The following is a 72,089-nucleotide window of genomic DNA, read 5'->3' on the forward strand; positions in this document are numbered from 1 at the left end:
CAGGGAAAGCCAAATATGAGTGGAACACAATAGGGACAGAATCAAGAAAAACATGAACAAAAAAATAGTTTTATTAATTTAATACACACACAGAGGTTGCAAATCGCATATATAAACATATGAACTTATGTTCCTATGTGTTTTCTTAGGGTTTATAGTTCAAAAGTATAGAAGAGAAAACTATAGAAAACGTGTTAAATTAGATTAGATTATATTAGATTAAAATATATTGTCGTTGTGCAAGGTACATGTACAGAGCTAATGAAATGCAGTGAAGTCCAAAAAAATGTTTGTGCAGTTGTGACCAATATCCAAAAGTGACTGTCTGTTGAATGTTATACTCACATAACTGAATCATTTGAGCACGCAGAAGAATACTGCGTAAATAATCACAAATACAGCAAATCTGGGGAGACTCTGAGCATCAGGCTGTGTACACACCACCATCTTGGTCTTTAATGACCCCTAAGAGATACATTACAGAGGGAAAAAAAATCCTCATTCACATTAGCATAGTTAACTTGTTGGCTATGTGGATAAAGTTTTGGGTATCACATCATTTTTTATGTCAATATGATCTGTGGAGTCCAATCTGTGGAGAATATTTTGTACATTACTAACTCTTCTAATCTCCCCATATAATGTATTTTTCCTACAAAAAGTACTGAGAAAAGCCAATATATGATCTTTAGTGTAGAATTTTGATCCAAACACTAATGCATATCATTGTATTTAGCCATCAGGGCAAATGACCACTTTCCTTCGTCTTATTTTTGTTGGATCAGAGAACAGCATTAAAAAGATGTGGATTAAGAATCACAAACAAAGACCTAAATGAAAAACTGCTGTCTTTGAGAAGGTCATTATATGATTTACCAGATCAGGGTTTTTGGATTCCTGCCAGATCAGAAATTCAGAATTTAAATTGTTAAATGCAGAAATGCTAAACACCAGCACGAAGCAGATTCAATCACATGCCTATTTTTTTTTTTTAATGCGAGCACAAAGGCATGTGAGTGATCTCTCCCATTGATCCACAATGTCCACATATTTTTAGAGAATTGATTTTATGGTGTAGTGTATTCCGAGAAGAGCTAAAACAGAAGTGTGTGTGCGTATGCATGTGAATGTTTGCTCAAGTGAAAGAAAGAAGGTGGTATGGACATTCAAAAAACTTGGACCATTTAGGCGCCAATAAAAACTCTCTGTTGGAGTCATGTGGGATTTTCAAAAAAAGGACTTTTGCCTTTTTTGATTATTCTGATTAGTCATTATGTGAAATCTTTTTTTATATAATTTGTAATAACACTGCCATTCATTGAGATCAGAGAAGTGCACTCTAAATTTTGTGCTGCAGAACCACAGACACATGCTGTGAGATTAACCATGAGCAGAATTCCTGCAATTCCTATGTTATAAAGGAATAAGACATGACCGAGTGCGCTGTTTTAGAAAAATAATTAATGATGGTGTACTGAGATGAAACCATGTTGTATAGTTTTCTAAAAACCCACATACCATAGTGCTTTATTTCTCTTATACTATAGTATTGTTACCATTTGAATTCTAGCAGATATAAACACTTTACGAGCCTATTTGTAAGCCATATGACTAAATATATAAATGCAGACCTTTATGTTACAGAGAAAGTGCAATGACTGACAAATTGAAGACAAATGTTGGGAAACGTAAAGTATTTGCACTGACTTTTACTCCTTCCAATAACATTGGATGGATGGATGGATGGATGGATGGATGGATGGATGGATGCATGCATTATTCGTCCAATGATAATAATCACCACAAAATATTCTCAATATGAACAAAAATTCACAATATTAACACAACCATTTTTAGTATTAGTTCAAAATGTTTGTTACTTGTCTTAGATTTTATAGATTTTCTGTCAAGCCGTTCTGTAAGAAAATGCACAAAATGGTCCCACTAACCACAGACACATAACAATAGCCAATATGGAGTAATAATGACATTTATCTTGAAGAGTTGAAAAATGCAGAACTGTTTGTACAACGAGCAATAAACATACTGTACAGTTTATATAGTGAGATGTTAATTACAGATTTAGTTAGTCAGATTTAAAGACTGTAGGATTAAAAAAAAAAAAAAAAAGCACACCGTTTTAAATCTGAAACACACCACAATTCTAAAGATTTACAAATTTGTACCTTGGAATCACAACATGGAGAAAGGAATCATGGTTAAACATGGCACATAAAGAATCAGAGACCTGCAAGCATGTACATATTTACATTCACATTGTACATATTTATTTGTATAAACAGTATGTGCTCTCAGTCCTTCTACAAGCTTACTATGTAATTGATGGTATTTGATGCAATGCCACATGATTTGTTGTCTGGTTGCAAACCCTGAATATTGTATATCTACATTGTCTGTATGTTTCGTTCACAGGTTAGAAAAAAAATCTCTAACTTTAACAGCAAGTATAAATAAACACAAGTCTCATGTTTGCTATACGCATGGTGAAATGATGACCTTACTTTATAATGAATCGATTTACAGAGAACTACAGACATATAAATAAACTGTATAAAGTTGAAGGCTTTATACCAGCTATAGGTAAACTAAATATAATGGCCAGTCTTTATGCACCAGGTCTCACACAATACATTCTCTTTTTTTAAACCGACTACTGGTAAACACGTAGTGAAAATATAAAGTATAGAGTAAATTATAGAATTGTGGATTTGAACACTAGTTAAATTGAAGTGTTTTGATACAAAGCCACTGTTGAATAAAACACTTCAGAATTCACTTGCTTTTTAATCAATCATGCAAGGTTTCTTTTTCAAAATGATGTCTGTGTTCTTCTCTAGTCATTATTCCTGCAGTGACATATAGAACTCATGTTGTTTTCCAGATCTTTTTAGGTTTGTAATTCAGTAAATTCTGTTGTGGTCCTTGTGGCAGTGCATTTAGGAGGACAATCTCTTGTTATGTGCAGGTTTGAAGACCACACAATGACCTTGATTCAGAGATGCCAATGCACAAAGCATAAACCAGCACAAAACAAGACTGCTACTGGCTGGTTTTCTGATACACAACCGTTACCACATGAGGTTAGTGTTTAAAGTATGACGTAAATCATAAGGACACCAAACAGAGATTTAGTTACAGATGGTTTTTATATATATAAAAAACACGGGAAAAATGGCTTTTGCCGTGTGGGACATATATAATCTGCCTTCCCTCATGAATTTTTCAAGTGGTGGACCAAGTTTGTTATCTATATTCTATTGTGAATAAAAGTTTATGAGATTTGTAAATTATTGCATTCCTTTTTTATTTACAATTTGTACAGTTTCCCAACTTTTTTGGAATTGGGTTTGTATTTTCAGATACCCTTATTTGATATGTATGACCACAATTACAAAAAAAAAAATGGAACACTGAATAAAATGAAAATTAAAAACAGAATGTAATGATTTGCAAATTTCATAAACCCATATTTTTTTCACAAAAGAACTTGAGGAAAATGTACCAAGTAATTTTTAATTTGATGGCTGCAACATGTTTTAAAAAAGTTGGGATGGGGCAACAAAAGTCTGGAAAAAATCATTGTTATTAAAATTAAACTGTTAGAGAAACATTTTCCAATGATTAAGGTTAATTGATAACAGTTAAGTAAAATGATTGGGTATATATTGTGTATCCTAGAGAGACAGAGTCTCTCAGAAGTAAAAATGGGCAGAGCTTCAATAACCTGTAAAAGACTGTGTGCAATTTGTGGAACAATTCAAGAAAAAGTTTCTTGAAAATAAAATTGCAAAAATGTTGAATATCTCATTATTTACAGTACATAATATTTATTAGCTCATCATTTACAGTACATCAACAACGTTTTCAAAGAATCTGGAGAAATCTCTGTGTGCAAAGGACAAGGGTGAAAATCCATATTTTCAGGACTAGAAATCATGCATGGGCTAATTAACACCTCCATAATTTATTGTCTGTGAACACAGTTTTGCCATGTTATCCACAAATGCTGGTTAGATTGCTATAACGCAAAGAAGAAGACATGCATGAACATGATCCAGAAGCTCATATAAAATGTACTGAGGCAAAGTAGAAAACTGTTGTGTGGTCAGAAGAATTGAAATTTGTACTTCTTTTTGGAAACCATGGACACCACATCCTACAGAGTAAAGAGGAGAGGGACCATCTGGCTTGTTATCAGCAATCATTTTAAAAAGCTGCATCTTTGATAGTATGGGAGTGCATTAGTGCCTGTGGAATGGGCAACTTGCACATTTGGAAAGGCTCCATCGATGCTAAACAGTATATAAGGTTGTATCAAAAGGTTTTGAGACTACCTCTGTTTACAAGAAAGTGCTTTATTTATATATGTTTACACACAATCACCTTCAGAATAGTTCCATTGCAAAGCAAAACAGATCCACCACCATCCCAGCTACTTCAGGAATGTGTCCTGGAAGTCTTCTTTTTGAAGCTTGTCAAGCACCTTCTGCGTTTGGATCTTGGTAGTGGTGTCAAAATGGCAACCTTTAAGCTGGATCTTCATCTTTGCGAAGAGGGTGAAGTCTGCAGGAGCCAAATCTGGAAAGTAGGGTGGGTGCTAAAGTGAGATCATGTTGTTTGTTCTCCAACAATCATCATGTACAAGTTGCCGAATGGTTTTGACATTTCGGGGGTTGAGCTTGTTGAAGGTCTTCCTGATCTCAAGCATATGTAATGTCAAATGTCTTTGTTTCAAGAAGAATTTAACATTTGCTCTTTGTTCTAACTTGCTGTCCATTATGAAATTGCAGATGTGGTAATTCACATGGTCAGAATAGCACCAGTTAGCACTTTTAGTCTTTTTAATACCACCTCGTATACAGGTTTTAAAGTCAAAAATGCGGCCATCTAAACAATTATTATTATTTTTTCAGAAAAGGACTTGTATATTTGAGAAAGACAATGCTAACTGCATACTGCATATATTACAATAGCATAGTAGAAGAGTCCAGTGTGGAACTGGCCTTCCTGCAGTCTAGACCTCACCAATTAAAAACATTTGGCGCATCATGAAACAAAAAACACAACAGAGGACACCTAGAAATGCTGAGCTCTAGTTCTTGGCAAATGTACACAATTCTGAATACAGGCAGTGAAAATACTTTAGAAACTTTACATACTGTGTATATGTATGTAACCATTGACCAATTTCTATTTGTAACAAACATGGAGGCTCACATAACTGTGATAATACTTGACAAACCATGAAAGTGGAAAATGTTCAAATAGATATGAAATGTTTTAGGTAAGTACACAATGTTTTAATATCAGTTGTTTTTATTACTGCAGTCTGATAAAGTAACTGTATCTGGAAAAGAATCTGTTAAAACCCAGCTAAAATACATGAGGTCTTATCCCTGTTTGTTGCAAGTATTTCTCCCAAAAGAGTTTTAGATGCTTAGATGGTCTTAGATGGTGTCCTAAGTCTGCAACCTAGTGAACCAGAGTTGATGTACTCATTGACAGAGACTTTAAAGCAATTTTATATGTTGCTCTGGATAAGAAAATTTTTTCTAAATGACAAAGCTGTAAATGTAGATGGTCTTTGATTTCTCCAGTAAGGAGAGCATGAACGGATAGAAAAGCATGACAGTCAGTGTTGTGCAAGCACACACATATATCTAAAGAAAAGAGAAGACTTTCTTCTGTCTGCTAATCTCTTTCCAGCAAGTTAAATGGTGTTAAGATTTGTCTTGCACCAGTGACAGAGATATGGTTTATACAGAAAATTAATCAACACATTCTGACTAGTCAAATTTCATTGCAGTATTTTTTTAAATACCATTATGTATTTAAGTAGCATGTTGGCATCAACTGTTCTTTAGCAAGCATAGGTGATAATGTGTTTAAGGATTTTGATGTGTTATTATATCATTATTGTTGTTCATCAATCCAAACAGCTTGAATCCACATAGATCCCCAATGCTTTTTCTAGCTGGAACAATATATCTTACACAATACTGTGCACTGTATATTTCTTGAAGGTTACCACATTCAATTCAAATGTGCAAATGACTGAGGATGATACTAAATTATACTAAATGATAGGGATCTTACTGTGAAAATTAGATCTGAAGACAGAAATGAATGCTGATCTGGAGTCAGATAAGCAGTTATAGAGATTCATTTATCAGACAACAACTGAACAATCTCTGAACTATATTTGTAAGGAAGCCACAAATAGCTTTCTTAAAACGGTACATATTAAACTGGTGCAGATTAATGTTTCAAGAAATTGATTTTTCTCAACCATAAAATAAAACTATGATCAATTTAAATTAGTCAGCATTTAAATGCATAAATAAGGGATTGTCATGTTGAATTCATTCTGTGTTTTTGGTGAAGCTGAAGCCCAATTAAAGTGTTTAGTCTCTGTTATAATCCTTGTCCAAATAATTGATACCGATATAGTTGATAACACTTTGCTGATATGCATCTGCTCAGATATTAATTCCTCTGGTTGGTGAAGTGCTGAAAATTAATTTTTCTCAAGTCTGTCAGTGAGCAATGGCTACGATGACAATGATTTCAAAGAATAAATTGTCACCTTCGCAGTGATACAATAAGACGGTCTTTAACTCTAAGACCAATTAATTTCTCTGAAATGTTAGATCGTATGATACTTGACAATATATGTGTTTAAACTATACAAAAAATATCTTTATTTAATTATTTTGACAAGTTAATAGGAAAAATTACACACATCACTATTAAAATATAAATGGTAATTCAAGGATCATAATCACAGACAGTAATAATTTATTCATTTCTTTTCTCTAATACACTAGTTTGAAAATGATCAGCAACTCCAAAATTAAACGTCAAAGGTTTAGCTTTTAAGATGGGGAGAATAGCATCAGTGACCCTCTTTCTGTAAACTCACATTCAGAAAATATATAGAGCTTAGCCCATTGTCAATACAGAACATTTAAGATCCTTTAAATGAAGGAAGTGTCTTGTCAAATATTCAGATATTTATTAAAATTATTTGCACAATCATGTTTATTGGTTTGTTTAGTTCATGTGAAATATTTAGCCCCATTACCTGACTTTTATTTCCTGATCAACACTGGCCTCTATCTGTTTTGTATTTAAAAAATTTTATTTGTTTTTTAATTCTGAGACATAGTAATTGTCAGGCTGATGGACAGGACGCGGAAGCGGAAATAACTCAATCATGGTTTATTCAGTCAGTTCAACAAAAAAACACTCACAGTTGCCGTGACGAGAAAACAAACAAAGAATATCCGCTCGAGACGAGTAATCCAAAACGAAACTTAGAGTCCGAAAATGAAAGTAAACTGCAACGGCAAAGAGTAATCCGCACATGGACACAGAGTCTGGAAACAGAACCAGCGGGCAGGCTGGCGGTCGCGGGAACAGAAGATGACCAGCATGACAATTCAGAACCGACAGCCTGTGACTCTTGAACATGAGTTTATATAGTCTAAACCTAGATGAGCCACAGCTGTCGGTCGTCAAGGCAGGCACGGGATAACAAGGCAGCGTGACTGCTACCGAGGGGGGCGTGGCAGGGTGAATCCCTGACAGCGGCTGCGGGAGGCGTGGCAGAGGGATCCCTGACAGCAGCTGAGGGAGGCGTGGCAGGGGGATCCCTGACAGTACCCCACCCCCTCCAGGGGCGGCACCTGACGCCCCAAAACCCACCAACACCAGGCGGGCTGGGGCACTCTGAGGAAGGCCTCTCCAACCGACCAGGGAAAGATCGGAAGGGGCCCAAGGCGAAGCGGCGTCTTCGGCCGGGATCAGGAATGGGTCAGCGGCCCTCGAAAAGACCGGAAGCAGAGCATAATTCCTGGCGGAGATCAGCGGGGGCGTGACCGGCGGAGACCGGAGGCCGAGCGACGTCCACGACAGAGACCGGAGGCCGAGCGACATCCACGGCGGAGACTAGGAACACAGGGGCACTTTTGGCAGGACGTTGGGGGATAACGACAACCTCGGAGGGCCTCTGGAGAGCTTTGCCGTCCTCAGAGGGACCTGGAGGCCCGACGTCGCCATGCAGGGAACCTGGAGGCCCGACGTCGCCATGCAGGGAACCTGGAGGCCCGACGTCGCCATGCAGGGAACCTGGAGGCCCGACGTCGCCATGCGAGGAACCTGGAGGCCCGACGTCATCTTCGGAGGAACCTGGAGGCCCGACGTCTCCCTGCGGGGAACCTGAAAGCCCGACGTTGCCCTGCTGGGAACCTGGAAGGCCGACGTCTCCCTGCGGGGAACCTGGAAGCCCGCCGTCGCCTCGAGGGGGACCTGGGGGCGAGCCGTCGACCCGAGGAGGACCTGGGGCGAGCCGTCGACCGGAGGACCTGGAGGCGAGCCGTCACCCCGAGGGGGACCTGGGGGCAAGCCGTCACCCTCTTCGCGGCCGGGCGGCGGTACGACGACCCCCTCGCGGCCGGGCAGTGGTACGACGACCCCCTTGCGGCCGTGCGGCGGTACGACGACCCCCTCACGGCCGGGCGGCGGTATGACGACCCCTTCGCGGCCTTTGAACGGAGCTGAGCTCTCTCGGGGACTCTGGAACGGGGCTGAGCTCTCTCGGGGACTCTGGAAGGTGGCTGAACTCTCTCGGGAACTCTGGAACGGGGCTGAGCTCTCTCGGGGACTCTGTGGCTGAGCGGCACCCTCGGCGGAACTCGGTGGCTGAGCGGCACCCTTGGCGGAACTCGGTGGCTGAGCGGCACCCTCGGGGGAACTCGGTGGCGGCTCGGCGCTCTCGTGACGGGTCTGTGGCGGCTCGGCGCTCTCGTGATGGGTCTGTGGTGGCTCGGCGCTCTCGTGACGGGTCTGTGGCGGCTCGGCGCTTAGAAACAGAACCAGCGGGCAGGCTGGCGGTCGCGGGAACAGGAGATGACCAGCATGACAATTCAGAACCAACAGCCTGTGACTCCAGAACATGAGTTTATATAGTCTAAACCTAGATGAGCCACAGCTGTCGGTCATCAAGGCAGGCACGGGATAACGAGGCAGCGTGACTGCTACCGAGGGGGGCGTGGCAGGGTGAATCCCTGACAGCGGCTGCGGGAGGCGTGGCAGGAGGATCCCTGAAAGCAGTCGAGGGAGGCGTGGCGTCCCTGACAGTAATGTGTATAATAGCTTATTTTCAGAAAATTATCAAAGGTATGAAAAATGGTGTGCATTTTTTAAATATATAATTTAGGTGTGCCAGATATTCAGCTTTTTTAAATAATTTTATGCAATGTTTATTTTATTAAAGAATGTCATTTTGTTATATGTTGCTGTAAGGTAGAAAAGCAACAGTATGAATGGAAATAAGTGTGGATACACATTCATAGTGAGTTCTTCAAAATGTATCTATTTCACCTTAAAATTTTGTCTGTAAAGGAAAACCCAACCCTAATTGACTTGTATGTCAATATTCAGAATCAATATGTAATCTACAATGGTGCAAATGATTATTTGATGACTGCCCATCGACAGTGGTGCCAGTGGAAATGTATTACTGTCTAAAGGCTGATGCAGCAGCGCTTCAGTCCTTTACCCTGTCCACTTCTCGCACTTCCAAGACTTCCAATGCTTTGCCCGTAATGATAATACGAATTTCCTCTATCAACACTGTCATACTTGTCATCTCATAGATTGCTAACTAGCTAAGCAGATTCTCTGGTGTATTGTGTTGCACTGAGCTGCACTGCATTCTGGAACTTGTCCAGTCTAATGTTTGCTGTCTCCTCTATTTCTTAATTGAATTCCTGATTAAAAGGGCATTAGACATTGCAAGCACAATTACAGGGGTGTTTAATAAGAAAAAAAGAGAAAGACACAGGTTTCTTTTTTTCTGAAAAAAGTAAAGCTTCTTTTCCCACTCATCATTTCTTCGCTTTTTGTGACGTACAATTGCTTACTTCTCATGATTTAAATATATTCCCAACCAACAAAACAGCATTACAATCACTTAAGCACATCCCAGATATTTTAATCTAAGTTTATTCTGTGTGTTTCAAGGTGCTGGTTTCTTATAAGGAAAGCTATTAAATATAAACTCAGCCTGTGCTACTATCCAAAAAAAAAAAAAAAAAAAAACAAGAAAAGAAAAGAAAAGAAAAACACATTTCAGATCAGCTTAAAGGGTACATTTACCAGCATGGAAGAGCAACCAATCAATGACTACGCCTGGCTGCCTACATGTCTGAGATGTGTTCTTTGTGCTTTTTCTATCCACAAACACAGTGGGTATGTGTGTCGAGTGACACGGAATACACTCCTGTAGTATAAAAGATCTGAGTGGTTAGAATGGTTTTACCCAGGAGTGTTTGCAGTCACAAGACACTTTAAAAACTTATTTTTGTTACAGTAGTTATTTAACAAAAGAGACTTCCATGCAGCACTGTTACTATGATTAAAAATACTGGTTGTGAAACGGTGGTTAGAGATCAATGTAGTAATTCAGCTGTAACCTGAAGCTGTTCTCCAGGAGAATCCATCACCCACACCTGATCTGTACACTCCTAAGCGTATAGATTATAGATAGCCTGTGTGTTTAGAACAGATCTCTCACCCTTGGCTGCCATGATTAAGACATGAGCTCATCAGAGATGGAGCAGGTGATAACGCACTCTTAACGCACTGAGAGTCTCATTAGGATGCCAGTCATACTCCATCCTGTGCACCAAAGGAACATTTGCTATTTATCAGACAAATGATCTTGGTAAGGAATCCGAAAAAGAACAACTTAGCATCAGATATAAAGGCAAATGTTAATGCCACATAATGATATTCCTGCGCCTTAAATCCCCAGCGGAATCACTGTGTTCAGGCAATCGCCAGTTGTAAAATGGCGGGTTGTAATGTTTTAGCACCTTTGGGACTCATTAGGAAGCATAAAAGCCATGTAACACCGTCATTCCCGCTCCTTGTGATCTGATACAGGTTTTTTTTTGCTTTTCTCTCCGGTCTGTAAGTCTGATCATGGCAAATTGCTGTTAACATGAAAGCAGCAAGAAAATATGACATGCATTTATAATAATGAGGTGTTTTGTTTGTATAATACTTTAGGTGAATGTAGAGGAGATTTTTCTTTTAATAATAATAAAAAAACTCATAGCTACCCAGAAAAATAAGCATCAATGCAGGAACTGTGAGAATGTAATTTTCCTGACTGTGCTACGACAGCATAAACTGCTCACATTCCTGACATTTCTTAACCCCCTGAATAAGAAAGTATCTGTACATTCCTTTGAGTTGGAGAATTATTCATTTTCCACCATGTGCAAAGTTCAATACCTGAATTTGAGTGCAGGGCTGCGGCGAAGAGACAATAACAGGGCTCCACGATCCTTTTTTACAGAATCTGCTTGCCGAGTCTATTATCTGAGTCCCAAAACAAATCTGCCAACACGATCATACCTCCGCCTCGTCCTCCCTGTAAGAGCCGAGGCGCTACGGCTAAATCACATCTGCACGTACACCCTCCTACGACGCAAATGAAAACCCTCGGCCTACACATCTAGCAAAGAAATTGAACTCTGCATACGGGAGAACGACTGTGACCCAGATGAAAAGGAAAGAGTGTGAATGATTGACTAACATCAGCATATCGGGAATGGTTAACTCACTAGCGAAAACAGCACAGCAGCTTTGTAAGTCATTTAGCTTCTGATGAATTTTCAGTGCAGGGTGTTGTACCTGAACCCCTCTTGCAATGTCACTGCAGGGAGATGAGACGATGAGCTGAAAAGGCGCCCCCAAGGTGATGCCATGACAGGTGAGACATCCATCACCAAGCATTCGCTTATTTTACACATGCCGTCAGACCGATAGCTACCTGCCAGCACCATAAAGCTCTGCTAATGCGCTGAATGGAATGCAACAACATGCGTGCACTTATTTAAGGAGCTCCGTTTTTTAAGACACCGATTCTGAGTCAAGATGTTTAAGTAAATCAACATTATTGAGCAGTACAGATCCATCTTTAGTATGATGAAGCACTTCAGGAGTGACAGCAGCGCCACAGTACTCAGCCGTGCACATGGCTTTTGCTTTCCACCTTTCCAATGTAGGTCATGGAAATTCAGTGATGCTGAAAATACTTGCCAAAAGTTATTACCCAGTGCTCTACAACTGGAATTGATTAACACTTAGCTATTGAAAAAATTGTGTTGCTTTCATACATATCAACATCTATATTTTTACTGAGCACAGTTGTACAGGAAGCACATATCCACTAATGCTGCTTTGGTCATTTAAAGGCAATGCTGTTTTAAACGTAGAATTGTAGAATCTTTTACGTGCTGCATGTGAACATGTTTCCTCAAAACATCACAGAAGCAAAAGTGGCTTGAGATTCTTCACTGCAAGCTACAATAGCACTCAGTCTAGCAGCAGCAATGTGTGAATCCCAGAGATGCTGCCCTGGCTTCCCCTCTATATGAGGAGTGTACATTGCGGTGGGATGTCCAGAGACCTAGCTTCATGCACAGTTAATGTCTCTGCTGTCTGGATGATTAACGCGGGCCGTTTCACGCTCCCGAACGGCCCCCCCAAAATTCCCTCCCCTTTCCTCCTGCCCAAAACACTCTTGGGTCGCAATAAAAATAGCTCAGCGCTAACCTTTGTGCTTGCTTTTGTTCTGCTCTGATGTGGGCACAGAGACACATTATTTCTTCTCTTATGTTAGATCATGATTGATTTTTTTTTTTTTACTGAGCAAAGAAAGGAACCGAGTGATTTAGGAGATCGATGTTATTTATTTATTTTTTTTTGCAGTATGCAATTTCAGGGAATTTAACCAAAAAAAAGTGACTTTGCGACGCCACCAATTGGAGCTTGTTTTAATGATTATTTTGGCTTTCAAATTCCCAATCAATTCCCTGACTGTTTTGAACAAAAGGCAACAATGTAGATTTATCCCTAAATGACAAGTACAAAATTCGAAATAAATAAATAAACAAATAGCAGCTTGGTGTTGTTTTCCCTTTCAGCAAGTCCTCGATCTTGATTTTGCATAGCAACAGCAACGTTCCTAGTGCCGACAAGACGTTTTAATAAAGCTCGGCGAGGGAGCGTGCGTGTGATAAAACCGGTGTGAGGGCTATTAATTTCAATGATAAAGTGTGGAAACTGCAAGGCCTAGCAGTGCTCCTGTCACAGTGGGGGAGTGTTGTGCTTGAACAGGAGACAGCTCTGTCCTTCACACTGTCTGATCTGCTTGGGAACGGCATTCACGTTCGCTAATTTGAACGGCACCGGTGAAACACTTGGCTTGCTTTCAGGTGGATAGATTTGGTCTGCCACGACGACCTTCTCTGCAAGAACACGTAAAAACTTCACTCAATATGCCACAAATTATTGTGATAGAGGAAGACAAGACGCTATGATCATTTTAATATTGTACTTTCTTAAGGAAGTACGTGATGACATTAGTTAATACAAGTGGAAAGGTGGCTCTATTTTTAGTTCTATTTTTTCACCATTACTTTGTATTTAAGCCCATAGCTTCAGAGCAGTTTTGTTATGCTATACGATTGAATCCAAAAGGAATGTGTGGTGAGGCGATAAACAAACCCTACCGATATCAACTAAAATTAGTTTCCAGTCCGAGTTGCATTTGTTCTGGTTAAATCAAAAGTAAATGAGCCTATATACGAAGTTAAAATGATAAGTTTTAAATTGGTTTAATTGAATTTTAGCGGTGGAAGATTACCACTGATTACCACACACACGTAGCACCATTTCAGTTGTTATTAACACGGATTAAAACGTTTTTATTTTAATTTAATTAAGACTGTCTGTAAATTGTAATAAATCTGATGACATCGATTTCATTCTCTAGTGTTATTACTGCAAGGATGTTCTAGCTATAAACATAATGGAGCTGCAGAAAGCCATTTATGTTACCTCAATGTGAAAACAATAGAAAAACCCAACCACCTTGCCAGATCGATGGACATTGAAGCATGAGACAAAGTTCACTTCTAACTAGAATATTTTATGGATTTTGTAGTGAACTTTAGTTTTAATCTTTTTTTTTTTTTAAAGACTTTTCACAATGACCAGGCAGCCAGAGACCTTCCTGGGTAACCATTTGTAAAACCATAAAATAGCAACGAATTAAAAAGTCCTAGAGTTTAGCCAACTGCAACCTAAAGTGAAGCATGTAGCCAGCAAACTCATTCAAAAGAATTTCAAGAAACATCAATACATGTTGTTAAGTTGTTGTTTTTTTTCTTCAGGTTATCGGTTTTCCCACACTAAAAGAAAGATCATGTCAAGCAATCTTCAAAATTGTTTGACAAGCATTTACTTCTCTTTTTTTTTTTTTCAATCTGTGAATAATCATGGAAATTTCTAGTGTTGACAGTTTGAAGAGAACATGACAGCACGTTAGGGTGGAAATATTCAGTGAACTTGTACGTAAAAATGTATAAATGAACTCATTTGCCTTGTCAACGCCTTGTCGTTACAGACATGGCAAATGTCCATTATGACTTGCTCATGACAGTTGATGATTACCAAATTACTGATGATATGGAATTGCTTTTGCTTCGGTACATTTGCATATTTTATTTAATATGAGTGCAACAAGCTTCCACTAATTATGCCATTAAAATGCTACATTGCTCCACTGATTAACCACTGAGCCCTGATGTCAGTTCATGTTAATATTTAACCCCCAGCCTCCTCCACCCTTCTGTCAATCCCCCACCACACTGCACATCTCTTAATCTAAACATATTTCACTTTACATCAGTTACCTCTCTCTCTCCCACTCAGGATAAGAAAGCCACTGACAAAAGAGCATCACGTCTACTTCTTTCTGTCTTAACCATCTCTGTCAGCAAGACGTCCCCATGGTCACCTGACTTTCTGCTGACGTCCCATGGGGCTCAGGCAAACTTGCCCAGCACAGCACTTTGAAAGGCCTGTGTCGGCCTGAGGACACAAAGTGCATCTCTTTCCTTTTAAAGCTATTCAAATCCTCCAACCACCTCCCATCCACGCCGTCTCACACCCACTCCTGACACAGCTGACCGCACTTTTTTTTTTTTTTTATCCTTTCCAAAAAGCTTTTTTTCTCTCTCTCTCTGTCTAATTAATAAACTTATCTTTGGTGCACTTGAGGTAATTAGCGATGTGTTTTGCCGGAGGACCAGATGGTGAATTAGAATGGAAGTGCGTTGCTCAATCAGCTGCTATTTGTCTGGTGTCATTAATTATCAAGCGAAGTATACGTTCTGCTCCCAAAAGCTGATACTTTGGGAAAAGAATAATATTGTGCCTTCTGTTACTCATTACTCCTTAAAGCCTAAAATGGCAGAGCAAAGTAGGGATGAAGGAAGCTCTATTGTTGTGGTTCAAGCACTAACAGCTGCCAGGAGCTTGGCTAGAAATGACATATGCTCTTGAATTGCTGATTTCAAGCATAATTATTTCTTTTCACACCTTGGAAATTTAGAGAATCCTCCGCAGTTTAAACGAAGTGCTATTTTAAATGAAAAAAGTTGAAAATGTAATAAAATTGTTGTTATTACAATTATCTTAATTGGCAGTTTTTTGACATGAAATGCAAATGATGCTTCGAAAAGCACACAGTAAAATACAGAAATATTAGAAATCAATAAATGAATATGAAAAGGTATTATACAGATGAATTGTTTAATATGCACACAGTCCATTTTCTTATGCTCCAACCCAAACCAAGCTGCTGCAGATAAACGAAACATTGATTTGGTAGTATTTATGACCCTGTAGCTATTCACTGTGTGTTAAGCTGTAATTGATATTATGTGGACCCTACTAATAAAGAACAATAACCTGCAGTTTCTTATAAAGGCAGTCAACTTGATAAATAAGAACACTGAAGAGGTCCATGTCTTATATTTTTGTTTTTAACTTATTTGGATATAAAAAAAACATGCAATTGACAATTACAGTATGTACATGTGTAACTTTTCAGGTACAGAGCATAGCCAGTATTCAATCAATTTGACAATCAAATTTCCTTCTTTTATTTCTCCTGGACAACAACAACAAACCCCAGACTGAAACGCAAAGATAAATCTGCCATTGCATATTAAAAACTATATAAAACTCTTTTGTAAAAGGAAACTATTTGCACTGCACCATTAATCATTGATTTTTCATTTAAAAAAGTGAAACCTATGTTTTCCTTTTTCTGATTTGACAGTAAATTTTAACTGAGAAAATATATGTAGGCCTTCAATAACTTTTCATTAGTAGCTTTTAAGATGGCAAGTAAACTTCTTGACATCCATTTACTTTCAGTTACTGTTATTCAGGATCAACATGGATCCAGAACTTATGAACCAGGAAAACACCCTGGAAGGATATTTTAGTCAATTACAGGGCAAACCATGCAGGAAACCCACACAGACATTATGAGAACATGCAGGGAACCTCCACATAGACAGTAACTGGAGCTCAGGCAGGACCAAGTAGGAAGTACATCCTGCTTCGTGTCCTAATGGTTAAGACTTCATGTTATTGAACAGAAGTACAGTGGATCAAAACAACATCAAGCTGCCATGGCTGGGGCTTAAACAGGGCCCTTAACTCTCTGCTCCAGGGGTGCTGTATCTGATCCTGTGCTCCGACCTCAACTTCCTAACAAGCTGGAATATGTGAAGATAAGAATTTCACTTTACTGGACGGACAGTGACCTGAGCTCAGGATCGAACTCAGGAGCCTGGAGCTGTAAGGCAACATGGCATTGGAAAAGCTATGGAAACTGACCATTTGACCCTGAATAAAACAACTGCTAATATCTCATATTTATTAGCAAATAAAGATACGTTTTTAAAGGCAACACATTTAAGAATGTTTTGCACACTATTAGGTAATTAATCTCCTAAAGGTTAATTACTTCCCACAGGCAGAACACTACAGATCTGTTAGACAAAACGTTCCCAGTTTTGTCAATAGTTCCTAGTAGATAAACACAAAAATATCAAATACTTTTTGAGGTTCTTCTTTAAGCATTTGGTAATGTACATGGAACTGAAAAAATACCTTCTACAGAGATGTTTTAGCAGCAATGAGCAACTTGAAATAGCTGATTAGGGACCTGGAGTTATGCAGTGCAGCTCACAAGTATTGCTCGAACGCTGAGCAGCATTTAATGGAGCCTTCATGATTTCAGGTTGTAATAGTTAATATACTTTTATACGTACAACGATTTGTGATGGTGTTTAACTACATCCATCTCCAGTCTATCAGTTCTTTAGTGTTTTATGGATTTCTGTTAAATGTAAACTTTTTTTTCCCCCCAAAAGCTGTTAAGATTGATATGCAGCCTGAGCAGCTACCAAATATTGGCTAACTCACATAAGAGACACAAGGTGAACCCTCAGACACTGTAGGTCCCCTTTATCATCCAGTCAGATTGCAGGGATGTGGGGTTCTTTTATTATGTGCAAAAGGGCATACTGAGGGAGACCTCCTGCCTGTGCATGGCTGCCCAGACAAAATGAAAGAAACAGCTTTTCTCTGGGGCTCAACTGTAGCGTTAATAAAAAAAAAAAATACAATTGGATTCTTTTGCTTTTAAAATTTAATGCCTACTCCTGCCATATTTTTAAGAGGAAAAAAGGGTCGTTCACTGACACTGAGATTTGCTTACAGGTTGAATAATAGAACGGTAGACAGATTACATTTCAACCTGACATGCTGCTTAAACTGTGCAGATCTTTATAAAGAAATTGGTGTATTTTTTACTTTTTGTTTTCATTTATATATGAGGGCCTGACAGAACAATTTATGTATGTTAGAAAACAGATGCTGCTGGATTATCAGTATTTATGTCCCATATTCTTGCGGAGTTTGAACATAAACATGAACATAAGCCAAATATAAATGCCACTGCAAGCGAATCAGTGTGTAGATAACATGAAAAAATAAATTCAATAATTTACATATTGCTGCTTCTGCTTTATACAATGAATAGCTTTAATGCAAAAAATAAACATGCTTGTATTTAAATGATTTATTTATTTATTTATTTATTTATATTCTAGCTTGATTGCTCAATCAATTTTAAGTTTTTTGTTTGTTTGTTAATTTTTCCATCAAACAAGCTGACAAAAGAAACAAGAAAATGGAAGAAATGAATGGAACAAGTTAGGGGTATCCAGTGCATTTCTTTGAAACACATTTCCCTTTATTGGCATGGTGAGACGGATGAGAATTGCACATTAAAAAAAGAATGTTCACAAGAAAATTGTACAATAGGTAAAATCACAAAAGGCATTGGTAAGGACTCAGCAGAAGGCAACATGGGTAGGGGAAAAAAAGAAAGGTAACAACCAAACACCCTTTCCCTCTACCCCCTACCACACCTCAATCCCAGCCCCACATCCACCCCCAACTCCAACCCCTACCCCAAGAACATAATCAATATAATCACACATACACTTGCATTCACACACACACACACACACACACACACACACACACACACACACACACACACACACACACACACACACACACACACACACACACACACACAAATGCACAAACATATCCTGTCCTTCCAAAATCGAAATGATCAGCAATAAACAGATTTGTACAGCAGTGGGAAATCCCTCAGTAGTTCACATTGGTAAAAAGCCACACAGTCAAAGAAAAAAAAAAAACCCACTGGGGATCGCAATATATTGCTACTTTAGCGATTTACAAAGCATTATTTTTGTTTAATTTTTATTTTTTCATCCAAATATCACAATGATTAAAGCCACATATCAAATGAGACATGACTCCATTACCCAAGCTCTGTATAGAAAGAACTTACTAGACAGGACAAGAAAGGGTTTTCATTTCTCTCTTTATCTCCGTAATTTATAATTTTTTTAACCATTTTCTTTCATCCCTTGTGATTATTACCTCTTTTTGTACTCTCATCTATGCAGTCATATTTTGCAAAAGGTGTCACATGTGATCTGTTGATACTGCAATAATACAAAGACGTCAGGGCTCTTTTGAAAAGAAATGAGATATTAATTGAACTAGAGACCGCAAGGTAACCTTTAGTGTCAGAGGGAAGGTAGTGTGATATGCAGACAGACTCCCACAGTTTAAATTCAGTTCTTTGATATTATTTTAGGTTTTTAAAAAGACTAGTAGAAAAAGGCTTTTTCTCATTTACAATGTTCAAAGCAAAGCCATAATCTCCATCACACACTCAGCCAGAAGCAAGCATGTGGTATTTGGAAGTGTTGCCTGCCTGTCAGTAGTAATATATATATATATATATATATATATATATATATATATATATATATATATATATATATATATATATATACAATTTCCTTCACATTTCTTTGAGTTTTCCCTGTACAGATGGTATGATTCTCAGGTGTAGTGTGATGAATACGATGAGTTCCTTATTTAAAGGACAGAGTCTGGGTACTGGGTCAGGTCAAACTATACAACAGCTTCAGCTAAAAGGTAACTGTGAAAAATTATTTATTGCTTTTTTTTCTTAAATATTTTTAATACGCATTTCGACCTTTATTATTACTATTCATCTGTTTATAATTATTACTGCGAATAACGTGAAGATTAATGTTATAGATTTGTTTTTTTGTTTTTTTACATCAAGTAAAGTTTTTTTTAATTCTGGAAAGAAAACTGTAAACTTTATTTTGGCATTCACATAACCAAGTGTATGAGGAGCAATGAGACAGATTTACTGTGGTGTGATGACATACCTGCAAAATTAGTTTTTATTGCTTTATGTGCTTTAGAAAAAGAAAATGACAAAATAAGAAGGAAAAATTTCTGCAAAGTGTAGAGAAAAATCTTTTTGGTGATCATAACTGTCTCTAAAAAGGCTGAGAAACTGATGTCTGTGTAGAACTTGTGCATCGTTCAATATATGAATGTTAAATAAGTCAAATAACAATATAAATAGCAAAAATTTGTAAGGCGCATCATAGTAGATGTCAACCATAAATATTTTGATCAAAATACTGAAATAAATACATTTCTTCCTTATGAACATGATACATGAATTTTCCTTTGAAGAAGTACCATCATATATTAGTAATAGTGAATTATAAAAAAAAAAGAGTAATAATAAAAATTATTAGTGTGCAGAAAAGTAACAATTAAAAAGACAGTGTTTCCTTGAGACAGAAAAAAAAAAACAACTCACGCTTGTACAGTTATGGACATAAAAAATATTCAAACGTATCATACATGGGTTGTGTAAGGAAAACACTGAGGAAGCTTAAAGATAAAACTATACATGATCAATGACATTTTAAAACAAAAGTCTTTAAAAAAAATCTGTTCACATGCTCCCCCTGAAGAGCACCCTATCTCCATAGACAATTATTTTTATATTTTTCTTTTTCTTTTTTTTTTTTTTTACAATCATATCACTCCACATAACCACCATGTTGGTTATGTGTCACTGTAATGACTACAGATTGACATTCTCGATTAGGAAAAAACTCCGTCTTATAAAGGCTGCGTTTTACAGTGCATAGCTGTAACAAATAAAGAACTTTGCCTTGATATGTACACAAAATAAAAATATTCGATTTAATATCTGTAAATATCTGTTTATAGCATTTTCTCCCCCCCTGAACAAAATGTAGACAATATTACCTTGAAGAACATATTAATCCCATATGCACTTAACAATAGTGTAACGCTACGTCCAAATACCAGGTAGAATAAAAAAAAAATAAAAAAAAGAACAAAAAAAAGGAAAAGTCAGAACAGGTAAAAATCAATCGAATAAAAAACAACTGAAAAGGCTGCATGTTTTCACCCCTCAAAGCGCTGAGATTGGAGCAGTGCATGAAGAAAACAATCCCATGGAGAGCACTGTCTCATACAGCAGCACAGCACAGGCACATATCTGTGCACTCCTCTAAAGGTTTATTGGCTAATCCCCAAAGGTAAAGTCTTTGCAGCAGCTATGTCCATGTAAACTTTGCTTTTAGATATACATATATGTTCCTTCTATATATACACACACACACACACATATATATATATATATATATATATATATATATATATATATATATATATATATATATATATATATATATATATATATATATATATATACACATATACACATAATATTTCTTCTCTCTATATTGAGTGTAAAACTTGTAGTAGTCTCATATTCAGAGGAGCAATACAGCAGTGAGGTATCACAAATCCCTCGCCTTGCTTGCAGCCAGCAGATGTGGTGGAGCTCGTTACCTCCTCAGGCTACACTGGGCCTCGCGCAACAAGCTGTCGAAATCCATCGAGTCATATTTGCTTTTAGTTGAAGTCAGATCAAAGTCTTCAGAATGAGAGTCTGAAAGAAGCGGGAGAGATATTGACAGGATCAGATGTCGACGGCAAGAAACGTGAACCGGCCTCGCCACCTTTCGTCGAATTTTACAAACGAGTTATTCAAATCTTGTTAAGCCCGACAATTTAATACCAATTTTAGATTTGTTTGGGATGGAAATGCCACCTATTCAACGCACATGACTTGTATTTGACTTTTTTGTTTCCCCTCAGGGATGCGATGTAATCTTACAAACCTTTTCCTTATCTGTAGCTTGCATGTTTAACCAGCATTTAAAAGTAATTAAACTGACAAAAAAAATCTAATCAAGCTGAAAATAGAAATAATATCAAAGCCAATTAGGGGAAGAAATAGAAAGCGGATATTATTATTTGTAGCTGTTACAATATTTATTGCAGGCAGCTTCACAATTACACTAAACAGACAGCAGCATGGTTGGGGTGAGAGAGAATTGGGAATGACCATGGCAAGCATGGAAACAGTTGTGAATTGTCAAATGCCCCTGTTTTCGATTAAAAATTAATGGACAATTTGTTAAAAAAAGGGCGAAAGGAGGTCTCTTTTATGCGTTATATTATTCACGTTAGCCCAGATTTTCCTGCATGTCTGCATGCATGACTTCTATTGTAAGTAAAAGAGCCTTAGTGACCAAATCAAGGTCTCACATCTGTGTGCTCAAATATAAATACAGCGACCAAAACCCACCTCTTTTCTACAAGATGCATTACAGCCACCATCTAAATTCCTTTGGCCTTACTCTTAGCCTTTGAAAAACACTTCAATGTTCCCATTATTTGAAGGTAAGTGCACTTGTTCGCTTCCATTGACCTGTATAGCCATCAGTGACACAGAGACAAATGCCTCCCAAACGCATCCTCCACCATCGATGCGTCTCTGAACTCACATTTTGTGCAAAACAAATGAGAAGTGGAGAATCGACTAACTATAAAAGCTGCCACTAGACCACCACCCAAACCACATGAAAACTAGGGCCCTAACAATGTTAAGGTTTCTAAAAGCATGACACAAGTAAGAAACAGGAAGGAATGTGGGGCAGGAGGTAGACAAGAGAAGCTTCCATTATATAAAAGGTAGAATAAAAGACTAGATAGGAATAGAAAATGGAAAAAATGAACCCAATATAACGAGATAGGAATGAATCTATTCAATCTCTCTCTCACATGCGCGCACACACACACACACACACACACACACACACACACACACACACACACACACACACACACACACACACACACACACACACACTCTCTCTCGTCTCTTCTCTCTTTCTCCCTCCCCCCCTGCATGTAACTTAATGTCAACCTGATCTTGCCTCAGTTGAACATCCCAACAGCTGGCACAAGACAGACATCCACTGGGAAAGTGAGCTGATTGGACTTGACCTTGCCTTCCTCAATTTTCCCTCCATTTTTACACCCCTTCTTTTCTGAACTGCACGAGGAGCCAGCACATGAAATATACATGCTCCATGTACGGCATCAAAATACCACAGGGAGCTTTAAAGCCACTGAACCGCTACTATGCTGATTTTCTACTATGCTGAATACCTTATTGCACCCCATCACTATACTGGTGGTAACTTTGCACCATTGAAAATCTTCAAAACACTGCAATTGTGAAAGGATACGGTTCAGTCCCTGGTTCAAAATGAGAGTGCCTGCTGAGTTCCATATATTCATTTCAGTGGATATAGCAGCAAAAAAAAACAAAAAAAACAACAACTCTAATGTGAAGACATCATTCAAGTTGTTTGTTTCCCAGCTTTTCTTTTGTGCAGCAAAAAGCAGCACTTTGCCAATTGTGAGTTCAGGTACTAATGGATGGCTGAAGCCAAGCAGACATACTTACCCAAGTCTGTGTAATTGGATTTGCAGAACTGCTTTTGTCCACCAAAGCAAAGCTCGAACTGAGGCTCGTTTGGCCTGCGCAAGGTGTGTCCATTCTCAAGGGCAGCGAAGGCATCACAAGTGTAGCGGTAGGTGATAAAGCCAAAATTGTCCCTGGAGCGGGAACAGAAAAAAATGAAGCATGAAGTACACTGAAGATATCAGATAGGACAGAAATGTGATCAATACAGTTGAGACATTGTTCAATTTTTTCCTTCTGGTTTTTGATGTCCAAGGAGCAATGCCCTATTTCTATTCAAGCCAGTCTATTTTTGTCTCATATAACTCATTTTTCAATTCAGCTGTGGGATTTATGCTTTTCCTCTAATTCAACTGCCAGTGGGAACAAATACATAATTAAAATATTTTTTTGTAGACTAAAATAGACTTAATTGACTCCTTGTGTCACCTGACAAACAGTGTGCACTAAAATGCTGAACACTACATGGAAACAAATTTGTGGACAGCTCACCATATGATTTGATGTGCTTTCTGAGCATCCTATTACACATTTGGTCCCCATTTGTTGTTATAATCTTCCTCCTGGGAAGATTTTCCACTTGATTTTTTAGTGTAGTGTGGGTGTGGACATTAGAGCTAATTTAACCAAGTGTGTTAGTAAAGTCAGCTACTATTTTGGAGTGAGGAGGCCTGGGGCGCAATCAGCGTTCCTATTCATCCCAAATGTTGTGTTCATGAGGGTTGAGGTCAGAGCTCTATAACAAAATCTTCTCTTCTACTCCAAACCATGTAAACTATATCTTTGGTCATATCAGAACAGTTTTGGATCTCCTAGTTTAAGTGAAGGAAACACATCCTATACAATTTTGTACCTCCAACTTTGGGGTAACAATTTTGGGAAGAATCATGTATGGCTGAAAAAGACAGATGTCTCAATACTATTGTCCATATTTTGTATTATATAGGTTTGACTTCACAGGAAAGTGTATATTGACAATATAATATGATATCAATATTATATCATCATTTCCTGACTCCGGTGTGAACACACACACACACACACACACACACACACACACACACACACACACACACACACACACACACACACACACACACACACACACACTTGCTGAAACTCTTACCCATTATGTCTCAAGTTGATGGCACACTCCTCGATCTCGCCGAAAACTTCAAAGCGCCGTTTGAGTTCGGAGCGTGTGCTGTCAGCCCGGAGACGGCCAACGTACAAAACCCGCCTCTCCTCCTGGTCATTAAAGACAAGACAGAGACAGGGATTAAAGAAGTATTGCGATTCAGTCTTTTTTCTCTTTCTGCCCTTAACTTTCACTCCATGAGGGCAATTATCATTAAACACTGTGGGAAAGCTAAGAACAGTATAGGGAGAGAGAGATAGAGACACTGAAAGACATTGCTTTTTCCTTGCGCTTTCATCTTGGGTGTGTATGCACTCCTGCTAAATCCTGTTTCTTATCTGATGTGCGAGTTCATTGGAGCCCTCAACGGCCCACTCATGTAGAATGTTCCAGTTCACGCCAGCTAAGAATTGACCAGAGATGCATCATTAGAAGATTATAGACTATCAGTCTGAATGTACAGTGTTGCTGTGAATCGTTTAGCGAATAATGATGACTGGTTCATTTAATCCAGATGCTGCTTCAGAACTTCATTGTTAAATCTGGTCTCCATCATGGCAAAACAACCCACAAAAAAACAGCAAACATCTTCTTTGCTTCATACCATAATTCTGTTTTTTTCATTATAACATGGTTACAGTAAAATATAACAGAAATTGTTGCAGGAAAAAAAAAAACAGAAGTATACTTTAACAATTTTTTTTTTTAACTTCTGTTTTATGCACAATTTAAATGAAACAATGCATGAAAATAATAACTAAAACATGTACGTGTATAATTCTGTGTGTGTGTGTGTGTGTGTGTGTGTGTGTGTGTGTGTGTGTGTGTGTGTGTGTAAGTAAAACCACCTTTATTTTCATGTCATATTCATAGACATGCACATGTTAATGACCATAGTAGACATTACTATATACAATAGTAGACATTAGCACTTTATTGTACTGTACTTTGAATTAGACAAAGATGTTACAAATGAACCAGATTTGTTTCCGCTTTCCATTTCCAGCCCCTCCTCCACACCAGCACATTAGTGTATCAGACAAACGTGTTTGCTGAATTGGTGGTTTAGTTGCTGACAGCTGATAAATGCAGCACGGTTTTAAAGATGACACCTTGAGGCTGATGATTCGTATAAATCTCTCACATCCCTTGCTCCCCCTTCCCCAAATCTTTCCTGACAGCTCGGTTTACGCTCCCCATAATTGCCTTTCTGCCACTAAAACAGGAGAAAAGGCAAACGGTGAGACTATACCACATGTGCCTCACATGATGTGTGAATTTGTCAGTGAAGGGCCGAACTAAGATAGAAATCTAACAAATTGTTCAAACAGAAATTATTGCGTTTAAGAAGGTTATATTTAACACACACACACACACACACACACACACACACACACACACACACACACACACACACACACACACACACACACACACACACACACACACAAGAGCCTAGTTCATAACATTTAGCCTGTGGTGAGATTAATAGCATCTGACACCATTCAGAGACTTTGCAAAGATTAAAAAAAATACACAACTCAGGGATAAAGTGGAAATGCATGTAGTCTGTATGATTCAGAATTCTAGCTTTGCATGAACTCCCTTACTGGGAGACAGCAGGGAGATGGAGCTCGGAGCAGACTGTAGGCAAAGCAGGGAGGGAGAAACAGCAATGCGTGAATGAGAAAAACTAGAAGAGGATTGAAGGTTAGTTAATTCTACAGTTACTACTGCTACTAAAACAACAACTACTACTACTATTACTACTACTACTACTAATAAATTACACTAATAAAATGTCAAGATCACTTACTATTGCTCTCTTTCGTTGTTTCTCCCTCTGTTCAGCCCTCTCTACCTCACGTTTCTCATAGTCCCGCTGGTACTCCTCTCTCTTCAGCTGTTCATGCTGGTATTCTTCATAGCTGTCATACCTGCATTAAAAAAGGAAGAAAAAAAAAAAAACAACAACATGATTTTCTTTCACAAATGCAATCATGCACTTATATGTTATAGCATTAGATCCCTTGAGTGGTGTCAGGATATAGCTAGATCAGAAAGGACTAAGATCCATTTTTTTTTCCTGAGAGAAGAAGACAAACAAATGCATTAATAAGATGTCTTCTCACATTGCGAAAGGTTACAGCTCTCATAGGACGGACTCTTGAGGGAACATGTCAAAAATCGAGCAGCTGCTTCTGTCAGCACAACTTCACATGCCATTACTTTCTGCTTAGTTTGAGCTTTGTGTCAAAAAAGTGGAACTTTTTGATCCGCAAATGGCTGCCTCCCTTAGCAACAAAAAAAATTACAATATTCAAGAGAGAGAGAGAGAGAGAGAGAGAGAGAGAGAGAGAGAGAGAGAGAGAGAGAGAGAGAGAGAGATTTACCTGGGCCTCTGACCAAGACCAGAGCGAGAGTCCGACTGAGGACTTTTGATAGTCCTGGATTTGAAAGTGCTCTTATCAACAGAATGATATGACCTGCAATCAGACAAGCAAGAAACATTACAAATGCAAAAGCAATAGCTTAGTTCTCATAGGGTAATTCATCAAAAATTGCTTTTAAAATATACTGCCATGAACTGAAAATTGCTTTCATGTCATTGATTATAATAGTTCAATCAAATTCATTGCAGAAGTGGTCCTGGATTTAAGGACACATTTCATCAACCATAAATGGGCATATTACTAATGCTTGTGAAAATGTGACAGCTCAATAGATAGTCCTGTGTCATTGTACCATTTTATATATATATATATATATATATATATATATTTGCAAATAAGAACCTCATGGAAGCCTTTTCTTAAAAAAAATACAAATAAAATAAAATATACATTTGTCATTTTATGCAAGCATTGCAATATATTGATTATTTAATATCTAAAAATGAATTCAATAAGGTTATAGGATGTGTGTACTAAAACAATGTACCTGAATAACTGATCATACTGAGACTCAAGCTCACCCCATGAAATCATAGACAAGAGGTTTTCCCAAAATGCACTTACGATTCTTTGTACTATGCTATGCTATGCCACTTTAGGGATTTTGATAATCCTAGCTGGTGCTTACCAAGAGGGGGAGTAGTTTTCTGGGGACTGGGAACGGGAATAAGGAGACCTGGAGAGAGATCTGTATCTGTTGCGAGAGGAAGACCTGGAGCGGGATCTAGAGCGTGATCCAGACTCAGAGTGGTAGAAGTGCCGTGGAGAGAGCAGAGTTGAGGGTGGTGAGACAGAACTCTGGGAAGGCAAGCTACTTGATGGGGAACAGGGTGGCGAACCTTCAAAGAGCATCTCCAGTGGAGTCCCTTCCCAAGAGCAAAGAAGACGCTCACGGCCCACTTCTAGGTCCTTAAAATCAGGCAGGCCTGTGTCCATGTAGGCCTCAAAAAAGTAAAAGTTCTCATCCCCAGAGTCACTTTCATCTAGTGGCTGGAACTCACTCTGCTCAGTCTCACTAAAAAAGGCTTGCTGGGGGTTACCAAAGTGCTTATTGAGCTCTTCCCGTATCTCCTGGTCTCTCAGCAGCTTCCTGCCAGCAGCGATGCACTCTTTAGAAGTTTTGGCACCCAGTGCAGGACTGTGGTTCTTCCCCTGAGCTTCCTTGTCTGGACAAGCCTCCTGAACCAATGGGCAAAGATCCTGCAGCTGCCTTGCCAGAGAGGAAGATAAGGGACTGGTGGAAGACAAAGAGGATGTGAGATAAGAAAAGGCTGGCATGGTTGAGTCTTTAGGTTCTACATGCCGGCCCTCGACAGGCCCGGTGATTGTGGCAGCTGATGTGCCGTTATCTCGTTTTGTGCTTGAGGCCTGGCAATAATCATGATCGCCAAACACACGGGGCGTAGGCCGCTTGCCCCGGCACTCTTCTAAGTTTCCCAGAGGCAGGGCAGAGGATGCCTTGCTCAGCTGGGCATAAAGCTCAGACTTCTCCTGGGCCTTCCTGCTGGAGCTACTGACTGGAAGAGAGCTAGGGCTTCCATTGCTCAGCTTGGCCTTCTTGCTCGTCAGGGCTGAAGAAGCTAAAGACAGCTTGGTTTTGAGTGATACTTTGAAAAGGTTCTCTTGACTGGCTTTATGAGGAGGTGTGGTAGGTGGTGTCAGACCTGTGCACAAGAAAAGAAATGAAGGATTTAATTTTATAAGACAGGCATATGGTGTAGTACAGTTTCACATCACTTATTTTAATGAAATATTGACCTACAAATTAAACCATAGATGACCCATCAAATGTGCACAAAACACTTCTGATTTTGGATAAATGGTTCATATTGTGCATACTGCAAAAAAGAGCAATGTGTAAATGAAAGGTTTCTATTTAATAGAAATTTATTATGCAAGTTCACTGAGAATAATCTTAAAATATCCACATTCTCAAGTAACTTGGATGATGATGTCTCACTCTCATATCTATATGAACTGCATGGCTTTGAATCTGGAATCATAGAGTAGTGGCTCCTGGGGAATGTATTATCATTCTCCTTGGATCTGCTACCTCACCCCCCCATGGCAGTCCCAACAGATTTATGTGGCACCAGATGGCAGTTATATGAGAAATCCCGAGATGTGCCATTTTATGACATTGTTAATGCACTTGCACAAACAACCGAACCTTCTCTGCACTCCCTCTTAACTCAACTCTACAACTTTCCTGTCTGAAAATGATCTGAATATGTGTTTGATATTTGTTCAGTCTTCTGTATTTGACACTACTTTAAAATCTTATTTTCATGGGATGGCTTGATGGATTTGTTGAGGCAAATTTGAGACTACAACTTGAAAACTTGAAAACAGACACGCTTTTCATCCCTAAAGATCTTTTCATGCATGCGGAAAAACACAATCAGGACAAAAGAATAATAATAATAATAATAATAATAATAATAATAATAATAATAATAATTCTTTACTGCCTTCGAAATAAGTTAAAAATAAACGTATCCTACTCAGTCTGCAATAGATGTAACATGTTTCTACTTGCGTGCAACATGTACACACATTTAAACAAATTATTACTTAAAACTTACATAGCTGGTCCTTACAGTAGTCTAAAAAAGCCATGCAAGGAGCAACATACTGACTGTTTTGGGTGCCATAGCTACTATAATTACGGCACCAGCAGCCCACAGCAAATCTATTAAAGAGGGGGGGATTAGGGAGCAGTATTAAAACACCCACACTCGACATACTCTGCAGGTGTTTACCTAAAACGCTGGAAGAGTCACTGCTACAGAATGTCATGTAGTCAATATTTTGCTGGCTAGAATGAGATTTAGTTTGACTAAAAAAACTCTGCAAGACATGCTTAGAACATATTAAATATTATCCAGCTGATGTAGCAATTATTCTTCACATTATCTCAGCACGGAGAGCTCAAAGTAGGGCTTAGGAATGTGCAACAGGACAGAACTAATCTTTAAGTGGATTGAAGTTCTTGCCTTGATGACTGCATTTATCTAATATCTAATCACATATCTGGGTTGCACAAGATGAAGTTGAGTGTGAGAATGTACGTAGTATATATCTATTTGGTGATAAATGGATTTGGAGTTCACTTTAGGCTAAGAAAAACACCCATGTGCACCCATAAATAAACCAAGACAAATCTCAGCAGCTCCTGGTGACTTCTAAACCTAATTTTACGAAACCAAAGTGTAACCTATAAACTTGGTATGCTTAATTGTATAATGTGAAAAAGACCAGAGTTGGATTCTCTACAAGATGAAATACAGAGATGTTGGACTATACCTATAACAACTATAAATTCCCCAAAACCCTACTGAAAATCCATCCAGGTCCTCTCAGTCTGTGTCAACTACCAAACACAAACGTGTTACCTTGAATTTCACTGGGTAGGTCAAATCTCTGCAAATTACTGAGCGGCCATTACTCAGTAGTACATGGTAAATGAATATCAAATGGCCCATTCATTCTGACACACTGGGAGAAGAAAAGGGCAGCCATTTTGTTTTTATTGACCAGCAATGATTAATCTCTGCATGGGGGCTACTGGAATAATTACCTGCATGATTTACACTGAGAAGAAAAAAGAGAGAGAAAAGGAAGAGAACTGCTGAAGCCTTGTGTTTTAGCCTCAACTGACATTCACTTAATTTGGCTTTAATTACTTTTTCGCTTATAGCTCCCACCAACACTCTTTATTAATAAATAAATAATGGACAGAAATTATGCCAGTAGGAATACTAAAATCCCTATCCATTAACCCCATTTATCCCATAAATACCAGACACAATACTGAACATTGTGGCAGTGTCTCTAATGTATTTACCAGACTGCAACAATATATGGGATGAATATATGCATATAAGCATGAGCGACTGTCTATTAATTGCCATAGGATGCTGTAAGATATTATGGGGAAAATGTCCTTTGCCTACCTGGGGTTCCAGAGATCTCCACACTCAGTGTGCGTTCAATGGTCTTGTTCTCAAATGGAGATCCCCTGTGGTCACTGCAACACAAAAATAAGGAACTGATATAATGCCAGTGACAGATGCCTTTTAAATGATTGTGTGATCTTAAAGATGAAAATGAAATCGTTTTGCCTCATTGAGAATTGCCTTTTTTTTGTTTGGTGTTTTAGTTCAGATTTTGTCTATAAGAATGGTGGAAAAACTCTCACTTACTTTGGAGACTCTGGGGTCAAAGGAAGTGGCAAGGTGGTTGGTTTGGCTGTAGAACACAAAGGAGCATGGGTAATTAATTAACTAGGTCACATTGCGCCTAAAAGATATCAGGTCCACATCTACAAATAAGATTTCGATTTTGATCATTAACAGTGATGATGTGGCTTTCCCAACCCAATACGAAGCAGCTAGATTTATAATTCAGCCGTCAAATTTTTTTAAAAAGCTAATTTCTAACTTGACCCCATCCTTTGATAGTTTTGTTAATTATTTGTTTTGACTGTTCGTTTTTTTTTTGTTTTTTTTTTTTTGAGGCAAGATGAAATGATGGCATGTGTCCACATATCCAAACCATGTGAAAAATTGCCCACAACACAGAATGACAGAAAGCAAAACGTAAATAAATTAAAGTAAATGAGAAAAAAGGAAAATAAATAGCACACATATATTACAAATGCCATTGCTGGAAACCCAACTATGGAGTAAGATTTGGCATGCATTTTAAACCAAAGCAGGAGAAGAAAGAAGAGTCGAGAAAGCATGTGCAGTTGCCTGAGGCTGCGACTGTCTTCGACTGCAGCTAGGGGAATGTCTCTCAATTAGATAACTATGTCAAAGCAGCCATGTTTGCCCAAGACTCCACAGAAATTGAGCATACTGTTCTTGTTCAATGCTAAATCATCACACTTCTTTTGCCTTTAACCTATTTACAAAAATGCCCTTTGGAATGAATTATGCAACTGGCTGCATATTTTGTATTTCAGGGAAAAACTAGTTTGTTAGCATCAGGGTTAGTCTGTAGTCAAACAGGGAAGCAGTTAGAGGAGGAAAGGCAGAAGAGAGACAGAGGGCAGGGATGCAGCAATGATTACCTAACGGTGATGGAACCTGGTCATCGGGGTGCCTGCAGTCTGCCTGTCTGTGTGGGTTCTGCTCTTGTATGGTGGAAGGGGTGTGCTCTGGAACTAAAGAGTCTTGGAAAAGTGGACTTGGCAAGTCCCCTGAAAATGACAGGGGACTGCCTAGGACATCATCATGAACATCCACCCCATTTTGCCCCACTTTAATTTTAGACTCTTCTATATCATGCTCAAATTTTAATAACAATCTTTCTAGGTCCAAGTCAACCAGAGTTGAAAGCTCAAGATCTAATGAATTAGATTGTCTAGGTTCCTGAAAGTCTGGATTTGGGTTTATGACCTGATGTTCCTGACTATCTTTCACTTTATGCCCATCCCACCCTTTGTCTCTAGGATGTATTTTGGGTGGATCTTTCTTGTCTGTCTGGGACACATTGGGCATTTGCAGGTGGGCCCGATAACGGGCTGGTCTGGGTTTGGAGGTCAGCAGCTGGCTGAGCATAGGATGCTCTTGCTCTTGCCTCCTCTTCCTAATAGTTATTGTCATGTGTCTGTCAGCACGGCTGGCCCCAGTCCAGCCGCCCGCCTCAAGACAATGGCCACAGCTGCCTGCGCGACCCATCTCTCTAGGCGGGAGAGAGTAAGAGTGCATGTACCTAATGAAGCGGGCGGCAGCCAGGCTGCCTGTGTCCGCACCCTGCAGTGGCCTCCCCTCTTCACTGGAGCAGGCGTGGCTACAGCCACTTCCACAGGATGGCACAACAGGGGTGGACTGCTCCCCATGTGTACACCGCTGCCACTGCCCTGCCCCCTCACCAGCCACACAATACGCCCCAGCTGCCTGGCTCTCACCTCTCTGGGCCTGCACTGCCAGCTGCTGCTGCTGCTGCTGCTGTTGTGTTGACAGGGAGGCAGAGGTGGGCTTCTTCTTTGAGGCGGTAGAGGAGGAACAGGAGGACAAGGAGGAGAAGGAGGAAGTGGATGAAGAAGATGGAGAGGAAGACGACGAGCAGGAAGCAGGACCAGGCCCACCCCTGTCCTTGTCACAGCCTGACCAGGTACTCTTGGCTTCACTGGCTCTAGTCTGGAAGGCATCATCGCTGGCAGTGAGGTACTTGAGCAATTCAGTGCACGGGCGTCTCACCAGCCGGTTTGGCTGGGGGCAGACCCCTCTTTGTTTGCTGTTCCAGGGGTTGTCTGTCTAAAGAATACAAGTAAGAGAGAGATGCAAACAGAAAGCATGAGGGGAAGAAAAAGAAATCGGGAGTCAGTGCATTGATGACTCTGCACACAGCAACATGAGCGTATATTGCCCATCATCTTAATTACGAGGTCTCGGAATAGCTCCTGTGAGTTGTGCATGCTGGTGGTAGAAGCAAAAAAACAGCACAGTGTCCTCTGAGAGTCCACCATGTGCTCCAGAAACAGAAGAGTCATTAAAGAAAATTAACTCCCTCAAAGTGAGCTGTGTGAATGTATGTGGGAGGGCAGCATGTAATGTATGCAGATGACTGAGATAAAACAAGCAAAGGTCAATAATACAATAATTTACACATGAAGTATTTTGTTTTAATATAAAGCACTAACCTAAAGATGATATGTCAAAATTTAAAGATTGTATATTCCAACATGTTTGAAATTGTGAAAAAGATTTACTCCCATTCAGTTTTTTCAAAATATATTGCCCAAGTCTGTTCATTTGCATAGATTAAGAGTAAAATGAGTGAACAAAATAGGACCTAGGAAGAGGAGGTGAGAATAATGTGGAAATAGGAACACTAGTAGACTTATAAGAACAGGACTTTGATAACAAATGTTGCATACAGATACCTTGTTAACAGCAGGTGTTGGTCGTATCCTGTGGTTGTTGGCTGCATGGTTCTGCGCCTTAGTGCCTGGGTATTGATTATAGCTGAGCTGAGAGTTAGGTGGAGCCAAAAGGAGTTTCTTTAGCTGCAAAAAAAAAGCAAAGAAACAGTTAAGAAATAGGCATTACCAAAAATAATAAGGTTTGAAAAATAATCGGATGTACCCCTTGATGAAAATCATGTAAGATGCATAAAGAAAGGCATTGAGATATTTTTTCCTAATATATTTGTCGATCATCAGATACAATTATTTTTTGTTTGGTCATAATACAATGCATCATAATATTCTAATGTACCCTAGTACCTTAGTAAGTGAAACTACGTGTCTGTCCTTAGTATCTGTTAAATACAGATTTGCCGTGGTGGACAATGGTAGTGAGCAACCATGAGAGATACTGAAACATATGGCCAATTAAAAATAAGCTACGAAAATGTTGCAAGCTTAGGCCTGGTAGCCCAAAGTATGCTAACTGGAACATTCCCAGTATCACAAAATATCTCCATTAAACGTCTTTTAGTTTATTTCTTTAACTTTTGGAAATCTTTTGTAATACAAACAAAAGTTTTCCTCTTTACATGACCTTTAGTATGGTGTCACAGCCTATAATGGCAGGCTTTCTAAAATCATATACAAAATGCGATTAACAACAGGAACACAGATCCACTTTAATTTGCTATTTCTTTTGTGCTGCATGGCTTAGTTCTGAACACAGCCGTGGAGTACAGCCTGCCAGAGGGGCTGCCTGCGGAGCTCCTATCCGTTTTTGGTCACAGTCCTGCAGCATCTCCTTATCTGGTGTATGTAAAGGCCAGGCAGGGGGGAGTGAGAGAAAGACAGAGTATGCCAAACGAAAGGCAGAAAGAATGAGATGGATGGACATGGTTTGTTGTAGGAGGGGATTATGAAGCAAGCAGAAGCATAGGGAAAGAGGAAGCCTTACCAAGGAGGGCTCCTCTGGCTCAGGGGTGCGTGGCGAGCCATCGGGGGTGGAGGGACAGCTCTGATCGCTGGCGTTGGTCACGTCCCCATCTGCCAGGGCTTCAAACGAAGGCAATCCGTCCTCGTCCACAGGGATACTGTCCAGGGTTTCTGTGAGCACTGCCAGCAAGTTGGCCTCATTTTCTTCATCTATCTTCTTAGAAAGTGGCAAAGGAAAGGGGCAAGAAAAAGAACAGAGAGAGAAAATAGAACAGTTTAGTTTGGAAAAGTCGATTTCTGCCTCGCTTTTGTGCTCGCATGACCACAAAAGGGAGGGGCGCTACTCTGCTGTTGTTAGTATAATATGGAGAGGCCTTTTTTATTGCTACAGTGTTATATGGAAAAGTGTGCACCGAAATTTCTTTCAACTACAAATTGCCTTATCCACATGAGTCAGTGCTGTCAGTCATACATTAAGCATGCAGCTTACTGGACCAAAATAAAATCTCCCAAAAGAAACCTATTAACTGGGCTGACACACAGCAACTACCCAGGGAAAGAAAAGGAGAGGGAGGGGAAATATTGTAAAGAAACGTGAAGTTGCATTAGTCTTTAACCCTGTCTCCACAGTAGGGAGCCTACTCGAGCTAAACAAGCCATCGAATTTGAGATAATCCACTAATGCTAAATGAATGTGATATTTTTAAGCAATGCTAGCTAAGTGACAATATGGACGACCGCTGCCAAAAACTCCTAAATGAAAATGCCCATTTACGTCAAATCTGTGCTGCTGAGGCAATTTCCTCGGGTAGTGGTCATGGTAACATGGGATGGGCAATCACTAAAGGAGATTGCACCAGGGGAGGAGGAGGAGTTGTGACAGGCACTGAAAGTTCCACCTGCAAAAACCCATGGGACTTAACTACCATGGAAGATAAACACCCCAACTGCCACAGGTCACAGTGCATGCATCCCAACAAGAACAAATCTTTTTATGTACACCATGGGATTACCATTGCTCGCCAACAGCGGCTATCCAGTGTGCAACCATCACCCTATTTGATTCTCTTTTTATTCATAGCTGAATAGATTACAGGACAAGCGTGACACCATCCTCATGGGAAGAGCTTCTGAGAAATCAAAACAGAGGGCATTTTACTTGTCTCCTCCTATTTTGATGAGCCCAGGAGTTGATAGCAGTAGAATTTGGTGAACCACTGACAGGCACGTCTTCGATACAAAGTGCAGCTTTACTGAGAAGATAGCACCACTCTGGCCTTATCCTTATTCAATTCACAAAACGATGACAAATTTAGCAGATAATTAAACATACAATGGATCCTCAAAGGTCTGGAGATAAAACTGCTTTGAGGAAAATTTTTGTTTGCAAACATGCTTTTTTCCAATGCCATTATTCAGCATTTCATTTAAAAAAAAGCCAGAGTTAAAAAAAAAAATAGATCAGAGCATATTAATTCTATCATAAAACCTTCAGGGTTATATAAAATATTGCTTAGTTTCTAGTTTAGGTTTGGTTCAAAGTTTTCAAATGGTGATCCAGTCAAGCTAATAAAAGAGATGTTCTCATGTTAAGAACTTGATCTGGGAAATCTAGGCCATACTTTGGCCTATTCTCCTTCAGATATGACAAATCCCAGCACTCTGAGGCCTGAGAGTAACATGAAACGTGTCTGTGTTTACAGACAGAAAAGGGAGATCATAATTTAATGCTGACAGAGGTGTACTATCAGGACTTCTAAAAAATATCCGTCATAAATAGCATCGCGACACAGCTGGATCAAAAGTATCCTTTGCAGGTAATATTGTGTCTAAGAAGTCACAGCAGGGGACACGGTGTAATCAAAAACCGAACAGCGCAAAACTGTTGAATCATGCCATAAAGTTGCAAAAGCTGAACGGTCATTCTATTTCTCGTTGTTCATCACTACCTCTGGTTTCAAACACCTTTCGTTTGGAGAGTTTTAAATGACAGGCTAAATTAAAAGGAGATCTTGACTACAGAATTGCTCAGAGTAACTATATATATACTTCAATCCATCTCCCAGTGAGGATGTCGTAAATCCGGGTGAGAGGAATGAAAAAAAAAAATCGAAGAAAACATTGCTTTTCCTTTCCTTTTTAATAACCTTGACTGAATTAAAAGGATCTTTGCGAGTCCGGGCTAACTGTAGGATCACAATATATTAACCTGCTTCAATTCTAAAGGCATTGGCACTTTTACTCCAAACACTTCAATTAGCCATAAAAGATGCTGGCAAGCAGCAGGCGCTTTCGCCTCTATCTCCACTTCCTCCCTGCGCCTTTGCCTCGGAGGCGAGGCAGCGCTTATGAGACGTTCATTATCAGGTGAGCCCTTTTGTTATCGGACAGGCTGTCTTTGAAATCGTCCTTGCTTTAACTCTTTTATTGAGTTCCACCCGAGCCATTGTTGTGTGCCAAGATACAATTCATGCCACTGATAATAGGCAATGTTTTTTTTTTTTTTGCTCTCCTAAATAAGCTCCTGCACCCCATGAAAACACAGAAAATTTAAGTAAGCTGTCATGGTAAGCCCTGCTCCCGATTGTATTATGCATGTCTACAGCCACACACATGGTGGATTGGAAAGGTAATAAAACTTTGGTGATATTACTCAAGAGCTTTACAACCGAAACCCTTTTGCTGTGGCTTTATAAAAGGCTCTGAATGATTATAGGTTTTCACAAGAGATACGTCTTATCTCTAACAGACTATCTCTGGCTTTCTCTCTCTCTCACACACACACACACACACACACACACACACACACACACACACACACACACACACACACACACACACACACATCAAAAGCACATGAGGTTAACTAACTTGACACGCCAGCTAATCACAAGCAGAAATATTTGTGTGTGAAGGGGATTGAGCCGCAGTGTTTCAGAAAGTACATCACATCTGATAAACAAATAATTTAATTCTGTTTTATTAGCCTGCCTCCTGCTTGGTCATAGCACCGTCACTTAAGCGCCGCATGCGTGGGAGACCGGGACAGATTAGGAGAGAAGAAAATCTGATATAAAAAGAGGCATCTCAGACTAAACCAAAAATGTACAAAAAACAAAGAATAACTGCAAGTGGAACGCAATCTAGATCTCGAATAAAGAGCAGGCCCTGTTCATTTTTGTCACATTTTGATGCATCTAGCAGATAATGTCACAGCACATACAACAGAAATGGCATAGCATTCATCTGTCAACGGCAAAAATAGGATTCGGCCAGTGGAATCACTCGCACTATTTCAGACCTCATTTCCCCTGCAAATGATCCTGCAAGCCGGCCACTGATGCATGCAAGCTCCAGAGGCAATGATCACGACAGGCTATCTCATGGATTAACTTTTCATAACGCTCACAGCATTAACAGCCCAAGCCCTTCATTCCTTTTGCTGGATACGAGCCCTAATGTGATTCTCTTTTCACCCCTGAAAAAAAGGACACATTGACCAAAATCAGCATGGTGCAGATTTCTCATTTGAATGAACTTAAAAGTGAATATAGGCCCAGGCAGTGAGCTGTGGAGTAATTCTCACCAGTCAAACATATTGACGAGCAGGCCAACTGTTTATTGGACCACTCCATTAGTGTCAATAGCACTTTTAAGCAGTACAACTAAAAAGACAAACAGCCAGAGATGTCGATTTACCTGCTCTTCTCACTCACTGTTAATATGAGTGGCACAACTGAACCATGTAATACTATAAACACTAACAGGTAGAGGAAAACATATGAATTTCACGTGTTTGTGTATGCGTGTCTGGGTTAGTGTGTGTGTGTGTATATATATATATATATATATATATATATATATATATATATATATATATATATATATATATATATATATATATATATATATATATATATGCGTGTGTAAGACACAGTACTTAAGCCATTAGGGGCAGCCGCAGTATTCTGCTCACCTTCTCTAATGACAACTAGTGATCTCCTATGACATGAAGAGTTGAGAGATTTATTCATATGCACATATACTAACCTTATGTCCTTGGTTCCAAACACATGGAAAAGAAGGAGAGAGGAACAACATAGAAATAGAAGAGAGAGAGAGAGAGAGAGAGAGAGAGAGAGAGAGAGAGAGAGAGAGAGAGAGAGAGAGAGAGAGAGAGTGAAAAGAGCAAATAAACCAACGAAATTAAAAAAGTACACACACAGGGCAAATAAAACCTATGCAGCATTTTAATAAAGTGTTTGGAAATTCAGACATATTGCCACTTTTATTTATTTATTTTTTACTTTGCCACAGAATCCCTGACATGGAGCAAAAGAAAGGCTTTTGTTGAAAAAGGGCACTTTAATTGATTCAGGGAAAGAAAACAAATAGCAGCAGTTTTTGTAGATGTGATAAGGGCACTGCTGCATCTTTTAGAGGGATTGAAAGTATCCAATGGAGCTTTATGCTGTTTTCTGTCTATACAAATGTTGCCTGAAATATTTCTGGATTTTGAAAAGCACAACTTTTGCATTTACAATTAAAGATCACCCCCTGACAGCACCACCATTCTTAATATAAAGAAATGCACTGAAGTACAGAAACCTGACCTACACTATCTACACAAATACTGAAGGGAACTGGTATAATTATAAGTAAAAGCTTGCTGACATCAAACAACTTGATTAGGTTTATTACAGTTTAATGTATATAAAGCTTTTAAACAGAAACATTTCATTATATTTCTATGTGTGCCTTTTTCAACATAATGGAGCTGGGTGAAGTGCGTTCACATGTTGAAATGCTAATTGTATACGTCTGATGGAAATACATGAGCTTGAATTATCCCTTTGCTTTTACAAATTGGATGATTTTCTCTTTTTCTAACTGAAATTTTGTTGGAATACCACTTCAACTATTCAACACTGCCCTATTGTCATAACTGAAATGGAGTTTAGTTCCCAGTCTCCAAAATATATGGTAAACGCACACTGTTTTCTAGCTAGTTAATCATCTAATTATTTGTATTATGATAATCAAATGTTCTGGTCTGTGTCAAAACTGACTGAATGAACAATGTTTTATTCTCTTCGGTGGTTAAATTATTTTAAGGAAAATAAATAACAGGGTGTACAGAATAAATCAACAGTGCATAATGCCCTTACTACACCAATTGATTGTATGTATACAACGTGTTTGTGCATGTGTCTTTGTTATGATTACTTTGTTACCCTCGGGCTCTTCCTCTGACCTTTCGGGATACGGGTGTACTCATCAGCAGCACTGAAGCATGGCAGCCTGTCATTTATCACTGATATCAGCAGGAGAGGACACGCCAGCACAACAGCATGCTAAGCGGGCTAAAGAAGCAAAACTCTTCACGCCTTCAGCCACTCTGCCCGAGTCCTTGTGTGTATGTGTGTGGTGGGAGAAGGGGGAGTGTTACATTCCCCATATCATGAGCCAATGGTAATTGAAACCGCAGAATCTTTGTGGAAATGCAGTCAATTTGATTCAGCCGCAGAAGGTCACACTATTCAATTTACACTCGATGCTGAGTACAGTAGCCAGCAAAACACCTGAAAGCAAATGATTTTATCAGAGTTGGCTGCTAGTCCCCCTCACCCACTGCACGAAAAGTGAAATAAATTACAAAATAAATGTGTTATCTTGATCTCTAGTTTAAACTCTCTCTCACTCTCATCTCTCGCTGTCTATCGTGCTCATGTTGAGCCCCAGGTGTTGTGAAGGTATTCTTTTTTTAATTTCGCCATTGGATTATTCTTGGGTTTTATCCTCGAAGCATACTGCAGATGTGTGTGTGTGTGTGTACTGCTCATTAGTTTTGTTATTCATCTTAACACACATTATTCAGCAACTATTCTGAATTATTTAGTATCTACTGAAATAAACAGGAGAGATGTAGTTAATCTTCAGAGGAAATCAGAGCTTTCGGGCCTCAGTGAGCAGAAATCGGACAAATCAGATTTGACTAGCACGTGGATCTGCAAATTACAGAATCGCCTAAATCCTAAACTTTAGTATTCTCAGTGACAAGGATAAACCACTCCAACAGATGTGCACACTTCATTAGCCAATCTATCAACAGTGACTCCATTAGGACTAGATGATGGTTTACTACATATGGACAATTAATCTTATATTAAGATAGTTTGGGGGCTATACGCTTTCACAGTCAGACCCTGCATACATTAAAGAACACTTTTTTCGAGAACTCGTGCAGATATAAGCCCTGAAGTGTCTTCTAAGCCTCAATGAAATACTTCATGTTTGTGACACGTAAGATCAAGCAAACTGAAATTCACATCACGACTATGTCCAATGGCATTTGGCTCAAAAGCACTATGATTTTAAATTGTCATTCCAGGATTCCATAAATCCAAACTCTTCCATCAGTGAGGGGTGGACTATTAAATAATCCAGGAAGCATCTTTTTTTTTCTTTCCCTGTCTCTGTCAGGCAAGCCAGACGCCCGAAGCTTATTGGCTTAGCATTTCCGGCCATGTTTGAGAGAAGCAGGGCCCGAAGGGCTCTTAGAAGAGATTACCCACGCTGTCTAATAATAGCCCAGCTGGATTGCCCGTACTACTTTCAATGCAGCTCATGCGCTAACATAACATATGAAGCAAATGCATAATTCGCAAACATAGAATGATAAAGGAAATGTGTTAATAAGCATTTGCAGGTATATTTAGCATTTGTTGGATTCCAGTTTAAAGGTTTTATTTATGCATTCAGTGATGTTTTCAAGCTTTAGTAGTTCACTCAGTACAGCTGTGAGTAGAGGTGAATAAAAAAGGGGCATGTGAAATCTGGGTCATAGGGCAGCTGTTGAGCACCTTAAGTTACCCCATAAAATGATTGAATAGGTTGTTCTCCATGTCACGTAAAGCTCTGTACTTGAATGGAAGTGCCAGGGACACAGGGTCATGTATGTGACTCTACCTTGCTTTCGGTCCTGACCTCAAATAGTACACCAGTCAGCTGATACTTTCACCATTCAGCAAACACGGTACAGTTTGTCCTTGGGTGAGAGCAGCCAAAGCTTTTTATAAGCAGATATGCCATGGCAAGGCATGTGCTGCATCACGGGTATGATAGTGAAGGATTTCATACGTAAACTTTAACACCCTAACCTGACAAGAACAGTTCCTACTCAGAAAACATTCTCACCACCAAATACCTCATTGTGGATATCAAATTTATTTTTTATGAAAGTCTCTCCTTATTCCTTGCACACAGACACACACATATACACACCCCTGTTATCCCTCCTACTGCTCCCATCCTCTGCAGCAGTGTAAAACAAGCTCTAAGAGAGCATCGGGGACCCGGGCACGGGGCTCAGCTGGGGCTCCGGAGCCTAAAGTGAAATCAGGATTCAGTTTTTCGTTTCCCAATCACCAGCTCTGCATTTTACACTTCATGGCTCCGAGGTGCAAAATGGAACTGAGGCAGTAAAGGCAAGAACAAGATTGAGGAATACAAGAAATGTGGAAAAGACGGAAGAAGGAGGGGGAGCGATGGGGGAGGGGTGGGTGCAGAATACAGAGAGCCAACTACCACAAGATGTTAACTTGCTCTTATCCAAACGTGCCCTACAGGGACAATTTTCCAACCACAAGTGATGCATCTCCATCTTGCTCTCTCTCTCTCTCTCTCTCTCTCTCTCTCTCTCTCTCTCTCTCTCTCTCTCTCTCTCTCTCTCTCTATCCACTCCTCCCCTCCACATACTTTTCACCCATCTCCTCCACGCTGAAGTGGCTATGGGTGTGTACATTTGGTGTGCCTCCAGTGTGTCTACCCCAGCTGTTACCTAGCCTCAGAGGCTCCGGTAGAGACAACAAGACACTGATACACTCTTAAAAAAAAAGTGGACTAACACGCTGAAAGCAGACTAATTTGGGATAATTTAAAATGCATGAGCTTTAATGTCCATTAGTACAAATTGTAGAAGTCTGTCTAAGGCTTAACACTTTGTTCCTACAATTCCGAGAAAATAATTGAATATTCAGGAAGAACATAATTAGCCCTCTCCTGTATGGGTGGGAAGAAGGCTGTTCTCTCCCTTTGGTCTTCTGTTTGCTCAGGTATACAGAGGAGGGCAGTTTGCTCTCTGTCATCATGTGCATTCAGCTTTCTGTTTTCAGCTGTTTTAAGTGATGCCTCAAATGTCTCCATGTGTCTCAGAGGAAGTCTGTGACTTTAGCCTCTGTAGTTAGTACCTGTTGCGTTAAGGTGCCATAAAATGTAATAATTAATACATTTTATAATTTAATTTTTTTTGGATCAGATAATTTTTTTAATGTTTTTATCAACTTTTGTGAAACAAAGTACTGATTTCTTTCTAGTCCAGATCGTATTAATCAGTGACTGTGACAGCGTGAGTCCCAGCATTAATCCCAGCTTCTTTTTTTTTTTGCTCTCTATTTGCACTGATATGTTTTCACCCCTCTACACTGATGCAACAGTAACGTCATCATATCATAGGTGACTGCTCAGAAGTAAGCAAAAATACAATTGTGTAATGCACACAAAGTGTTTTTTAGTCTTTCATGTTTTCTTTCCCTCTAAAATGACAACACTCACTGTCCGAAGTACAAATTACACAAAAGGACCAATTACAGATCGTTTTTTTCTTTTTGCTTTGAAGGAAAGGTTTACAATTAATTAATTATTAATCTGAGGAAACTCAGCATGAACCCGATACAAAATTATAGCTTCGAAACAAAAAAATATATAAATAGAAGTTACAAATATAGCACGTATTTACCTCCTAAATGTGAGCGTTTATGGCAGCATTACTGCATTACTGAAAAGTAACAGATCTCTTGTCAGGTTTTTGATGGATCTTAGATTTTTGCTGTCTAATATTATAACGAGCTAACGTTGTGAGAGCGAGCTGAAGGCTGGAAATTGGCAGGGACTAAACTGCAGAGAAAATGAGGTAAAAAAATAATAATAATCTTAGTGAATGTGCCAGGGCATCTGGCATAAAATGTTTTCAAAGAGAAAAACAATTATGCCACAAATAGTGTGCTTTAGATTGCACATTCATTACAAATTCATTACAACCCGAATGATCAAAGTAGACCTCCTGGCAATGGTTGCTTGGTTGTGGGATGTTAGAAATAAAACAAACAACAGCAACAACATGATGGTTACTACAGACATTGCTAAAGAGCAACAACATAGCCAGACATTTTACTGTTGTTAAAAATGTTTGAGTCGCATGACACTGAGACACTTACAAATGCATTTGCTTCGAGAAGGAAAGCAAGGACCCTGACATGTGTTTGTGTGTGTGTGTGTGTGTGTGTCATAAGTGTTCACTTGAGGAAATCATATTATACAGCACAATATGATAATGTGCTCTGCCCGGCTGAACTGCTACAGCTCAAGTTGTGTTGTGCCTTCAAATGTCAGCATAAATTTGCAAATTAAACATGCAAAGCCATCAGCAGTCACTGTTAAAGTGTGCATGTGCATGTGTGTTTGTGTATGTGTGTGTATGTGTATACAGCAGAAATATGCTCTAATCAATCATCCTCTCTTCCATTATTTGATGTATGATTGAGCACAAGAGTCGATATGATGGATCAACAAAAGACAAGACAAGCAGGAAGTAAATTTGCCACCGTCTGGCTGATTTGGTTTCTTGGTTTTCTTGTGTGTGTGTGTGTGTGTGTGTGTGTGTGTGTGTGTGTGTGTGTGTGTGTGTGTGCAAGTGTGTGTCTGTGTGTGAGATCTGATATTCCTCCAGCTCTACCACTTTAATGACTAATCTGGAGCGGTGCCTGGGCACACAAACATGCACGCGCATTCTCCTTGACAGCAACGTCCTATGAACAGCTGAGTAACGAGTCAAAATGCGGCGCCTTTTCATTGCGATCGAGTCACGATGCCACACATTCGCTGGCAGCACGTTCGTTTCTGTTAATACGCCACCTGAGAGAAGGTCGGAGGCACCTAGTTTTACTTTGGGTATTTGTCTGCTCTAATAAGGCTGTTCAATGTCTTAAAAATTTTCTGAACCCTTCGATCAAACTGCTTTTTTAAAACGCCTGATTGGGTTTAAGGTCAGCGTGTGATCTGTTCTATTAAAGACATCACTGTATTTTCTTTTTAACAAAGGTGTTCCCAAACTGGACAGGCAGTGTAAATCTAGGCAATAAGTGCTGATTGGATGACCTAATACAGTAGGGCAGTTGCCAGGTAGTTATTTTGATAAGGTGTCAAGTGCCCTTAATATAAAAAAAGGCTGCTGCAATATCACTGAGCCCAGCAGTGTTTCTTTCTGTCCACAATGAACGGGCTTTGGCTTGACTACAGTAGCAGGGGCCACCCAAGAGCCAACACATCAGTCATAAAAGTACATCAGGGCACACAGCTGGGATAATAATTCATCTGCTCTAGAACAACATACAGAACTACTCAGTTTCAACTTCTCAGCCTTGACTTAAATGTCATCACTGCTTTTGGGTCAGACAGAATGCTTTGCTAACTGTACGCACGTATGGAGCTGAGCCGTGACTTGGCTACCGTGTAAATGAATTTTAATATAAATGCATTATGATTTGTTTAAAATTTGTGTCCACACAGAAGCGCTGCCCACTGTCTGGATTGTCACATGATTCTAAAACAGAGGCCACTTTGACCGCATTTAGTGCTGTTTAATCGCCCTGAACAGAGCTGTTTACTATAACTAGGCATCATACCTGCATGCAGGACATACTACTGTTTGTATTCACTTCCACAGGACAGATCTCTGCAAGCTCAGTGCTGTTATGGACTATACAAAGATTTTTTTCGTCACGTAGCTCAGCTACGTTTGAGAAGTGATTGATTTTTGGTGTGTACAAAAAATATGTCTAAAAAATGATAACGAGAACAAACTGACAAATAAAATACGAATAGAGTAAAGTAGTAAAAAAAAATTTTTGTTTGGTTTATGGCAGTGTTGAAGACATGGTTTATATGTCATCGTTTTTTCGCGTGGTCAGATTGCAGTTTCATCCTTTGTGCCAGTGAGTGATAGCAACACGGACGTTCAGCACACACGTCAAAAAAACGACTCGAACATAAACAACCAAACCTCAGTTAATCATCAAGCTGCAAGTGTGCTCAACTGCCCATTTTTTTCATTTTGGTGCAAATGTGGTACTTAGTTACCATTCCTTTATACATTAGCTACTAAATATGTTTGAACAAATATAGAAAAGAAAAATCTGAATAGACAAGTCTACCTTCTGGGGAAAAAAAACTTGCATAACCATATAAAATTAACAAAGATATAAAATGATTGAGATTATGCAAAAAACATCAAATGCATTCGAGCAATACATGCGTAACAATACAATAATGCAAAACCTAACCAAAAAGGGGAAAAAACCCCATCATAGGGAAGGGACTGCTGGGAAAACGCCTTCACTGACACAGATTTGCTTTGCACCCTTGCCCAAGGTATAAAGGCTTCTGACTGACACTTAAGGGCATTTTAGTTGCAGATATGGCACTGATAAATGGGGGCCATAACCATCACTGAAGGCCAGTGGTCCACACATCGCATCCACATTCACTAGCCAGCTGTGGCCTGCTATCTCTCTCCCTCATCTGCCTGCACAAAGGCCAGCAATAACGAGGGACGATGTAAAAATGTCAGCAGAGATCAAGACATGAAATAAATGATTTCTCTAAATCCGCTTTGTGCATAAGGCACACGGAGGAATTTGGAAACGAGAGCGTGTGGTGTGATTCTGAGAAAGTGAGAGAATGAGTGAGTGAGAGCGAGAGAGAGAGCGAAGGAGAGAGAGAGAGAGAGAGAGAGAGAGAGAGAGATTGTGTGAGTTCAGAAGACTAGCCAGGCCACCCATTAACTACACTGCAGTCACGCGGGTTAAGAAAACATTGCCTGGGGTTTGAATGGGAGCAGGGGGAAGGATGAAAAAGTTCTGCCAAGTCGCTTTACACAAGAGCTGGCCATTTATTAACCTGTCTTGATGTTCCTATCGAGTGCTGTAGTGACCCACGCAGGCCAATATCGGCAGTGCACATGCATCAGGGCTGGCGGTAATGCCCTAAAATCCTTTCACAGGGCCTGTTTATCGCTGTTTCTCAATAAGAGGCCTGAGTTGGGCAACCCGACAACATTATTAAAAGTTTTAGAGTCCCACCGGATATCAAAAGCAAGCGGCGAGTTGCAAATGGTCACAATTTCAATGACATCTAATCTTGTTGCAGTGATACTATTATTCTTTCTGACCTGTGATAGTGCGGTCAGCAGTGCTTACACACATTTTTAGTCCCTCCATGACCCCTAAACTGATACTGCATATCTCTACACAGCACACACACAGAGAGAGCGAGAGAGCGAGAGAGAGAGAGAGAGAGAGAGAGAGAGAGAGAGAGAGAGAGAGAGAGAGAGAGATATTATTCACCCCCTCTCCCCCTCCCACACTCCGAATCATTCTGCTTTTCTCTTGGAACTTGCGAATCACCAAAGCCAACACTTTCTCCTCTCTGAAGTCCACTTCTCCACTAGACCCCAGAGATTTTCTCACACCTAATCATCAATGAGTCTGAGCACAATAACGAAGAGCATGGCAGCATTATCATTTTCTTCTGTCTATCTCCACAGATAAGAACGTAATGAACTAGCCCGTTGGCCTGTGCCTCGGCCGCTTTGTTTCAACTGCCACGTTTCTTTGCCTCTGGACTTTGCTTTCTGTGTGAGTGATGGAAAGGCTGTAGAATAGCACGCGTAAAGCTTTAACCACCTCCTCCTCTGAAATGACATGACAGCGTTGAAATGGGCCAGCCTGGTTTAGACGCTGTCATGTGTGATTTACCAGCTGGGGCTGCTGGAAATGTGATTTCAAACCGTGTGGAAAAAAACCGAGCATGAGATCAGCGTTTAAGAATCTGTACGGCTTCAGGGTGCCATTTAATGTGTGGGTCACTCGGGGTGTAGATGATATTATTATCAATTACTTAATACACAATCGGTGACAAAAACAAAAAATGCCCTGAATACATTTTCCCAATACACATTGTGTTTAACCTATGAATGATACATTTAAGATTTATTTGAATGGTCACTTGTAATGACCACCACTGTAACAAAAAATAAATAAATCTTAGATCCCCTAGAGATCTACGTGTTCTCACTTCAAAGCAACAACCCTACAGAAGGACTGGAACAACTATTTGCAAAACCAAGATAAAGGTTAATGACTTATCGCAATACCTCTCCGATTTCTCGTCGCTTTCACTTTGTACATTGCGACTACTTGAAAGTCTGCACAGCTGTTGTTGACTGATTTTAACCAATGACCATAGCTTTACAAAAATTGCAGCATGCAGTATTAACTGGTAGTCTAGCACCATACACTCCTGTGCCCTTTTAGATCAAGTTTCCACTGTCTCAACCCAGAGCCTATGTCTGGTGCACTAATGGGACAGATACATCCAATATACACTTGCCAATATCCCCAGCATCAAAAATTTAATGCGCATCAACTAACATAACAAGGCCTTGCTTACCTCAAACAGATTTGATGACTCGTTGCCATATTGACTGGAAATGATTTCTGATTGGTCGCTGTACCACTTGAGCCCACCCAGAAAGCTATCTGCATCCAGATCACTGACGTCCAGCTCGGAGAGATCCAGTTCAGGTAAGTCAGGGCAAAGGGGTTGGTCTTCCCCAACCAAGGCAGCACACTGCAAAAGGACAGCAAATAATTAGCATCATAGCACCAAGGAACATGTTGTATACCTCTTTGTGGAATGCTAAAAAGAGGAAGTGCTTTAAAAAAGGATGCATGCTGCATCATCCCTTCTCTTTATATAGTGACTACTTCTTTATGTTCTAATCCTTAGTGCAGTTCTTCATGCACTATCAAGACCTGAACTGCATCCATTCTCTAAATTAATCTACTGTTTAGGAAGCTCTTGTACAAACAGGACTTTACTCATTTTTCCTCTGGAACACATTTCCTCATTTGGGTTGTGCAGAAATTCAGATTAATATTTTCATCTTTTCGATGCATGCCTCACAACAGCAGCACAACGACAGCTGCTTGGTGGCTCCTCACACGCAAATTATAGGCTTCACTGAACTGCTAACACCGAGACCAACAGACTTTAAAACTGCCAACCTTCAATTTTAGTCAAAGCTTTGGAACAATACAGGCCTTGGAAATTGCCTCGTGATGTCTCTGTAAGCAAATGAATAATGGGTTTTTGTTGTAGTTTGTTTTCTCCAGCATTATTTCAGCATCCATGTTTATATTAGGATAGGTATAAAGTGTCACAGCATCATGTGCTAAGGAAAACAGGCTGTCTGATAAAAAAAAAATAAAATAAATAAAAAAAAAAGGTGTATGTAAAAAAACAAAAAGATGCGTATATATATATATATATATATATATATATATATATATATATATATATATATATATATATATATATATATATATACACACACCCATATTGTGCATATGTGAATAAGTGAGTGTGTGTGAGAGAGAGAAAGAGAGTAAGAGAGAGAGAGAACAGGAGAACAGAGAGAGTTGAAATAGAGGTCTGGCTGCCATGCTGTCACTCTGTTAGAGCACCTTGTTCCCAGAGATAAGTTTCTCTCCCCAGAAGAGCTAGAGTGTAAAAGCACGATGCACAGGTTTGATCCGGAATATTGCCTAGATACATATCCACCAGGACAGCGTTTTACTCCAGAAGAATGTGCCGCATTTGATAATCACTACAGCTCCGTGCATAACATGACAGTTTTTAATTTATCATGCAAATCCTTTCACTCTGTCTGCAGGAGTGTGCAGATTCATCACACACACACACACACACACACACACACACACACACACACACACACACACACACACACACACACATACACAAACATTGTTTCATATTAAACAGGAATCATATTTTAATAAGACGAGGAGCCAGATCGAAACATAGTGTAGCAAGACAGAGGAAAAAGACAGGCAGCACACCTCCTGCACTACTACTATAGAGGTCTGGATTTCTGAGCAGTGAAAATAGATTGTGTGAAGAAGGGGTTTTTCAGGTGATGTTTTTAGTGACCTTAGTCTTGGATTTTAGTTAGGATTTTATATGGCTGCTCCTGTGACCAGGCTGTTCTCCAGGAACCTTTAATAAAAAACATCCAAAAAAAACAAAAACAAAACTCAACCAAATAAATAAATACTCAAAGTATGCACTAGACAGAGTCGTGCACGAAGAGGACATACATGAGCAGGATGGATAAAAGTCGATATCCATCTTCGGACTTGAATTCTCTAACATGAATTATTGAGATGTTACAGACTGTTTCCGTGGTGTACATTTTACCAGAGCAGTGAGGAAATCAAGCCGGCAGAGGTTAGACACACAGAGAGATAAACAGACAGACAGACAGACAGACAGACAGACAGACAGACGGACAGAGGGATGGACAAACAGCGCAGGATCATGATTAGTGCAGTAAACGTTGTGGATTCTCTTTGGAGCCATAGGTGACGCTCAAACCACAAACCACCGCCTCCTAACCCTAACCCAAACCCTTAACCCTAACCTCAGGCACTCGGAACATCTCACAAGAGTCGTGAGAGCATCATGCAGACTCTCCAGCACTGTATCAGTGGTCTCCATACGAAAGAGGCGCAATCACGCATTCGCAGTCTAATCTCACCATGAAGGAAAGAAAGGCGTCTAAACAGCTGAAATCCACACTAAAAAAATCCATGGCCAAAGTGATCCATTTTTATCCTGCCGTCCTCATCCCGAAGCAAAAAAAATCCTCTCTCCTAACCGACTTTTTACCATTGTGGGATGTGTTAAGCCGCTCTTACTGCAATCACACACACACGCGCGCGCGCGCGCGCCCGCGCACATGAAGTGACAGCACACATAATAAATAAATAAATAAATAAATAAATAAATAAATAAATAAATAAATAAATAAGCACGCAGGATCTTCTTGGATTTCGAATGTCAATCTCCGAGAAAGAGAGAGAAAAGAAAGTTTCCATGCACGATACCTGGTGAGAGAGCAGCAGCCCGGAGCTCGGATTCGGACTGTCAGAGCCACACACACTCCCAGCCTGGCGCACAGAACATACACAACCCATACAGCCAGGATATCTCTCTAGTACTCGGACACATTCCCGTGCGTTCCGGCGCTCCATGTCCTCCGCTCAGGTTACCGGATAACGGCATTACAATCATACACACAAGCATACACACACAGCGCGCGCGCGGAGCGGAGCGTTACGCACCGAAACGGTTCACTTTCCGACGCCGGGGAAATGAAGTTTCGGGTTTAATTCTCACCTCTAGTTCCGTCCACACCGACTCCTGGTTGCACCTGTCCCACGCCATCCAGCCACTGAATGACGGTACGAGAAAAAAAAAATCTAATAATAATATGAATATGAATAATAATTAAAAAAAATCAATACAAAAAAAAATCAATAAGAAACGTGAAAATCCACGCGTTCCAGATTGTGTTGTCGTGCAGGGAAGTGCCCCCTCACTGAGAATGAACCGAGGGGCACCTGCCTTACAACTGCTCTCCGTCACATGACGCAGCTATTAAAAGTAGGCAGGGAGGAGTGACTGGCGCGCGACCGCCGCTCCGCCGATGACGCGCCGCTCCAGCAGGCGGGCTCCTACTTCCGCTTATAGGCACAAAGCTCTACTCGCCTGCCAGCTCAGCTCCCGGCCGCCGGCACGACTCACCACTGGTGCACGGCTTCAACTTAGATTATCGCTAGGAATCGCAATGCAAAAAAAAAAAAAAAATTATGAATAATCAGGTCACTAGTCTATTACAGAAAAAAAATTAAGGTTGCGCACGAGCCGTTTGTCTATTTCTGATCTTCTTTGGGGTTTCTTTCTTTTTCTTTTTCTCAGCTTGCTTTTTGATGCATTAATTGCTATTTCGGTGCTGCAAACGGAAGAGAGAAAAAAAAATTCCGCTTAATCCTTAATTAGGTTCCGCGCAGCAAAGTAAACCGATACCGAACCGCTGTATTAAGCGAATCTTTATCACAAATCTCCAGACACGCTCTGCAAAAAAAAAAAAAAAAAAAAAAGGAAACAGGTTTTGTCGGATATTTCGGTCTCATGTGCTCTGAGAGACGCGCCGCAAGGTTTCATCGGTGGTGTTTTGTTCCGATTCGAGATGCGTTATGGGTCATTTCTAGGCACAGCTGGCCAGATGTTGATGTAGTGCTGGAGTTGGCTGTAATGCCGGTTTTAGGGCGCAGGAGCCGCGATGCAGCTTGTCAGAGCCCTCTTTCTCTCTCTCTCTCTCTCTCTCTCTCTCTCTCTCTCTCTCCCTCTCTCTGTCTCTCTGTCTCTCCAGCCTCCTCAGACTCGGTCTCAATGGAAAATCATCACATGCTCGTGCTCATGACGGGGTTTTTCCTCTTTCCAACGTCCAGCAGCAGCAGGTGACACGGTGTACACTGTCAACATTTCGTGTATATGAAACACTGTCGCGGAAAACAAAAACAAAAGGTCTGTAGACAGTCCAAACAAAGCGTAAGACAAAAAGCACCGCCTAACGGCTGCCTGTGCCTTGCGATAAGACAAATAAAGATGTTCATCTTTAATAGGAGGATACTTTTAAACATGTACATACAAATGTAGACACCTCACCGCCATACATATAGATGTTCACATGTTAAACACCCCATTCCAGAGCTTGTCCCTTTGCTCTTCTAAAAAAACGATATGTCAAATGTATAGACATCATGGAAAGCTTTCAATATGGTTGTGAGAATTTGCCTATTCAGCTACTGTGCAGTTCAAGTCCCAGTTCATTCCAAAGGCGTTCAGTGGGGTTGATGGCAAGGCAATGTCTTGGACACACAAGCTCTCCCACAACAACCTTGTCTCTATGGCGCTCATTTTGTGCACAGAGGGACTGTCATGCTGGAACAGGTTCGGGGACCTTATGTGCCAGGAAAGAAAAATCATAATGCTACACCATACAACATACATTGTATATAACATTTTGGCAGCAGCATATGGATGTCATGGTTGAGTGTCCACATACTTTGGGCCATATAATGTATCTTCACTACTAGGTGACTTTGCATGGCATGTAAAAACTGACACAATGATATGTGCCAGCTTGTGGACTATTCACAGGGAGCAGTTCATAATATTCTAGATTATAATGACAGTACAGCAAGTGTATGAAAGCTTAGAATTAATAGTTGGGCAACATTTCCTACTTTCCTACATGACTCATTTCCAAATAGTTTCCTCTCGGTCCATTTATGCTAGACGTCTAACATAGCCAACAAGGAATTATCTTCATGTCTTGAGGCAATATAAATGTAAAAAATATTCCACCTATACTTACTGAAGATGTCTGCCATGTATATTCTGCATATCTACATATATCGGAAAAAACGAATTATCATATGCGTGTTGTTTTTTTACCATAGAGTCAGGCATTTATTATAAAGTAATAATTGTTTACATAATAAAGAAATACAACAATATTAATTAAATCAAAACATTATTATTATTTTTTTTTATATTCCAAACAGCATATGAAGCCGTGTGAATGGAAGAAATGGTACAAATACCAACTCTATCCTTAGCCCTAAACTACCTTTCATATGAATCAAGTACTAAAAATTGTTTTTAAGAATGCAAGCATTTCAGGATAAGTAATACCTGGTGCATGGATTCACTGTTATTGAAAATTTGACTGCACATCAAAACAAAATCCAGACTTGCTCATTATCTATGCAATGCTCATGACATGTAAATGGTATGTTTTCATAAACATGAGTATAGCATACAGTGTCAGAAATCTCAAATGCAGGTATATTCCATATTAATTGTAACAGTTTGCATAATGGATATGATTGTCCTGACATGCATTTATGATAATTGGTGGCCATATGCTTCCAATATTTGGCAGCTTCATAGCTATAGTACATTACAAAACGAAATAATGAAGGAAATCCAGCAAACATGTCTTGGCTGATCAACTCCTTTTATAGCCAGTGGAAAGTCTTTTCGCAAGATCATTCCTTTAACTCTACAACGCTAATGCACTGATGATTAACCATACACATACACATTAAGCCGATTTCCTAGTGAGCAAAAGCAAATGAAAGCTATATCCAAATTGTGGGTCCCACAAACACATTCACCACTGACATGAACACATACCACTTACAGATATTATATAGAATATCAATGAAAAAGAAATTAATCTGCAACCCAACAATGCAGTGATTCCCGGAAGGAGCATAAGGAATCGAAATGGATGGCTGCATATTGCATAGCAGAGGCATGTGGTGCACACACTCACTCACACACACACACACACACACACACACACACACACACAAAACCTTATCTGATTGTACTCACCATGCCAATTAAGAAATCGTAGGCTATAAATAGACTTGTCTCTGTTGTAATTTTCTTTCAAATGCCTTTTAATTTGGTTTACTGTGTTGCACTGACAAGATAAAGAAAAGATGTAGTCTTCAAAGAAAGCAGAAAGTATGTTCTAAAGAAAACCGTTCCACTGGCATGTGATGCACAGTGGTACTCCGTATGTATATAAGAAAAATATTGTACATCAACGTGACAAATGAATTGTTATTTAAATGCCTGTTTGAAACCATCAAGCCAAATCAACTTAACACAGAAGCATACTTGTGTTCTATTGTAATAGGAAGAACTAGGATAAAAAGAAGAATAAGATCTTTAATTTCTATAGAAATTTATATAGCGCCTTTTCCGTGCTCAAGCATACTTCACAATAAAGAACAATGCATGACAAAAAACCCTCTAGGATGAAGCCTTTGCATTATCAAAACATTTTAAGTATTCTTGATACATCTATACAATTAATGTTTAAAGTGATGACACAGGAGACTTCTCCCAATGATAATCTCCTCACAGAAAGTCACAGAAAAGTAAGTTGTTGCTATAGAAACAATAACATATTAGAACGAACCATTTTATGTAAACCTTGTAGTCAAAACTGCTGTCAGAGTTGAAGGGAAATGAAAATGAATAATATATAGTATATAGAAAAAAAATATAGAAAATGAATTTATTTTTCTATTTCAACTCACCACCTTCTTTGTAAAATTCTTAAGTGGGTTGCCTGATTATCTAACACAAAACAGAAGCACTAATCTCCTGCCCAAGCCATCAGAGTATCATCCACTCTTTTCGCAGTACTGTATTCACTCTTCAAGTCATGTAGTTGAGGCATTTGCTTGACAAACATGCATTGAATATTCGTTGGTCTGTATATTTACAGTATATTTAAGGTTGCTTGCCCAAAGAATTGCTCTGACTACTGAAGACTTGGACATGCAGCTCCACTAAAACATTTATTAATGTGGGCTTGGAAGCAGATTTGGGGCAAAGCCCAAGGAGCTTACCTTGCAGTTTGAAAGCATCTGTGCTCATGTTTGCTTAAGCTGACTCTTTTCTTTTCTAGGCTATATTTCATCATTTGTGGCGGGAAAACCATAGCACTAAGAAACAGGCAAAGGTTGTGCAGAGAATTTTCGAATGTATACATCTGACAAGAGAAAACAAGCAGCTATGTTTTATACCGTTGGCAAATCTTGCATATTACAGAGTGACCAAGATAGGATTATAGCAGATTCTATCATAGTGAGTACTGGCATCATGCATGGATCATGCTGTAGCTGTGGCATGGCAAGCCAAGTGAAATATATGGCTAACATATTGTACAGGACATATGTCCTTCAGTATGGGTCTACTGCCTATCTGCTGAAAAATCTGACAGGCAGAAAATGATGTATATGAAAATTGAACCTGTTTGATTTCCTGTTAAATTCAAATCTCTATTATTATTAAGCCAGCATAGAATGATGTACATATGTAATATGATCAAACTGAAATCCAACATCAAGCAGCTTTGGATGTTCAGAAAGACATATCTGATCATTAAATGTGCCTTGCAAGCAAAAACCCAAAAGAAAAAAATTGATGAAAGGTACTTTTAAAATATAATGAGTGGGACCCCCAAATATACTTTCACATAAAATGCATTTCCACCTCGGTACACAGGATACAATCTTAAGTCTACAAATAACGCTAAGGATAATTACAGCAAATGAAAGCCCACACTTCTGAAAGGAAGTCATCTCCAGAGAAGAATGAAAGGAAAGCATTCAGCCCCACTCTAGCAGAACAATAGGATTTCTATTGACAAAGTCGGCCATTTCACAAGAGGGTTAGGAGTGTGGCTGATTGCCGCCTTAGAGAGTCCGGCGTGTATTACTGCACTGAATGCCGTAGCGTGGGGCGTGCTAGCCAGGGCTCAACTATGAAATTGGAAATAACAATGGTGCGAAACAGCCACATGTCAACAACGGGAGACCATTCAAGAGAGAAGTATGGGCTTGGTGGGGAAGTCCTAGGTTATTTTCTAGTTAGGATTTGCAATGCTAAAACTCTCTTTGAAAATATCACAGTCACGTAAAGACTCCTCAACCTGCTCAGAGTAAATCTGCCACAATGTTTTGCAATGGAATGACAAAAGTGCATAAATCACTTTTTTTTTTTACACTAATCTATCAGACTGAAAGGAATTACACAGTGATAAGATCAAAGCGGCTTGTCGTGTTAGCTATGCTTAACCAACAAAAGTGAACAGCACATTAGCAACTGCTCTTCTAAGAAACTGCGATGATTAGACATCACTTCTTTTTTTATACCCCTATAGCAGTGTGTGCATGACAGTAATGAATTAGGTCACTATCTGAATTTCGAGCTAGCTGCAATTCTATGTTAAAATCACCTCATGAGGTAGTGAGGGAAGAAGAGGACAGCCACAAAAGGTGGAACATTCAAGAAACATTATTAAAAAAAGGGTGTGCACTGGCCATGACTAGCCTAATTATTTTCAGAAAAATGCAAGGAGCTTTGAGGAAAAAATACACGTGAGATGCAATTCTGACTAGCCTGCATACAGGGTGGAATGGTGAGGCTGAAAATCCTTACGGCATCATAAAAATCAGTGTATCATCATCTTTTTTTTCCCCTTACAGAAGTACTTTCTCCTCCTCCCACCCCATTGTACTGAATTCTGTAAGGCTGTACCATGAAGCAAGAAAAGGAAGGCCAACATACCTTTTCCATTTTTACCAAAAGCTTTTTATACACACACACACACACACACACACACACACACACACACACACACACACACACAAGTTTCAAGTTACAAGAAAACCATATGCTAACTTGAATATTGACCAGATGATTTGGATTATCAGAATATTTTTATTAGCAATGTTCAGGTTAATAAAAGTAATGCTATATGTAAATGCTATAATTTCCTTATGTTTTAGCTTAGATAACTCAATATAAACAGTTATGGAGTATGTGTCATATGGTATTTGTTCCTAGTGCTGGTTGATTCTTCTCATGAGTTGTTGAAAAATGATTTGCATGCTGGCTTTGTGTTGATAGCCCTTCTCTAAACAATTATCAAGCTTTTTTTTAGCTTTTACAATCCTGTCTCAGGAAAACCTATAGTCAGTGTCTCCCTCCATTTATGGTCTATAGAGTTAGCTATTGAAGCCTAAATGGGTTTGCAGTTCTGCATGCATTAAAGTGTCAGTGCTGGTATAATTGAGCTGGGAAGTTTGGGTGGTTCTATTGGAAGTAGTTTTAGGAAGTTTTTAGCATGTGAGAATAATTCAGACTGTTTCAATGCACTACAGTTGATTTCAGTAACAATACGACATAGCATAATATTGTTTGTATTATTCTATTAATGGTCCATGAGGACAATAAAGCTGTTCCATGAAGTGACACCATTTAAGATTTTATATGGTTGGCCTTGCTCTCTGGATGAAATTGGTTGACATGCTCTCTTTCCCCTCCTTTTCAAAGTGATATTAGCTAATCATGTGCATCTGAGAGCTTATGTATTTGAAAAAGGGTAAATAGCACTTTCCTCAGATTATGTTAAGATGCCCTGTGATGCTCTGAGAGCGTCAGATGCAGTTGGGTCGCTTTTCACGCATGAGAGGAAGCATGTATTAGTCTTCACCTATCGATAGTGGATAGCTGACTGGTAGGTGTAAATTTGTAGCTATCCAGATTAAAGAGAAAAAAAAGGTGAATATTTCTGAATATTTCCTCAGTATTCACTTGGGTTTTCATCCCGGATCTCTGGTTTCCTCCCACAATCCAAAAATATGCATGGAGGTGGATTGGCTATAATAAATTGCCCCTAGATATGTATGAGCCTGTGTGTACAATTCCATTCATGGTATGTCTCCATGTCACAACCAGTGGTCAGGATATGAGCCTCCGGATCAAGCATTACTATGGCCAATCTGTAACTGAAGATGAATGAATGAATATAAACAAGAACTAGTCCTTGCAATCATAAGGAGTATATTTTGTAAGCCATCATTACTATCACCTTCTCTTCTCCACATTTAGGTCTATTACTCTGTCACAGTCTTAGTTCCCCACCAGGAGACTTGCCAGTGCGGTGAACAGGATTTATCAGGCTGCAGTCAGCCCCTCTCATCCAAATGACACATGTAATTAAGGAGTAATTGCCACATTATCTAGACATGATAGAAGATGATCCACGTAAGGCAGAGATATGCAGACGCAGAGAATGATTGCTCAAAGCAAAAATAAAAACGTGAGCTAAACTGCAAACCGAATTAGTGATTTGCCTGTGGATAAAATACTTTTTTAGGCATTTTTTTAAATGATAAATTTTGCTAAGCCTTTTATCCAAAGATGAATATAAGATGACAGATTTCATTTACTAACGATTACATCTAGAACTGTTAAACAACTTTGAATCTGACAATTGGTAAGTGAGCAAAAATAGCACTTAATATTAGGATGCATATCCCTTGCTAGCAGTAACTGCATCAAGCTGGCGACACACCAAAATAAGCAAATGGTTGAATTCTTTTGAATTCTTCTAGGGGGTCTTTCCCCTCAGTTTTGTTTGCAAGAGATGAACGACTGCCCAATTGTGTTCTGGTGATAAGGTCTGGTGATAAACCTCAACTTTTCCCCCTGATTACAAATTAGTTTAGATGCATTATTATATGTATTGGCAGACAAAATATTTCTGCTTCATCATGTTACATTGTCAATAGATTATTGAACCCATTTCAGAGTAAACATTAAGAGCTATTAAGAGATTTAACAGTCAATATAACACATGGGCAACAAGAAACAAATACAAAGTCACATGGTCCAATATATTTGATCATTTGAAATATGTGTTGTTTAACACATAAATGCAAATAGCAATAAATTAAAGGCAAAATCTTGCTTCTCTATCATCTCATATTCATCTTTTCATTTCAAAACCAAATTTCTACTTTGTAAAGCAAGCTTTAAAGAAGAATTGGTCTTGATGTAACTTTTGGAGGGGACTGAGGGGAAACTAAAATGCATGCTGCCTCAGGACTTATGAAGCAGTGTTACACAGACTCTCATTTTGCCTTTGCTTCTCAAAGATTATACCCAGTTGTTTTAAGTCATGTATTTATTCATTTATTTACATACTAAGCCATTTATTGACTTGCCTTCCTCACTCTCTTATTCATCAATTTACATACAAACTCACTTATGTAACATTCTTATTCATTTACCTCTTCATCTATTTCCATTCTAATTCATTTATGCTCCTGGTCACTTACTTATGCACTCATTTACATACTAAATGACACTGTAGCTTGTGGTAAATCATTGGGCATTCTTAATTCCTGGCTTACTTATTTTTCCTAATTTCTAGGCAAGTCAAACTATAATATTACATTAGCTAGGGTCCCAGATGGCTCAGATTTGAGGGCAGCGGGTGAGTTTGTGAATATGCATATGACAGTAAGCCTATTAGGTTTTCAGAATATGTAAACATGGCACTGCTGGGAGATGATGACAATGTTAAAGCAAATATTTGAGCTGGATTTCTTTTTTATATTTAAGTCATGTTTATCTTTGTATGGGGAAGTGGTAGTTTAGTGGTTGGGATGTTGGATTTTGGTCTGAAAGTTCAAATCCGAACACAACCAAGCTGCCACTGCTGGGCTCTTAAGCAAGATTTTTAAACCTCAACTGTTAAGTTGTATAAAATGAGATAAATATAAGCCGCTCAGAGTAAAAGTATCTGCCATATAACATAAATGTAAATTTCAAATTTTTTAGTATAGTGTCAGATGGTTTTTTGTTCTAATAAACTCCTTGTGAAACATGAATCAAGAATAGTATTTATTCATTGAACTGACATTAGGTAAAATATTATCCAGTTGTTATTATGGAATGCCTGTAAAAAAACAGGGATGGATTTGCTAGATATTGCCCAAAACTAACACTTTCAAATGGTGTAACTCTAGAACATGGAAGCTAGGGTGCCTTGGGTTGCTATAAATGTAACTGTTCGCAGTAAAGTTAGCTAGCTAAACCATTTCCATTATAAACAACTTAGTAAAAACCTAGACACCCAGCATTTAACAGCTTGATTTTAGGCAGGCTATGTGAGATTGTTCAACAACATTAAATTAGACATGGTAGCAGCTAACTTGCAAGCTAAACCTGGTAAATTCTTACTTAGCATGCCAACTTCACTGATGTGATAATTACCCACTTACCTATAAAGACAGCAAAGATGGATCTTCTCAGACCAATTATCCCTCCTAATTACCTGTAACCTTAACAGTCTCTTGGCTTGCCAAGGTGTCAAATCCGCTGGTATGTGGTAAAAATAAATGTGTTCATGAATCCTTTTTTTTTTTTTTTTTTTTTTTTTCACCTGACACCCAAAAGCACAACACAACATTTTAAGAAATAAATTCTCACAATAGATCACGGAAGTTTCCCCTTTTTTTTTTTTTTGGATCCAGGAGGTGCTGCTAATGTCAGATTGACGTTACTCACTCACGTGTTTATTGACTCAAAAAAAGTAAAGGATGTTGCGTGGCTGTTGGTTTTCTTCACAGATGTTCACAAAGCACAATGCACCATTCTGCCTGAGCTCTACTTATAGTATGCTATACTGTCCGTTGATTTAAATAGCTCAGGAACCAGAATGTAAAGGAAAATCTGAGTAATTGTAAGGGGTTATTGTAATAACAGAATATATTTCCAATATAGACTGATAACTCATGATAGTAGCTGAGTAATTTGCCATCCACCCCCCCCCCCCCCCCCCCAATCGCAGCAGTCTGCAGGAGGACACACTGTGATACAGGGCAGGGAATTTTAATAGACCAGCCAATGGCTCAGAGAGATAGCCCAGTTGTTTTTCATCACATCAGTTTCATGCTTCCGTCAATGGCCCTCCGCCCACGAGCCACAACAAACAGAGGCGGAGAAACAGAGAATGGGAGAGCTGAGCAGTGGTAACAATGATGTGTATTACAATTATTGACAGCTGACAGGAATGAATAGAATAGAGGTTTTATCACTTTATTAGGACTGGAATCATAATAGGGTTTTAATGGTTTTTTGTTTGTTCATGTTAGCATATATGAAAAAGAACTAACTAGGTCATAGGTTTTACTACTATCAGGCATATATTTAAAATATATTTAAAATATTCTGGGAAGTTGTTTCTTTTTTTTTTTTTTTTTCATATATGGAAAAGGTGCCATCCTTCCTTAACAGCATGGAAAAACAAATACCATCCATGAGGGACGTTTTCCCTTGAATCCTGGTTATCTATAAATGGCCAGGCATTATTATCTTGCAGAGTATCTGAAATGCCAGGCTGTGCTAGCATAGTGGAATGTAAGTCTCATATGACTGGAAGATTCTCAGAGCCTAAATTTTTCCTTACCTAACATCCCTGACATGAGATCATCATTTAAACCCAGTCTATTTAAGCCCACTGCCACTTTGAAAATCGGACAAGGCCAATTTAAGCATGGTTATGGGGGCTGTTAATGTGTAACTTTTGTGATTTTTATGCTTTTGACTATTGCTTGACACACATTCTGTAGACAATAATCACAATGCATTTCTAGGAAAACACATTTTTACAAATAAAACCGTTGATTGGTTTGTGGAGATTTGTTGCTGATTTATGAGTGTCGCTGGCCCTTTTAAAGCAGCCTCAGCTGAATTATAGCCTGCACTTATGGACCATAGAACAAAAGTACAAATATTACTGCCTTGGGAGTTACAGCCAATAGTCATATAATTCAGGTCTTGCAGATTCTTTGTTTAACTAAATGATAAGCGATGTGTATTTAAGCAGGCTCAAAAATATACACACCAACTCAATCATTCAAAAAAGTGTAAGATTTCTGACACTTCTTCAAACACTGTTATATTCCTGCAGAGACATAAAAGTATTATAAAAAAGTTTTCTATAAGAACCCTATTTTAGTAAAGGCAGTTTATGTAATTAACAATGGCACATTTTAAATTAGCCCTGCATGTAGCGGGAACCACTGCTTTTGTTTATAAAACCCTGCTGATTTCTATATTAACCCAGTTAGGTTAATGACAGGTATTTTACTTAATAGCATTTTTATTACTCTCTGCAAGTACGCAGCAATTTGCTAGCAATAGATGTACTTTTAAGTTTTTTTATGGAACGGCTTACCATGACAGAACACTGACAATTTTTCAAATAATTTAGAATACAAATGCCTGTTAAAAAATACTAAAACTGATTCTTATTTTGCAGAGATTGTTATCTTTTGCAGGATTACCATATCTAAATTTAAAAGTCAGGACTATAGTCGAAACAGAATAGCTCTCTAACATGATCTTTTATACAAAGTCATTTTGATATAAAAAGAAAACAGTAGATGAGCAGAATCGTTACAGAGGAATGTCCTAAAGCGGCGGATGGTGATAAGACAGAAAAAAAGGCAAAAACTCTGCTTTAAACCTTGCTGAGCTATAGCACTGTTCGCACATGTGAATGTTGACTAATTTGCACAGGAATAAACAGCCAGTGCTGCATTGTAGCCTTTCTCTGTCGTAAAAGTATAACTTACTGCCACTCCTTGTATCTGTTTCAGTTTAGTGCTCGAATTATTCATATTAAACCTGAAGTGGGCATGCCCTTAACCGGGTTGAATTTTGGCCTGGGTTATTTCCCTCTGAAAACACTTGGGAAAGAAATGGTAAAAATGCTAGCTCTATCATAATCTCATTAATAAATGCTGTTAATATATTGCACAACATGGCCTTCCACACATGCAACCCTGTATTTGTTGCATTCTATTTCTAGCCACACCTTTATACCCTTTGAACATTTCTGACACATTTTAAGTAAAAAAAAAAAGAACAGTGCACAAAATGTCCCTATTTATATTTGTATCTGTTAAAAGTGCATGTAAAACATATTCATGTTCAGTTCAACTCATCTCTAGAATGCTGACACTCACATATACAACACATGTGACTGTATAGCAGCAAACATCCTTTCGCTAGTACTGCAGTTGCTTGTCCTCATATGGCAGCCAGCTGGCATCTCATTCGATGCCCGTGTCTCATCCTATATAAATGTTGCCTGCCAGCTTTGAACCCCATTAAAAATATGTTATAGTGTTGAGTGCCTGTATTGCTGACCTTGGCCTAGCATACAGTCTATAAACGGATGCAATTATACCAGGCCTTTGGGCTCTCATGGTGGATAAAATGTTATATCATATATATATTTTTTCATATATATATATATATATATATATTATAGTTTGGAAAAAGTGTTAGGGACGTAAATGAGAAGGGGGGTGAATATGTAATAATATGTTACTAAATTACTTTAATTGTGTTTAGGAAGTTAGGTCATATGTCTTCCAAAATCAACCGACAGTGAAATATAACATTACATATTACTGCAATGATAGTAAAAAATTAGAAAAATATTAGTATGCAAATACCTTCGTTATTAGCATGCAAATACAATCGACAAAGTTGTTGTATAACCCATACCTCAAATCAACCTTTTTTTTTTTTTAAACCACTGACATCCAGCAGCTATTTTTAAGTAAAGCAGATTGAGAAAAGCAGTGGGACATGAATTCTTCAAAACGTCCATGTGTATATTAACCTGTTTATTAAACTCCTCGGATTCGTCATTGAAATGCAAAAGAAATCAGTCACAAATCCTGAGTAAGCCACCTGTTAGAACCATAACCTGGAGTTATCAGGATGTTTCCAAACATCTATCAGACTCCTGTCACACTTTTACACTCATCGTGAATCAAAAGTCTCCTGGTGTCAGGTGCATGTGGTATAGTTGTATGGATGCCAGTAATGAGAAGGGGACAGTGGTATGTACGAGCTGCACTGGCAAGCATTTCTTTAGTATGTCCACGATAAACTGCAACCGTGCACCATTGAGCAGTCTGAATGGACATCAGTATGAAAAAAATAATGATTACCACGAGGCAGTTTAATGGAACAGGTTGAGGGAATTAAAAAGGGGCATTAAACACTGTGTTTGGATAAGATGTCTAAAAGTAAAAAGTAGTCAACTAAATGTTCGTTTGTCTGTGTGAGAAAGAGCCATTAAGGCTCAACCATAATGGTTTCATAATAGTAACTCTAATGTACTCATAGCTTGTAGAACATTTTTAGCCTTCCAATTCAATATTTTGACCAGCCATCATTGGTGTGTGTGTGTGTGTGTGTGTGTGTGTGTGTGTGTGTGTGTGTGTGTGTGAGAGAGAGAGAGAGAGAGAGAGAGAGAGAGAGAGAGAGAGAGAGAGAGAGAGAGAGAGAGAGAGAGAGAGAGAGCAAGGTACAAAGAAACAGAAAGAGACAAATGTGTATGTATGCCACAGCTTAGCATGCACAGTGTGTGTACACAATGTGTCTGTCAGGGCAGATGTGTGTGCTTAGCAGCATGTGGTACATGCCATTCACCCTGTACCTTCACACTTGCCCTCAGATTGCCCTCAATTTAGACTGGCAAGTAAACAGGGTAGAGCTGTAAGAAACAGTGAGCTAAAATGGAGAGCATGGTAGCACATCAGGAGCTAGGGACACATGTTAGCCTTTATAAATAACTTTCTGTATATAATAAGCACTGGGTGAGGGTGCCAGCTGGGCCGAAGGCTAGCCGCTCTCAGTTCTTCCATCGTGACATTTTGCCTGCATTACTTAACATCAACCTCAGCCACCTCCCCCCAACACCCCCTGCCACACACTAACCCAAAACACACACACACACACACACACACACACACACACACACACACACACACACACAAACACACACACACACACACACCCCTCCTCCTCTTCCCTTTTCTACTCACAGATCAGGCTCTTCATCTGAGCATCCACATGCACTACATCTGAACTTGTCAATTTCAACTTATCACACAGATGAAAAGACCCACAGCGAAATGCTGCGATGCTCAGCGTCAAACTGTGCAGCTTATTATTTAAAGGACTGCATGAAAAGAGCACAGAGGCTTTTTTCTGGCATCTAATTTAAGAGGAATCTTCTTGGCAGGGTGTTGTTATTAACTTGACAATGTTCCTTAATGACTCATTAACCTGCCATACAGCTAATATGTTACGTCTGTTGCTGTGTCTAGTCAACGTCTTTCCAAAAACATCCTCTACAATTGTTAAATCAAATTCCTTTCTCACGGATAACTAGCCTAATATTTTGCTAATGTCTGCTGATTGATTCAGAGAATCTGCTTGAGTAAATAATATTCGAACAAAAATTCTCCCTTTCCGTAGGTGATTTTTTTTCCGCATAGAAAAGGGCTATTATGATTATTATTACTATTAGCACTCTTCTTGCAATAATTAACAATAACAATAATAATGATAATAATAAAAGCCATAAGCATACAATTATTATAACATTTTATATATTTATATATGATTTAAGTATTAGTAGTAAATACAAGTATTATTGTTGTTGTTGTTGTTGTTTACAAAAAGCCATCATTTAAACTGTAGTTTATAAATAAGTAAAACATGTATTTAACCTAAAATAAATAGTGAAATAATCTTTAAAAAAAAAAATAGGAATACATAATATTGAATAAAAAATAAAATAAATAATAAGGAAAACAATAGAAGTTTAAATGTTTTAACTGGTTGTTAAATGGTAATGTGTTCCAGATCTTTGCTGCTCCTTTTTGTTTCATAGTGTAAAAAGATGAAAATGATATACAATATTTCTATATTTCTGCTGGTTGGCAGTAAATGAGCTAAAGCACGTTAGCCCAGATGGACTCTCTATGCTTCTATATGATGAGGTCTGAGATTCGGGTTTCTCTTTTGTGCAGCTTCTCTTTTCATTGTCTCTATTGTTATGCACAAAACTAGTTAAACCACTTGCAGTCAATTATCAACCAAGGTGTTTGACAGCCATCATTGTAAACGATACTGCTGGCTTATAAAAGGCTTCTGATGAGCCGGTGTTAAATGAATTCTGAATAAAACCCCAATTCACAAAAGTAAAAAAAAAAAAAAAAAAAAAAAAAAAGCCAGTGGTTTTGTATAGAAATGGCAGTAAGAGAGAATTAGGAAAGAAAAAGCCTTCCTTTCGCTCACAGATAAAGTTGAATCCAGTCTCCCCACCACCAACCCCTCCCTCCTGATCCATCCTCGTCTCAGCCTATCATACTCAGTATCCAGTCTTTTAGCACAGTATAGCTGGAACTGCTGTGCTTCCAATACCTTTTTTGTAGCGAGGTTAATTACTGGCGAGGCTTGAGAAAATTACATTCTCAAAATAAAGTATTATGATTGGCTCTCTGCTTGCTATTTTAAGTAGTGCATGCTTTTTCATGTGAGATTGCTAGGAAACCAGATTTGCAGACTTGTCCAATATCCTGTAACCTCATTTACGCTCCTTATTAAGTGCACTGTTCTGACATGCAAATTACCATGCCATCTCCAAACACTGTAACTCACAATAAACCTGTTCCTTTTTTTTTTCAAGTAAATTGAGTACAATGTTCTAACAAGCTTGTTTGTATCAAAACACTGTTTTTGTTCTGTCTTCATGTTCTTCTTCGCAAAGGTAAAGTGAGTGGCTGACATTTCCAGCTCCAGAAGGGCACCACTCCTCATTGATCAGAGCCAAGCTCCAACATTATGGAGTAGTTTCAATGCATGACTTTCCTCGAATTCCTTAGAGGAATTATAGCCAGTGGGCAGGTTTTTGGTGAATAGTCAACCAAGCAACCCCCAACACACTTTATCACCACCACTAACCCCTGCTACTTCACCTTGGGAGCATCCAATTGTCCTTTTTGAGCCATGTGTAAATACGATAAAAAAAAAAAAAAGGCAGGAGGTGCCAGCATGTGCTCTTTCACTCTCAGCTTCCACATGATCAACCTGTGTCAAGCATGGTTTATGTCTGCTGTGCCTCCACTTCACTTACTGGATAGCACACATTTCACACAACTAAACACCATTTAGTACATGAGATCTTGTCAAAAAATCATACAGTATAGAGTACAGAATATTTTCCACAAATATGACCGGCAAGCTTCACATTAATACAGCTCACAGCCATATGTGCACCTTTACACCAACAGCATTTACAACAGATAACCACTGCAAAGGATGTTGTGTCCAAAAAATATATCCATATTAACATCTGAATGTTATATGTCCATAATGGCCATTTGACCATAATTAGAAATCTTATAATTGCTTGGAGAAAACAAAGGCAACTTTTATTAAACTATTGCACATTTCAGTCAGACATTATTATAACATTAATCATACAAGACACCAACAAGCTCTATTTTGTTAACTTAACCATTGTGATCGTTTTTTGCCTGTGTATGAAGATTACTTCATACTTCATTACTGTTCCATCATCTGTTTGCTTCATCTAATTTACATGAGAAAACATCTCAGGAGTAAAATCAGTCAAAATCAATTGATTATAATTCAGAAATGATTTTCTGTTTTAAGTTGCAATACTGTAGGTAAATCCAAATGATGCACAATGAAAATATTCATGTTAAATGAATGGAAACACCTAGTACATACAGATATATACAACAAACTAGATAATAGTGCAAAAACACACGAATTGGACAGTGAATGACTAGAAGAACGTTTTGTGGACAGAGTCCACATTTTAAACGTTTGGCTTTAACAGAAGAACTTATTAAAAACAAAGAACAGGTGAGCTGTTACCAGTCTGTCTCACACAGTTAAACATGGAGGTGAAAGCTTAATAGTTTAGGGTTGTTTTAAAGCAGGGAAGGTTGGAGAATTATTCTGGGTTAAAGGACTGAACCAACATGGCTACTATTCCATAATTCAGCACCATCCAAACCTTTCTGGCATGTGACTAATTGAAACCAAATGAATTCATCATACAATAAGACATTGAGTATACATCTAAGCTCTGTAGGTGTTATTTAGATCGCAAATTGTCAGCTGTAGTGTTATCTATCATGAAATGGCCTGCTCAGTCACCGGACCTATTAAACTAGACTGGAATAAACTGGATCTCAAGGTCAGAAAGAAATAACAAACTATACAAGAACACCATTGGCAAGTTTGACAAGAGGAATAACAAAGTATTTCAGCTGAATGTTTGGAGAAACCTACTGTCCAGATGCCAAGACTGTTTAAAGCTGTTATTCATGCTAAGGAAGGATTTTTCAGTGAAAATCAAGTTTAACATCTGTACATTTATATATTTGTTTTGCTCAATATATATAGTCATTCCTTTAAATTACCTAGTTTGTAACATATAAACAAAAGGAACTTGCATGCATAATATTGATTTGCAAATCTCATAAATCATACAAAATATAAGCTAAGCTAAGCTAAGCTAAGATAAGATAAGATATACCTTTATTTGTCCCACAGCAGCAAAGAAAAATAAATATGTAAAATGCAAATATGTGAAGAAAAAAAAATAGAAACATAATACAGTATATACACAACACAATGTATAAATACAAAAGAAGATAAAAGAGACCATGAATAAGTAGTTACACTAAAAAAGAACTTGTGACAGGGCCATTTTTACCACTGTGTAACATCTCCTTTACTTTTAACAACAGTTTGCATACGTCTAAGGGAGCAGGTAGCTAAGTGGTTAAGATGTTGGACTTTTGATCAGAATGTCATAGGTTTAAATCCCACCACCACTGCTGGGCCCTTGAGCAAGACCCATGCCCCTAAAATTGCTCAGTTGTATGAATGATGTATTTGTAATAAGTTGTTCTGGATAAGGGTGTCTGCCAAATGCTGTACATGTCTGGGAACTGAGGAGACAAGTTGCTGGAGTTTCAGGAGAGGAATGCTGTACCATTTGCTTTTGATACAGGATTCTGACAGTCAAGGGTTGTCTTTGTTGTAATATGCATTTCATGATGCGCCAAATGTTTTCATTGGTGAATAGTCTGAACTGATGGTGGAGGAGTTCAGGACTTTTCTACTATGAAGCCATGCTCTTGTAATGGATGCAATATGTATATTTTTAGTATTGTCCTGCTGAAATTTGCATGCCTTCTGTGAAAAAGACATCTGAACGAAAGCATATGTTGCTCTTTTGCTTGTATATAGCTTTCAGCTATATGTGCAAGCTGCCCATTCCATATGCATTAATGCACCACATACTATCCCAAATTAAGGCATTTGAAATGAGCACTGATAACAACCCTGGTCCCTCTCCTCTTTAGTCAGGAGGACGTGACATCCATTGTTTCCAGTAAGAATATTTCCAAAAAGAACAAGTTTCTACTTTGCCCTCTTCACAGACAAATTAGTGTCTGACACTATGCCGTAATTTCCATTACAAAATTATGCCTGTTTTTAATGCAATGCCGACTGAGGGCTGGGGGCTATTAAGCATTTAATATGTTAGTAAACCATAAAATGACACATTAGTGTATTATTATGTTAAAAACAAATGTTTTATTCTACAAAAAAATATCACTGTATCACTGTATAGATTCTGTGCACATTATACGTCTTTTGTTATTTAATATGCAGCTGCTGTTGTAATGCATTCCAATTATTCCATTTCGAGGAAGAACAAAGACCTGCAAACATACCGAATATGTGTGGTAACCAAATATAACATTGTATATCACACTTGGTATTGTGATACTCTTGAGTTAAAGCCAGCTGGATGCCAAAAGGCTTTGATTTTTTTTGTTTTTCTTTTTTTTAGCATCAGCACAGACGTATCATACAAAACATATATGTGTGCCACATAATATTAGCAGCTAACATGCAACTATTTTAAGCTTCTTTACATTGAAGCCCTACAAGAAGCAGTGTAAAGCTATTGTTCAGTACAGGTCAGACATATGTAACATTTCTCATTTAGCTGTCCCGTGAGGATCTTACACTTGAGACAGAGATGGGGAGAACAGGAAAAGAACATCAGAGTTAAAAAGAGGTTGAAACCCCCATCTGCCACAGACCACCCCTTACAAAGATGACTTCAGCTGCTGTATGCTGTATTCAGAACCGACGCCTTGGGTGTGACATCCTTCTCCAGTGGACAACCCCCAGTAGCAAACGCAAACACACACACACACACACACACACACACACACACACACACACACACACACACACACACACACACAAACTTGCATGCATTACTGTAACCCTGTCAAGTGCTGACTCCAACACGTACAGAAAGATCAGAAACTTTAGTCCACGTATAATTCATTCAGCAAAGTTAAACATTATTCACTTGGTTCTAAGTGCTTTTGGTGAAAGTTAACACACGTGCTTGAACTTTTAACACATGCTGATTCTGAGTTGAAAGCAACTCTGATTATCTCCAGGTCTAAAATCACTTTGCACTTAACCCCTAAAGCCATTTATAGCTTCATCACACTCTCATATGAGGGATATGATTACCAATTAAACTGTATCGTGCGTTGGAATCTCCACGGAGTGAAATTTCACCTACAAGCTGTAATTTAGTATAATTGTCGAGTTCTAGTTGCATTTTTTACTTGGACTCGATCATCTGGATTTGCATGAACTAGCTTTTAGCACAAGTCAAACATTACCTTCTAAATAACATATTTATTAGTCCAGCTCATTGACCCTTTTTAGCTAACTACCAAAAATGTAACCTGGCTCATTATAGAAGCAGACGACTCTCCACTTTCTACGAAAGGTCCTTTTTTAATGTCCTGCATGCAAGTCTTGTGAATTCCACAGAACAATATGGATGAGTGCTTTTTTTCTTTGTAACATGTGCATGTGACTGACCTCTGAATGTTTATGGTCGGTCTTGAATGCAAGAAACAAAGGAAAGACACGCAACATAGTGGCTGAAGAGTACTCTAGACCGGCTATCACCACTTAACACAAGGGCGGTTAATTAACCAAATCTGCCACAAGGCAACCCTCAAGAACCATCTGTATAAGAGAGAGAGAGAGAGAGAGAGAGAGAGAGAGAGAGAGAGAGAGAGAGAGAGAGAGAGAGAGAGAGAGAGAGAGAGAGAGAGCAGTGTGTGTGTGTGTGTGTGTGTGTGTGTGTGTGTGTGTGTGTGTGTGTGTGTGTGTGTGTGTGTGTGAGGTGGGTGGAAGGTCAGTGCTCTGCTTAGTAATCAAATGTAGCTTGTTGTGATTGGCATGTGAATGGAGCATCTCCTCAGTGATAAAGTAGCAATAAGGAAACACAATGTGCAGCAAGAGAAAAAAGAGAACTATGTCAATACATACAAAGGCTTTTACTGAGAAAAGGCAGTCAAGGTGGGCAAGAGACTCTTTAAATGGACACATGATTAAAGCTACAAATTATAGTTCACCTAGAAAGACCTGCAGACTCAATAACTCATGGACGTAATATTAAAACCATTGCACGACTGCACATTTTGTGTGTGTGTTTCATTCGTTCCTTCTTTTATTAGTTGTTCATCTTTAGACACAGGAGGCTAGTTTGCCACAAAGAACACAAATACACACTTATTCTCACTTGTAGCGCAGCCCATCCACTTATTGTCCCATCTGCATTGTATCTAGAGGTAAAGGGAGGCTTGAGGACCCTGTGGAAACCCTGGCAGACATAGATAGAATATATGAAACACCACACTGACAGTAACCTGAGCTCGGGATCAAACAAGTACCTTTGAGTTAGCAATGCAGTCATGCCCACCATATAATATATATATATATATATGATATTTCTTACTTATTTATTTTTTTATCATTGTCAAAAAATAAAGATATCAGAAATGTATTGTTATGAAGCCCCCCCACAAAAAAAAAAAAAAATTCCATCATAAGTATATATTTGTATTGCTGATGATTCATATAAGCTGAGTAAAATTGGTGGTTCATGCATAAAGTTACTCCAATTATATACTAGAT

General features: G+C 39.0%; 1 protein-coding gene and 1 long non-coding RNA gene across 4 annotated transcripts in view; one reads left to right on the forward strand and one right to left on the reverse strand.

Annotated features, from left to right (window-relative positions):
* LOC310725804 overlaps positions 1-15,582 on the forward strand; it is a 91,308-nt gene extending 75,726 nt beyond the window's left edge. The window contains exons 2-3 of the long non-coding RNA XR_014533507.1: positions 11,756-11,806; positions 14,815-15,582. This is a non-coding gene — a long non-coding RNA (uncharacterized lncRNA). The remainder of the gene's footprint in view (positions 1-11,755; positions 11,807-14,814) is intronic.
* A 2,613-nt stretch (positions 15,583-18,195) lies between these two features.
* ppargc1a (peroxisome proliferator-activated receptor gamma, coactivator 1 alpha) lies at positions 18,196-52,104 on the reverse strand. 3 transcript variants are annotated; one of them, XM_083540840.1, is made up of 13 exons: positions 51,096-52,104; positions 48,285-48,464; positions 34,741-34,932; positions 33,762-33,884; positions 31,944-33,132; positions 31,072-31,117; positions 30,823-30,896; positions 27,495-28,530; positions 26,807-26,899; positions 26,230-26,350; positions 24,402-24,523; positions 23,258-23,409; positions 18,196-21,388 (listed from the first exon to the last, which is right to left on the reverse strand). In XM_083540840.1, the coding sequence occupies exons 1-13, from the start codon at positions 51,141-51,143 to the stop codon at positions 21,285-21,287; spliced, it is 3,480 nt and encodes a 1,159-aa protein (XP_083396966.1). In that variant the 5' UTR covers positions 51,144-52,104; the 3' UTR covers positions 18,196-21,284. The 3 variants fall into 3 exon arrangements, with proteins under 3 accessions (XP_083396966.1, XP_083396965.1, XP_083396967.1); XM_083540839.1 differs by having other exon boundaries at positions 34,741-34,935; positions 51,096-52,101; XM_083540841.1 differs by having other exon boundaries at positions 32,784-33,132; positions 34,741-34,935; positions 51,096-52,086.
* Between the last annotated feature and the right edge of the window lie 19,985 nt (positions 52,105-72,089).

This window comes from Silurus aristotelis (assembly GCF_946808225.1).
Source record: "Silurus aristotelis genome assembly, chromosome: 5".
NCBI lineage: Eukaryota > Metazoa > Chordata > Actinopteri > Siluriformes > Siluridae > Silurus > Silurus aristotelis.

Coding starts and splice junctions, on each gene's coding strand:
- ppargc1a (XM_083540839.1), bottom strand. CDS start 51,143: ATGGCGTGGGACAGGTGCAACCAGGAGTCGGTGTGGACGGAACTAGAG. Junction 48,465..51,095: donor CGGTGTGGACGGAACTAGAG/GTGAGAATTAAA, acceptor GTCCTTTTGCAG/TGTGCTGCCTTGGTTGGGGA. Junction 26,900..27,494: donor GAAAACTACTCCCCCTCTTG/GTAAGCACCAGC, acceptor GTCTGATTGCAG/GTCATATCATTCTGTTGATA.